At 43.5% G+C, this 72,089-nt stretch overlaps 1 protein-coding gene and 1 long non-coding RNA gene across 2 annotated transcripts; one reads left to right on the top strand and one right to left on the bottom strand.

The window, feature by feature from the left end:
- Positions 1-15,721: 15,721 nt before the first annotated feature.
- Positions 15,722-50,641, bottom strand: DPT (dermatopontin). Its single transcript, XM_058540121.1, has 4 exons — positions 50,319-50,641; positions 37,895-38,020; positions 19,423-19,530; positions 15,722-15,819 (listed from the first exon to the last, which is right to left on the bottom strand). The coding sequence occupies exons 1-4, from the start codon at positions 50,621-50,623 to the stop codon at positions 15,753-15,755; spliced, it is 606 nt and encodes a 201-aa protein (XP_058396104.1). The 5' UTR covers positions 50,624-50,641; the 3' UTR covers positions 15,722-15,752.
- On the top strand, positions 29,487-33,129 carry LOC131404923 (uncharacterized). Its single transcript, XR_009219873.1, has 3 exons — positions 29,487-29,768; positions 30,555-30,626; positions 32,379-33,129. It is a non-coding gene; the product is annotated as an uncharacterized LOC131404923 (long non-coding RNA).
- Positions 50,642-72,089: the final 21,448 nt, after the last annotated feature.

The raw sequence follows: 72,089 nt of genomic DNA, 5'->3' as shown, positions 1-72,089 counted from the left end.
TCAAAAATAATAAAATACCTAGGAACAAATTTAACCAAGGGAGTAAAAGACTTGTACTCTCAAAACCATAAGACATTGATGAAAAAAATTGAAGATGACACAAATAAATGGAAAGATATATCATGCTCATGGATTGGAGGAATTAGTGTTGTTACAATGTCCACACTACCCAAAATAATCTACAGATTCAATGCAATCCCCATGAAAAAACCAATGACATTTTTTCACAGAACTAGAAGAAAGAATACTAAAATTTGCATGGAACCACAAAAGACTTCAAATAGTCAAAGCATTCTTGAGAAAGAAGAACAAAGCTGGAGGTATCACGTTCCCTGGTTTCACACTATGCTACAAAGCTATAATAATCAAAACAGTGTGGTATGGGCATGAAAATAGACACATAGATCAATGGAATAGAATAGAGAGCCCAGAAATAAACCCACGTCTTCATGGTCAATTAATCTATGACAAAGGAGGCAAGAAAATACAATGGGGAAAAGACAGTCTCTTCAATAAACAGTGTTGGGAAAACTAGACAGCTACATGCAAAAGAATGAACCTGGATCACTATCTTATATTATATACAAAAATAAACTCAAAATGGATCAAGGACTTGAATGAAAGACCTGAAACTATAAAATTCCTAGAAGAAAACATAGGCAGTCAGCTCTTGGACATCAGTCTTAGCAACATTTTTTGGACCAGTCTCCTCCGGCAAAGGCAACAAAAGAAAAATAAACAAACAAAACTACATCAAACTAAAAAGCTTTTGCATAGTGAAGGAAAAGGCAACCTACTGAAAGGGAGAAGATACTTGCAAATCATACACATGATAAAGGATTAATATTTAAAGTATATAAAGAACTTACACGACTTAATATTAAAAACAAACAACCCAATGAAATAATTGGCAGAGGACTTGAGGAGACATTTTTCCAAAGAAGATATACAGATGGCCAACAGGCACATATAAGATGCTCAACATCACTAATCATCAGAGAAATGCAAATCAAAACCACGATGAGATACCATCTCACACCTGACAGAATGGCTTTTACCAAAAAGACAACAAATAAAAAGTGTGGATGAGGATGCGGAGAAAAGGGAACCTGCGTACACTGTGGGAATGTAAATTGGTGTAGCCACTGTGGAAAACAGTATGGAGGTTCCTCAAAAAATTACAAAGAGAAATACCATATAATTCAGCAATTCCGCTTCTGGATATTTGTCAGAAGAAAACAAAAACGCTAATTCGAAGAGATATATTCACCCCTATGTTTATTGCAGCATTATTTATAATAGCCAAAATATGGAAGCAAACCTAGTGTCTATCAATAGATGAATGGATGAATAAGATGTGCCAGATATATACAATGGAATACTACTCAGCCATAAAATAGAATGAAATCTTGCCATTTGGAATAACTTGGATGGACCTAGAGGGTGTTATGCTAAGTAAAATAAATCAGACAGAGAAAGACAAATACCATACGACTTCATTTATATGTGGAATCTAAAACAAAACAAATGAAGAAACAAAACAAAACAGAAACAGACTCATAGATATAGGAAACAAAGTGGTGGTTACTTTAAAGAGGGGGGAAGTGTTGGGGCAAAGGCAAAATAGGTGAAGGGGATCAAGAAGTACAAATTTCCAGTTATAAAATTAATAAGTCATGGGGATGTAATGCACAACATTGGGAGTATAGTCAATAATATCGTACTAACTTTGTATGATGACAGATGCTAAACAGAGCTATCGTGGTGATCATTTTGTAATGTATACAAATATTGAATTATTATGATATACACCTGAAACTAATAGGATATTATATGTCAATTATACTTCAATAAAAAGAAGAAAAAGAAAACATGCCTCTTGGAATCCTCACTGTGCCACTTATGTGGGCAAGTTAATCCACTTCTCTAAAGCTTCAGTTTCATTATCTGTAAAACGGGGTATAAAAACCTAGCTCACTGGATAGTTGTATTAAATTAGATAATATATGTAAAGACCTTAGTACACTTATCTTGCATATGTTACACACTCAAAAAATGTTCATTTTTAAAATGTTTGGATACTTGAAAACATGAAATGTAATCCTCTAGTAAAATATTTTTTCCTAGTTTGTATGATAGAATTACATGCATGAGTATTTCTTTGTGTGTGCTTGTTAATCAAAGCACTTAGAATTTTCTACCCAGCCTTGCAATCAACTTCATTGAGTGTGTTTCCTTACACATTTGCCAACACTTCCACTTTTTTCTAGGAAGATAGGAATCCTTGTGCTAAGACCTAAATTTTGGATTCCATCTTTTTGTTTCCCTTCAATTACTTTGTTGTTCTCTTCTGGTATTCAAAACAAGAAAATAGGCCCAAAATGGAGTTGTTTATGCTATGCCTCATGTTACCAAGCTGAGACTTATCTTAATTACAAACCAGCCAATCAGGAATTGCATGATCAGCACTAGTGAGGTAATCTGTCTGATAGACCCCTGCCATCACCTAAGGAAAGTAACCTTGCAATAACCAACCACTTTTTTGCCTAATATAACTGCCTTGTTCCCACTCCCTTCTGCCTATAAAAGTCTTTCATTTTTTCCAGCTCTTTGGAGCTCCTTCCCATCTGCTAGATAGGATGATGCTTGATTCGAATCAATTTTTGCTCAAATAAACTCTTAAGATTTTTAATGCGCTTCAGTTTATCTTTCACCAGTGGTCTCAGCTCAGAAGTGGCTCAGTTAAGGAATGAGCTTTCCCTTAGTTTAATCTCTCCAGATGCCCACATCTTCACCCAGCTCGTGTCCCTCTTGCACGAAGCCTTGCCTCTTGCTTCTCCAGACCTCAGCACTGTCTACCCTCCACCTCTGGCATATATGAATCCATGCAGCAGTGTTCTTACCTAATTGGCCCAAGTCTATGTTGTCCTAGTTTTTTAGTACTTGTTTCTTTTGTATCCGTATCTTCTTCATGACTAGATTATGAGGTCCTTAAGGTTAGGGTTACCATACATATATATATGTATTTTATTTATTATTAACCATAGTTTCTAGCAGAGTGTGGGGATCACACCCAGTGCTCAATGAATACTTGCTTACAAACTCTCCTGTTTGAAAGCTGAAGACATTTAGGGAATCTGAAAAGAAGGATTTACTCAGGCAATATCAAATGACAGGTAAGAATGTGGAATTAATACTAATAACAAATCAGCATATGGTATTTATAGTATGTTTTAACATGTCTAAGTTGATCCTCCATAACTCAATGAGGCAGGGAAGAATCATTATGGTTATCTCCATTTTACAGAGAAAGATTCTGACTCATGAGAATTGAGTTACTTGCCCAAAGTTGTGCAGATTGAACACCACAGAGGCAGAATGAGAACTGGAGTCACCTGACTCCATATCCTTTAGTCTCCCAGTCATGCTGTGCTGCTGCCTTCCCAACCTGGTTGATGAAGTATTTCTCCACAAATCCACCTCTTTTTATGCATACATCTGATCCAAGGCATGGGGTATCATACTTTGCCCTAGAAGCAAGAGCTCTCATTGTAAAGAAATTCCTTTCCTGCTTTTTTTCTGAACTAAATTGACATAAGACTTGTGGTCCTGGTTAGGGGAAGATTATTTGTATTTTAAGTTAAGATGTTGTTCTTCAGAGAGGATGTTTGTCTTAGAATTCAGCAATTACACCAGGTGCCCAGGCTTGGAAGCCAGGACAAGGTAGAATGCAGCTGGCAGAGGTGGGATGGGCATCGTAGTGGCTGTAGCCCAACACACAGTCATTGAAGGCAAATCTGAGGCTAATACCCCTGGGCTGCAATTCGGAGGTCTCTCTTGTTGTGATACTTCAAACTGTTCTCATTAATGTTGGTACTTTGAGGAAGCAAGCCACAGTCCCTGCTTCTCAGGGATTCACTCTGGGAAAAAAGAATGACCGTACAAGAATTGGATGAAAGCTTAAAATTTGCCTCAAACATCTGACACTGACTTCTCATCAAGGAATAAAATGTGAAATTAGAAGCTCCAAAAGTCATTCAAACATTTGCTTTGTAGCGATTTGGACTAATAGTTTAAGACACACTTCAAGTGTCACAGAAGACTGGAGAATTTCATGAACATTTAATAAGTGTGTAATGCTCAAATTATAGCAATAATAATACATTCATCAATTTAATAAAATTAAAAAAAATAAACAATAGGATATTGCATAAGAGTATAGAGATATGAAGGAAGCCAGAAGAGATTAATATGAATATTTCTGAGTAGCAAAAATGAATTTTATTGGAAACTCTAATTGCCAAAATACAGTTTTAATGAGGGTGTTGTACTGTTTATAAAAAGGGATCCAGCATATTGTATGTCAAACACTGAAGGAATGAGGTAATATTAAGCTTGGCCAAGACTATGGCTTTTTCACTCTTAAGCAGTTTAACCATTGTGCTCATATCATCTGGTTAAGTACATCAGATATATTGTTTATTTCTTCATTGCCCTGATTGGTTGCTTGATGGAACAATTCAGTGTAATGGCTGAATTGTGGCGGAATTGATGGTTCCCATAAACACAGTCTAGAGAGGATTACGCACTTTTCAGATTAGACGACACACTAAATCTGCCTTAACAGAGCTAGTGTATAAAATCTCATGCTGGAAGCACTATTGATACTTTTTGGCAAAATTTGACATTTGCTTCTTGCATGGTACTGGGAAGAGCTTGGGCTTTGGGGTCAGAAGACTTGAGTTCAAGTCTTAGTCCTGTCTTGTATAGCTATGTAAACTTGAGCAAGTCACAATCTCTGAGCGCCTACTTCCTCATTTGTAAAATAGGGGCAATAATACCTACCGCATAGGTCTGTGGAAGAACTATATGTCTGTTTGTCATGTTTGTGTTCGTTGGTAATAATCACGAACAGAATACATACCACTGGGATCAAACTGGCCCTTGGAGATGGAGAAGAATTTGCATTGGACTCTCAGTTTCAATGCATATTTGGTAAATGAATGGAGACAAACAAATGAAGCATATACTGACTCTCAAATCCTGTAAGAGCCTTCTTTCTATTTCTAACTATCCAAATCCTTTCCGCTTCCTCCATTAAGCCTTCAGTGATTGCTCCGTCTCATCAGATCTGCAGTGGTTAGCTTCTGAGTTTTGGGTTCATAGATTATTTCTTATTGCTCTTGGGTGTCTCTGTTCTACTCAAATAGATTGCAAGCTGCTTGAGTGTCAGAAATCTGTTATTTCAATATTCCAACACTGCAACCAATGTAGTCCTGTCCTCACAAGAAGTTTTTAATAAATACCTGTTAATCAATTGACTGAGACCTTGCCTGACGATGGGGGGCATCATGTGTGGCAAACAGTGAGACAGAACATGTAACGGAATGCAATTAGCTGCTGGGTATACTATCAATAAGTGCAATGATGTTAATGTTATGTATCATTAGTTATGAAAATGCATATTAAAAACTTTTGCATTACAAAATTAATTTCATTTTGTGAAGGTTATCTGCATTTTTATTTTCTGTTTATCTTTAATGACATAATCAGATTTTGATTTGTACCAAAGAGGATTCATGAAATTTGCCCTTAGTTGAAAACCTTTGACCAGAATTGCATCTGATACAGTAAATTTAAAGTCTGCTGGAAGGCTTGGTCTTTGTTCAAAAGTTTGCTTTCCTTTGCAACACGTTTCCTGCCCACTCTCTACTGTGTTTATTGTTAAATACCATTAACTCAATACCCATTAATGAGCACCAGCTGTAGGCCAGAAACTGCTAGCTACCAGAGATTCAGAGACAAATATGACACAATCCCTGTCCTCAAGGAATTTACTGCCTGGTGAAGGGAACATCATTTTAAATAGTTACCATAGAGCACTGCGGCAAAGGCAGTGATGGTGTTCTGCACACAGTTGTGGGATCCCCCATGAAGGCCTCCTACCCCAGCCTGGGAGAGATCAAGGAAGGCAGGGAATGGGGAGACGAGAAGCAGAGGACACTCCCATGGAGGGTACTGATACTTTATTAAGAATTGGGCCTTAAACTCATGCACTGTGGGGAGCATGGAAAGCATAAGCACTAGAGTGTAGGATCAGTAAGTTAGATCACTGTGGTGGCCGTGCATCAGTGGGACTTGAAGGAGACAAGTAAGAATGGAGACAAGGAGACCAGATGGAAAGGTGCTGTAGTAGTCTGGGAAAGAGATGACGAGTTCTACTTGTAGTTATTTTTCATGGAACTGTAGACTCTCGGGTGTCAGAAGGCTCTTCTTTTATTCTTTAAATATTTATATAGTTAAGAGTTAGTGAGTACTACTATATGCTGGGCACTGAGCACAAAGGGACAAAGAAAACATTTAGTCTCTGTCAAAACAGGAAAATGCAAAAGTGTGACAAGTGCTACAAAGTAGGTATAATTAGGTATTATCGCAGCATCAGTGAAGGATTCTAACTACCCTGGAAATCAGGAAATACAGCACCACAAGTCAGCCAGGGAAGAAGGTGCAGGTACAGAGGCATCCAGGTACGGGAAATAGTATCTGAAAGGCACAGAGGCACAGAGGGACATGGTGTCTTCAGGGAAATGTGAATAATCCTGCATGACTGGAGAAGGGGCACCTGGGGGACAGTGCGTGAAGGATACTATGTCATTGAAAGGAATATGTGTTTTGCTTGGAAGGTGTTTAGGAATCATGAGAGAGTTTTTAAGCAGGGATGCAACATATTGGATTTATGTTTGGAAAAATCTTCTCCCAGCAGATGGATGGATTTCCTGAAGAAAAGCTGGTAATTAAGGAGAGTAGGAAGTAGTGAAAAGGGTCTGAATAAATGTACTAGTTGGAGAGTAGATAAAAGAGATTAAATCCAAGAATTGCTTGGGAAGTGAAAATTATACCGGATGATTCTGTAGCACTCGGAGCCTACGTGAATGCATGGCCCCTGCTCAAGGATCTGCAGGGGAAGCCATGATTCACTTAAGGTGAGGAGGTGAGTCATGAGTCTATGAAAAGATGGAAGATGTATGATTATTATTATTTTTATGAGCCATGGAATAGAAGTTCTAAGAATCTAGATGGTGTAAATGTTTGGGGTTGTGAGGATGAGAGCAACAGTGAAAGAATATGATTGGAAGAACAGGAATAGAATATGAGAGAGAATAGATGAATAAAGGGGTTGCCACTTAGAGCATTAGCCAAGAATAATCAACCGAGTAAGTCATTCATTCACTCAACAAACATGTATTGATCTTCAACAAGGTACAAGATATTCTGCTAGCTGTTGGGAATATAGTAAGGAACCACGTGTACTAGGGAAGGACTGACTGGCCCTGTGGTTTCAGATGGGCTCTCATGTTAAGCTGATTTGGTGCCTATGCTGGCTGAGGCCTCAGAGAAAAGATGACATTAGCAGTCTATGGCATTACCTATAGAAGGCAGCAGAGCACAGTCTATACTGGAGTCTCAGGATATCACAATCTATACTGTGACACTCATGCTCTGGACTCAGACAGGCCTGAGGCAGCTCTGATGTGTAGAGTGTGTTGCCTTGAGAAAGTAACTCAACCTCTCTGAGTCTCAGTTTTCTCATTTGTAGAACGAGGATAATGATAGCCACCTTGTAGGTCTACTATGAGTATTCAAATAAGGTGCATTTAAGGGCTAAATAAAGGTACCTGATTCAGAGTATGTACAAAAATAATTGTTGTCATTAATATGATTTGGTACATATATTTAGAGCCACAGATAAATCGAAGACCTGGCTACGTCAGGAGATGGAGAGCTACTCTGAATTCCTTGAGGCCATGTGGGCCAAGGCTGCACACGATGTCAGAAGCAGCTTCCCTAATGGCCACAGAGATTGACTTCATGTGGAGGGACCTCAAAGTTGCCACTACTGTAAATTTGCTTACTTTTCTACTTTAGCAAGTATGATCTTTACACTGTTTAATTGAGCTGGAACACATATTCCACATCCTTAGATAGGTGTTCGAATTCCTTCCCTGGGAATTAAAGCTAAATGAAAGATAATTTATGTGTCTATTGAATCTGTTGTAACTACCAAATTCCAGTGGTCAATTTCAACTATTGTGCAGGTAACCTGCATACTCTAAGATAATGTGGGAAAAGCCTCATGAAGTGAGGTAGGCTAGAGCTTTGATAGCAGCCTAACATATTTCTGCTAACAGACCGGGTATCCGGGGGTTTAATCAACTGGAGAGAACAGTGGTGCTTGTTGAACACGCTGATTCTCCAGCTGGAAAGCTTCCCAGAGCACAAACGGCAAAGAGAAACGAGGCAGTGACTGTGTGGAGAGCCGAGACAACTGTGGAGGCTGGGAGACCAAGCAAAGACAACTACCGCCTCAGTTGTCAAAGTAATGCTTCTTACTTGGGTTAGATTGAGTTTATGGAATTGAGAGTTTGGTATGTGGGAATCATTTTAGAAGACAGACAAGAGTTGTTGTAACTGCAAGAGAGGTCGAATCTCTTCCTGATTTTATTATGACAGTAAGGTCTACATTAATGTGAAAAAGTAGAAGAGCAGTATCATGATTTTCAGACCACTCGCGTGGCTTTTTAGACCTCCAACAACATTCTCCAGCCTACGTTACTATGCTGTCTCTCCCTCTAAAGGCAATGTGTAAAATATTGGAATAAATCTGTGAATCATTGCTTCATATCGTGTAGTATTCAGCTATGACACTACAAAAAGCAGAGTGTAAAAACTTCATCTCTCCTTACTCGCAATGTGGGTTGACACAGCAGAGAGAAACTGGGCTTTGAAAACAGCCAGCCTTGGGTTCGACGTCCACCCCCACTAGCTGTGTGACCTTAGGCAGGTTACGTTCTATTTAAGACACGTTTGAACCCATCTGTAAAATGGCAGCAAGTGAGCCTGTCCAGAGTAGCTGATAGTATTAAACAAGGAAGACTGTTCGAGCATGGAGTGCAAGGACCTGGGTCTCCTCGTCCTTCCCCTCGCTAAACCACTGCGCAGACACTTAGCAGAACACATCACCAAGCTAAGGCCCCAGTGTCTTGAATTCTAGATCTGGCTCTGCCACTTACTCATAGGATGTCCTTAAGCAATTGGCTTCAGTGGACCCCAGCTTGCCATTGGTAAGATGTAAGAGTTGGACTCATGATCCCCAAGGTTTTCCTCAGCTCCTTGAGGAGTATCCTCAGTTCCGTAGGTATGCTCAGGCAGTCTCCACTACTGGCATGAATCTTCTTCTTTTACCTGTTCTCATGTCTTCCATTTCCTCAGCCCATAGTGATCCTCCCACCTCTGCAAGAGCATAAGATTTCCTGTGTGCACCACGCACTGCGTACTTGACTGTCGCTCACTGGGCACTTGACTGTAAGCAGCCTCTTTTAATTTACCTATCTTTCCAGATTTAGTTCTCGTCTCCCTACCTAGAACAAAAATCTCCCTGAGGAAGAGTGTGTTTTATGCTCTTGGTCTCTTTCAGTTTGTGTCAGGAACAAAGCAGATGATTAATGACAGGTTGTTGAGGTAACAGTCAACAGCACAAAAGCACAGACGTGTGAGATTATGGATTTAGAACAAGCGATGCTGCCACTGGGAAGGACCGAGTCTTGCCCCCCTGCCCCAACAATCCACTGGTCCACCTCTTTCTATTATTTTCTACCCCTCTGCAGAGACTGTGAATTTTCTCGAGGCTTACCTCTGCATGTAGAGAACTAAGAGCCTCCCTTCACTCTGAATTTCCGTGAAGTCCTTCTCCAATTTGAGCTGTGCTGTTTTATGCTATGACACATTTTCAGTTCCTTTCTCCTGGAAGCCTGTGGGCAGAACCAATCTGCATGACATTGTCCTGCCTCGGTGGGGACAGGTATGACTCAGAGCATGTTTGATTTCCAAGAACATCTTTCTGAGGGGTAATGGCTAATGAGCTCACCTTTGAGCCTGTCAACAAAAGAGGCCCAGGGAGACACCCAGGTCAGCTGAAATCCACCAGAAACAGAGAGGGAAGATACCGGACATGACCGTGGTCTATGAATGCCTGCCAGGCAACCATATGAAGAGGAAACCGCCCAACTCAGAGAAACCGGCTTCTCTGTTTAGGTCCAGCTAATCACCAACTAATCCCACAAGTAAACTCTTAGTGGGAGTAACAAGAAAGAGTGAGAGTTGCAAAGTCTATATTCATGAAATCATAACCTGTGTTAGGGTTTGTCTTAGGGCTCTACTTTTATTTATTTATCAAATATTTGTTGTGAAGGGATTCATCAAACACAAGTCACTGGCCCTGCCGCCTCCGCCCCGGAGCTCATAGGCTGTTGTAAGACTTACAAACGGCATCCAAATTCAGACAGGGTTATACCTATTTTACCAACCGGGGCCCCTTTGCCCCTCAGTGCCCCAGTCTCTTCAGGGGTTAGTTAACAAGGCTCTATCTCATGCCCACCAAGTGCCTAGTCCTGTGCTGGCTGCTCAGATGTTGATTTCAAAACAGTTCAGAGGTCATAACAGCACCAAAATTGGCATTCAGGCACCTAGTATGGTGACATACACTTTCTGAACATCTAAGTAACAATTGTCACCGATTGGTGTGTTTTCCAGCTCACACTTCATCAGTAAGTAGCTTTTAAAATGGTGAAATTAATGATTACTTGATGCCGGAGAAAGGGAGCAGGAGATGGCATTAGCCCCCATGAAAACCACGGCATCATAATACCATGGCTCTTAATAGAACTTCATAATTTTCCGAGTGCTTTTACACATATTTTCAATGATTGATTGCTCGGAGATTTGATAGGCATCCCAAGAAAAACTGAAAACCAAACAGAAATCCAGATTGATTTTAAAACATATGTATTGGATGCCCACCGTGTGTAAAACACTTTGTCAGGCACTAGAAATCTACCAACGAACGAGAGGGACAGGACCCCTGCCCTCAGGGGAGTGAAAACAAAGACAGACTGCGGAGGGAGCAAGCGAAGGACCTCGAACCAATCCTAGAAGGCCCAGGAAGTTTTCTGAGAACGCTGAGTCTGTGCTTCGCCCTGAAGGAGAAGAAGGGTTCGGCAAGTGGAGGAGATTTAAACACGAGTTTCTCACTGGCCGTATGGTGGAGTGAACATCTGCTCCATCGTCTTGGGGGTGGTGAGAGACGTTGGAAAGAGCAGGTATACTGCATATTAAATTCTAACCCACTCGGCGGCCAGTTGCGTGAAAGGGTCTGGTTTTATAATCTATTTCTTTCCATGAAGTCACCATATGCTCACCTTTCAGCTGGAACACAGTCCTAGGGCTGAACCGCTTGGCAGCTGGTGACTGTTTTTGTTCCATAAGATTCAAATTACTTTTCTGTTTTGATTATAAACACGATCAGTGGTAATTGTTTTTTAAAGTTGGGAAAGGAAGCAAAGTATAAAAAAGAACAAAGAAATGGTACTGTTGTATCACTACAATCCAGAGAATGTCATAATTTGCATTTGGGAATATTTCTGTTCGGTATTTTTCACTGATGCAGACACTCATTCATGCCCACTGGTAACTGCGCTCCTTCCGGGTACATGAGGAAGAGGAGAAGCAGTTCACGCAGTGGTGGCTTTCCAGCACTTAGCAAAGCACATCAGAGTCTAATAAATAAGTTTTAAAATACAGAGGGAGTTTTGATTGGTTTTCAGTTTCTAGGAGATAATGGATATTCCATTCTGTGAAAAGTTGTAAGTCCCATGAAAATCTGAACTGTGTGTGAATATATTATAATTATTCTTTAAAATGTTTCCTGAGGTAGGTGTGGTTTCTTACCCTTGCTTTACAAAGGAATAAATTGATAGAAGAAATTCAACAAGTTAATGGGTAAGGGATAACACACCCATGCAGGTCCAGGCACCGGAGTTTTTCAAAGAGTTTCACTGATCTCACTGACTCCGGATCCCAGAATGGTAACCAGGCTCAGGTACCATTTCTTAACAGAGTGGTTTAATTTAACAGAAATGAACAGAAGCGGTTTAATTAAAACCGATTGAGGCTTTGTAAGGAGAGTGGATGCTGTTGGCTTTATAGCCTCAGTTGTCTTGATCACATGCATACACACACCTGTTTGGGTGTGGTCTGCACTGAGCAACATTTTTCCTCATTAATAGGAGGAGAAGAATCTGGGAGAGTGAGAAGAGAGCCACGCAGGCTGGGAGCCAGATGGAGGACGGATAGAGAGGGAAACCCCTGACTACATGGTGAGCAAGAAAAAACCGTGGAAGAAAGAAATGTTAAGATTTTTTTTTGAGTTTTTGCATTCACTAATGCTTTTGTGGGCATATATTCTTCTGAAGGAACTGAAAAAAAGGTTGCATTCATGTCAAAGTAGTTGATCATAAAGACAATACGTGGGGATGAAGATGCAGGATGGAGAGAGGACTTTCCCAGGCCGTAGTATTATGTGTGGGGGTAGGAATGAGGGGTGCAGAGAGAGGGGTTGATGAATTCCCGCTCTAGATTTCCAGGAGAGCCCAGCTGAAATCTGAATTCCAGATAGATACAATAAATTGCAATTAATATGCACAAATAGTGGAATGCCTCATGGTGCTGATGTGAGCTACCACGCCCTCCTGAGGGCAACATGACTTCATGTTGGGCATCCCAGACCCCCTTGGCAACATCAGTGCTTCCTGGGGAAGCTTTCCTAAGCCCAGAGATCCTTTTATGCCTTCCTTCATATTATTTCCATTGCCTGAAATGCTACTGCCTCCTTTCCCTACCACCCTCTATTGAAATGCTCCGTGTCCTTGACATGTCAATCTGCAGTGTAATGGCTTGTTTGCTTGTCTGACTCCTTTAGCTTATAATCCTCTGGAATGCAGGAACTGTGCCTAGTACAGTGGTTGGTATATAATAAGAACTTAATTTATTGATTCAATGACTAAACAAATGAATAAATGAATGAGTGAGAGCCAAACTTAAGTCCCACCTCTTTTATGAACTTTTCCTATTATTGACCTATACTATTGTCCAGCTTACCTGAGGAACATTATTTCTGATATATACTAATGATATTCCCATTCCTCTTCCTACTTCTATCGGGTACTTATTATGTGCAAGACACTATCAGATCTCATTTAATCCTTACAACAACTCTGTGATGTTGGCACTATTGTTGTCTCTACTGATAAGGAAATAGTCTCAGGGAAGGTAGGTGACTGGGCCAAGGTCATGCAGCTGGTAAGCGACAGAACCAGGATTTGTGCCCAGACAGTCTCAATCCAGAGCCCACGCTCTTTTCCGCTCACCTCGGAAGTTCTACTCGTCCTTCAGGGCCAAGTACAGACTTGGCTTCTTTAGGAAACTTTCCTGCACCTGTGTCTTCAGTGACTATTTTCTCCTCTCCCACTCTTAGACTGTAGGCCCTGTGAGGCTGGAATCACGTCTCTCTTCTTCCCATGTTATGTGGCCCCCAGCTTGTGAAGTTTTTGGGAAAGAGATTCCTGTCCGTACCAGGCAGATGAGGAAACGATGGCTTGGGGATTTGTCTAAAATTACACAGCCACCCTCTGTCAGAGGTTTCCAGCTCTCGTCCCAAGTGTCTTCTCTGGAAGAAAACGCCTTAGCAAAGCCCTTTATAATCAATTTGGGGCAGATGATAGAGTTCACAGAATTCTAGAATGGCACCAGTCCACAATCATTACCTAGATAACTCTCCTCATCGAATGGGGAGGTGGCTCATCAATTCTGTGGAGCAAATGAGTAGAAAGATTGGGGTAGGGAGAGCACGGAGAGAGAGCTTGCAGTCAGAAGACCAGGGATTTAGCAGCACTCTGACACTTGGTTCTTACTGACTGACATATGATATAAAGTAAAATTACTCAGATTTAAACCAAGTTGATGATGTCCTTACTGTCATTGTCCTTGGCCTGTATGCAAAGAATGGTTTTTCTCTGAGTAAAATCCTCTCCATTTATTCCGCTTGGCACAGGCACTTCTTATTGGATTGCTAGCTTTATTTTCTTTACTTGGGCTCTCTCGCAGTCTCCTGGACTGCTCCTCCCAGCTGCCTGTCTCCAAGTAAAGCAAAACCATAATATGAAAAAGGGCCTCAGAGTTAAGGCATGAGAGGACACCCTTAGCTCTGCCTTCCCCTTCACAAGCTCAGGATCTCGCCGTGGGAAACGCAGCACCACTGGCAGAGATTCACCGTCTTGGCTACCTAGATGGGGTGCATAACGGGGGGCAGGGAGTGTCCCCTGTGGTTTTGCCTGGCTGCCTGCTCTCCTTGGTCCACTGGGAGAGAGAAGGAGGGGAGGGCAGCGTAGATCTGAGAACAAAAGTCAGACTGTGTGGATAGAGGAAATAGGGGCTTTCTGTGGTTGAAAATGCATGTGACATATTGGTGTGAGGAGGGCTGAAGGGTGCTGAGGACAAATCAGGCTAGATTTAAGGGCAAAGAAATGAGGTACCACCCTTTGTCCAATCTTTAATGAAAGCATTTAGCACTTCAGGTTTTAATTACTGGACTCCCCACCCATACTCTGTCATTGTCATCATTGCATTCCTGGTGCCTTGCATGGTGCTTGGCACACATCACAGCACTAAGCTATGTTGTCTGAACGGATGGATGGATAATCGTCAAGGGGAGAGGTAGAGAGCAAAAACTGACTCTTAACATTTGTGGCATAGTGAATGTTACTATTTTTATTCCTTTTATGATGAAGAGAATACAAAGGGCTGGGGACAGAGACATCACAGGAGGAGGAAAGACAGTGCCCCCTCTGCAAAGACACCCCTAAACTACACATAGAAGGGCAGTGGACCCCCAGGGCAGCCTTTCCCATCACAATCCAGGTGCATTGGCCAGCAACTCCCATGGCTACAGGGCACATGCCAGTCTTCCCAGGAGTCCTGGCCATGCCTCCAGGTGCCAGTGACTCAAATCCCTTTTTCCATTTCCCAGAGCAACCTGGCCACTCTCCCCTTCCCCCCAAGTTCCTACTCTGAGTCCCATTCTCTGACCGCTCTTTTCTTTCTTATTTTTGTCTTACTTGAGACTGATTCTCATAGGTTCCTCTGGTTTCTGCACTCATTTTCATTACTGCATATGCCTACAATCTTCTTCCAGTTCAAGAAATTCTTCCAATCCTTAGTCTTTCAGCTCTGCCCCCATTTCCATCTCCCCATTTCACCTCCCAGTATCCTCAGTCCTGGAGCACAGAACTATGCACTTGAGCTTCTAGGCAAGCATGGCTCATGTGGAGGGGGAGGGTGAAAGCATGTCCCCTCAAGATGGAAGGTGTGCTCTTGGTGAGGACCCTGGGTTTCACTTAAACAGACATAGCTGCAGAGAACCTTCATTGCCATCTTCCTCAATTTCTGCCCCTTCCCTCCACTATTCTGAAGCTCTTCACAGATGCTGCTCAGCACTAGGCCTGCTTGCAGCTCATTTGGTAGTAAAAGCAGTAGCAAGACCATGACAGGTGCTCCAGGAGCCAGGTTTTTTTTCAGGCTGTGAGCATGCACGCTGTATATGAGGTGTGCAAGAAAGCCATCGTCAGTCATAGAACACGGTTGCTATGGAACATGTGGAAAGGGAGAAACACGGTTTAACTGTGATTTTATTTTAAGTGGGATACTAGTCAGAAAGCTGGCATTGCAGCTACCAAGCAGCTCAGGGAGCAGGAAAGAGAGCTGCAGAAACTGCTTAGGAGTTCCAGCTGACGATCACACGTGTGGACATCCTCAGGTCTCCTGGCCCCCAGCCCTTCACCCAGATTCGGCACGTGGAAAATCTACACGTTTGCAAATTCGCAGTCATAGTCAGTCATCCGGCACATTATGAACTTCCACTGGCGATCCCTGTGGGGAGAGAGTCAGAAAGCTAACGTCAGTGAGAAGACACCGCAGGAAGGATCACTGCTGAGGGAAAAGCAGTGAACAACCTCTGGAGAATTTAGGAACTGGAGGGACACCCAGTCTCACTCTGGTCTCAGAAGACATCTCGAGGAGGCCTCTCAGAAACTGACAGTAACTGTCTGTGAGGTCACGTGTCCTGGACCCCTCCTCACCCAGTTCAGGTTGTACCTTGGAGGAGACGAACTAGGTTTCTGGCTGTGTGGAAGTCCCGTTCATGACTAGTGGTCAGCTCACCAGTGCTTGGTCCCAAAGACTGAGCTGTTAACATATAGGTTAACAGCTTGGAATAAAAGCATTTATTTAACATTGTCTCCATTTCATTGTAAAGAATCTTCTCTTAAATAGGCCACCCATTTTCTTCATTTATTCTTTTTTACTGAGTACTTACCATGTGCTAGGCTCCATACTGTACACTGTGTTTCCATTCAGAAAACACTCTTACGTGGAAGTGAATTGAGGGGAAACAACGCGAAAACCCCACAAAGTGGAAAAGAAAATGCCTGCCTTTCTTGCATTACAGAAATGGAGCCACATATTTGTTTAAGAGGTCGGGCATGGGTGTGAGAGGACGTAGAATTGCTCAATTATGAAAAACGTGGTGTGGATGCATTTCAAGGAATGTTTTTTGCTAAGGACAGCCTATGTTCCTTGTTCACCGACTTAACAAAAATCTATTGTGTGCTGACTTTGCATGGCACTCTTCTGGGCTAATGTGGTTTAACAATGATAATGGCAATGATAATGATAATTGTGACTACTGTTTGCTGAGCACCCCCAATATATCCAGCATTGCACTAGATGCTTTACATGCTTTCTCATTTACTTCTCAAACCATTCATTGTTTGGGTGAAGAGGCAGACTCAGAGAAATAAGTGACTTTCTTTAAGATAATTAGGTGGCAGTTTCAGATTCCAAGTGTGTTGAACTTAAATCTTGCTCTTTCTCTTGTGCCACAGCGCCTCCGTAACTAGATACCCGTGACCGCATCAGAGGACATGACTGCCGCATCTTTTGCAAAGTCCGGATAAAGGGCAAACAGAGTGAGTCATCCCATGTATGATCACGCAAGTCCTTCAAAGCACAGTGGAGTCCTTTAACCTTGGAATTATTCTCTCTTTTCATTCTGCAAGACCTCTTCCCAGTTCAGTTCATCTTAGACACCAGCACTGACAAGTCTCTATCCAGCCTCCCATCTGGAAGGTGGGACTGACCTCGCTCAGTTCTGGGAGATCACTCTTGCCAGCAGCTGTGGTACATGCTGCTCAAACGGCCTAAGGCAGGCTTTATAACGCTGTCTGCTGCTCCAGGTTGTTTGTTTAGAATGATTGGGAATAGGGTCCCCCAGTATAAGTCTTTGAGAGCCTCGGTGACCAACTATTTATTAGCATTTATTCCTGCAGTTGTCAACAGAGGACGTGGCTTGTTTTAGACGGAGATTTTAGCAAATTGGTGGCATCAAATTAATTTCATTACTATATGCGACTCTTCTTTATCTGTGTACCAACAGACACAGATAAATAAGATCTTAAGCCAGGCATTCACACAACTCTATTAAGAAGCTGTTAATTGATTCTGAGCAAAACTTAGACTTGGTCCTAAGAGGACCAAGGGACTCAATCAGGCTCATTCTCTGATTTCCCTCCAGGACAGTGGTTCTCATGCAGGGGCAATTTTTCTTCCCAGGGGGTTTTGAGTTGTCACAATTGTGGGGGAGGGGAGGTTGGTACTGCCATCTAGTGAGTAGGGGTCAGGGATGCTGCTAAACCTCTAGAATGCAGAAGACAGACTCCTGCAACAAAGAATGATCTGGCCTTAGGTGTCAATAGTGCCCAGGTTGGGCAACTCCCTTCCAGGAGGAAACCACTATGATTTGCATATGGAAGGAAAGTTCCTGCCCAGTGAGGCCCGTACTGACAACATCTCTCCAAGGCAGTGGCCTCAACGTCTTTCAGCAGAGCCGAAGGAACCCAAGTTGTGGAATTTTAAGCCACTGATTGTTGTGACAGCAGCAAAAGTGCATGAGAATATTCATTTTAAACAAATACGTGACGACATATCCTAGTTTTCCAAGATTTTGGTTTAATCCACATAACTGAAAATTTCCAAACCAACAGGAAGTGGACATTTTAACTGCTAAAATATATTTATTTTGTAGTAATTTTGGATAGTATTCTTTCTTTACTGTATTCTTTCCTGCCTTCTTAAACAGGGAATGCAGAACTAATTTTCTTGCTGGCTTGGAGACATCGTTAGGAATCTCGAGCACCTTGCTATACCATTATTCAGTGGTGCTCTTTGGGGCTACACCCCTCGATAAATGTCACCAGGCTTCCAAGGTCTTTGAGTTCTTAGGTCTTTTCTCTTTCTAAATATATTTTTTGTGTATGTCACATCATTCTGCTATTTCTTCTCACTGGTGAAGCGAGTTTAACTCTAGGTACTATCTTCCCTGTTCATTTTTTAATTTGCTGCTTCTAGAAAATAGGTAACTAAGCTAATTTAAAATGTGTCTAAAAGAAGAATGATTAATGAGTGAGAACTGAGGGGTTTTCCTAAACATAAGAGTTTTTGTTTGTGGAGCCTGCAATATGTGTGTATTGTGCCTTTTCGGAGCTACTTAACGTTTGTTTTATTGTTCTGTTTTTGTATTTTAAATTTTGTTTTTTAAATGCCATATTAAATAAGTTAACTTCAGTTAGGAGAGATAGCATTTAAAACATAAATATACACAAAAGATAAGTCACACTCAATTTCATCACAGTCGGTTATTTAATGAGTTAATGTAAATTTTGTTCTGTTTGCAAAACATTTATTGGTAACTTTTCAGGAGTTTATTTGCTGTGTAAAGTGATTGTCACCTGGCTAAAAGCAGGTCAAATCAACCTTTTAACACCTGAATTTACCCACACCTCTCTCTATTAGTAGAGAAAAGAATTCTTATTTTCTTCCTATTGTTTTGTTTTGATGTATTTGTGGTAGGATTGGGGAGCTGATTGTGAGAGAAAGGAGATGAAAACAGTTTAGTGCTGGTTTTCCTTTAGGTTATTTAAATTCTCCTCTTTCATTTCTAAGTATGGTTGGTAAGTTTGGTGTGTTTCTTCTCTTCAGTCCCCTCCCCTTCTCCTCCCTCTCCCTCCCCACCGCCCAAGTGGGGGTCATATAAAGAAATGGCACTGAAGGGGGTCCAGTTTGACAGTGGGTACTCCTTCAACCATCTTTGTCCTTTCTCCCCGATGTTTGGTAAGAAAAAGTGCCCTTTGAAATTGAGTGAAGGAAGAGTTTAGAACATCACGCGATACCAAGATGAGGATTTCCTGCTCAGAGCAGGCTGGAATCCATCCTCATCTACAAGGGTGAGCTGCCCCAAGAAATGAGTTTAAGAGAGTAGTTCAATTCCCATTGCCTTCCATCGTCCAGTCTAGTTAATCCTAGACCAGCCAAGAAAGTACAATAGAGAAAACTCCAGGTTGAAATTCCTGCAGACATAATCCTTGCATGGAGCTAGTGCCTGGCGCCTCTAACACCTAGCCCCTGGGGAAGGCTCACCTTTCCACTGCAGAGAAAGTGGTTGCTGCTCCTCGCATATAGTAATCATAATTGTAGGAAATCATGTCCATTTCCTCACCATAGTGGCCTGGATATTCCGTTGTCAGCCTATGTGAGAAGAACAGAAGGTTAGAGGAAAAGATAAAGCACACTGTTATTGCTAGGGACAAACAGGAGACATGCTATAAAGAAAAGATGGAGTTTGAACATTGTGGGAGACCCAAACCAGAGTTAGATGGCCTCCACCAGACCATTCTAGGCTGTGAAAACATGGACAGCTTCCTCCCACTTCTCATCCTCCTTCTTCTTGCCATTAAACTATACTCTGAAAAAGATGTAGATAACTCCCCAGGACTTGAGGAAATATTGATTAGTATCAGTATTAGTCCATTTCATTCAAGTCAACTAGATCCATGTTTTCAAACTGTGGATTGTGACTCATTAGTGGAGAAAAAGAAGAGAGAGAAGAAAAATTAGAATATAAAATATCAGAGAATGCATTGTACTCACTAAAGTTCTTGTGTATGTGTGTAAAAACTTCATTTCAAATATATGTGTGTATATATAATGTATGCGTCATGTGATAGTTTAATATGTATTTCTTACTGTGAGTCACGATCAAAAAAGTGTCTGAAAAATATTAAAGTAAAATTTAAGCTCCACAAAGGTAGTCTTTGCCTTTTTCGCCATTGTTTCTCCGGCACCTAAAACAGTGAATACATGGTAAGTACTCACTGATAAATAAACGGCCTTGGGAGTGTCACTTAATCTCAGTTTCCTGGTCTACAGAAGAAAGAAAGCTACCTTAGAGGATTGCCATTGGGACTAATACAAATATGTGTGATATACTAGTATATGGTAGGAGTTGAATCATTAGGAACAATTTTGTTTCTTCTTCACCCTTTTCCTTTTTCTTCTTTCTCCTCCAAGATTAAATCATTCCCAGGCCTCTCTATGAGCAGGTTCGTTGTGCTCCACCTTGGAATAAATCTAGAATCTCCTGGTTCTCATAAAGTTTTTACCATTGGAGATCTTCAGGACCAAAATAGTCGTTTCAGTATGAAATGGGTCCCCCAAACTCTTTATCTGCATCCCCAAGTTTGCTTGGGGAACAACCAGTTAGTGAGTGTTAGTAATTTCATCTGATTTGGGTTCACAAGGTCGTCACATGTTGATGACAGAAAGATCTTCCCCTATGTAGACTTAATATTGCAAGAATTGTCATGAAATCTTGAAAAGACTGGTTTATAAACTGGAAGGTCTCCTAGGAGGATCGCAGTGCTTAGCTGCAGCAAGATCAACGTTAGCTCAAGATGCTGTCAGTTTAGCACGATGTTAGCGTAATGTTAGCTCTAATGCCAGAGCACTAAAACCCCACTCTGTTGGTTTATAATCATTCCTTCTCCCACACTGTGCAGTTGTCTTTGTTCTCGGATTTTTCCTCTTCTCAAGACATAATTATGCCCTATCAGGACGCCAAGCCGAACCCAGAGTGGGTTACATGTGTTTCTGATTAACATGTTCACGAAGGGAAATAAGGCTCTGCTAATTCAGAAATCTATTTTGTGCTTCTAAAGAGTCCCAGAACAAGGACTTCCTCTTTCTAAGGAAAATGTTAAGTGACTCATAAATGGACCTAATAGGGCCCTACTTGAATTCGGTTGGTTTACGATCCACGAGGATTCTAACAAGCACTAGGCTAAAGTTTACCCAAAGAAAGAGGAATCTGTTGAGAATGTGAATAATGCAAATTAGGATTAAAAGAGATGGGGTAGGAGGTGTTTTCCTTACTTGAGGGAGCACAAAATATTTTCCAGAACTTTTGAGGTTCTCTTTGGATACAACGTATAAAAGCTAATTGCCAAAACTTTTTATATGTGCTAAGGCAGACTTTACATATGGCAGTACTGCATGAGGCTAAATCCAATTGCTGAAACTATTTGGAAATAATCAAGCTAAATTTTTATTTTTCAAGTTCTTACTGATCTGCCTCAGATTACTTGAATAGTTAAATGCATTTGGAATAAAGTGGGAAAGAGAGGTTTGCATTTTTTTCTCTTAAAAACATCACGAAATTTTAAGCTTCCAAGGGGGAAAAGGTTATACAATGCTTTCTTTAACTAGCATTCTCTATTGCTTCGTTTTTGGTAGTGACCAGATATATGCCCCCTACTCAACTAGACAGTTTGTCTGGGAAGCCTCTCTGTGGGGGACTGCTATCCACTGAATTTCTAGAACTCTCTGAAGAAGGTGTGGTGCATGCTCATTGGTACATTACCATCTTGGTCCTAGCCATATTTTTGTTTAACTTGGTGTTTGGTTGTTGTTGTTGTTTTGTTTTGTTTTTGTTATAAAACCATGAGAGCAAGCTTAGACTATCTTACAGAACCTTGGACTAAGGGGGCTAGGGAAGCTGTTTGGATATTGATGGAAATGATTATCCCTACTTTATAAATTAAAAATACAGAGGGAGAAATGGCCCCAATCATTAGTAGAAAGTGAGCCTCCCAAACACCATCCACAGAGGGAACTGCTGTTTCAATATGATCCAGGAGTCTGAATTTTAGCACCAAGTAGATATATCTCCATTTAGTTCTTGATAACATCATGCACACACAACATATCCTAATAAATGAAAGCCCCAGTAATATCTCCTCAGAGAGAAAAATAGAATTTAAACTTTCAGAACTAGACACTGAGACAAGGGCATAGGGACTTGTCAGGAAATTAAAAGAGGCTACAGGGAAGCAGAAGATCAGGGTTTCGTAAGCTGTGGCATTGGGCTTCCTGAGGGAGGGTGGGGAAGAGGTCACTGTGGTTCCAGCTTCCTTGTGAATTACCAGGTCACTTCAGGCAGCTTTTTGGCAAAGCACGCTTCATACTGAGCATTGCCATACATTCCTAAATCAATTAAAACAGTCAACAAGCCTTCAGCGTGGCGAGAAGAAGGGAAGGGCCGGTCAGAAAGGTGCCTGTATTCGATTTACTGAAATGAGTCTATTATTGAAGCCCTTCTATCGGGAGCCTTATATTCCTCCTTACAAAGAACTATTCGTGTGTGTGTGTGTGTGTGTGTGTGTGTGTGTGTGTGTGTGTCTTCCTCCTATCACTTTTGGATGACTGACTATTGGGGTACAATTTCTCACTTCACAATACTTTTTCTACCATCTCTAAACAAGACAAGACAGACCGAGAGTTGTTCCAAAGCTAAATGAGAAGTTGGTAACACAGAACCACCTGTACAATTTCTTGTGTTAGATGAAGTCGAATGAGATGGAAAGAAATTAAGTAATATCTTAGCTATGTGCTGAAGAAAACCCATTCAAACTGAAGAGATTTTGACGATTGATACAGGATCTTCTCATCGAAGATTCTGAAAGCACTGAAATTATTGACAGATCCAACTAGATTCAATAAACGATTGCTAACCAATACATTACCCTAGACTGAGCTGCAGCTGATGGACATCATGGCTCCTTTGCTATGAGAATAGGACATATCACAGAGCTTAGCCCAGATATGTGTTTTCACACTCATTTTAAAAAGGGGAGTAGAGACACAATTTAGTTAGATAAAGAGGTAATTTTACTTATTGTCAGAGGTGTGGTTGGGGACTGATTCAGTTTTTAATGGTTAAAGGAAAGGGTTTTGAATCTATTCCTGAACAGAAAGTGTGAAAATCCACCTCTATTATTGATTACTGCATGGTTGAACCTAAGGTCAAACTTCATAGCACTAGGATCTGTTTGTTACATGTCTGATCTGCCTGCAGTCAGGACCACTGGATTATTTAGAGTCATCCTGGAGGCTCCACTTTCAGATCATGTGCACCACTGGTGTGCACACAAACAAATGGGGCCTTGTCCCATGGCCCCAAGTCAGCAAATGTCACAATCTCAACCTTGTCCCACTTTGTAGGATACCAGAAAAGTATACGCCACAGACTCCCTACTATAAAAACTGGAAGAAAAACCCAGTATTTATATATTAAAAAATCAGAATGTGGTATCTGAGGAAGCCATACTCAAGCTTTTTTCAAAATAAAAGTAAACAGAATATTTCTGATCCATTCTTTAGAGCTCAGCCCATGCTTAAACAATATTTTAGAGAAGGTTTTTCGGGTCAACCCAATCTCGAATTCCTGTTTTGCTCCTATTTTCTCCATTACCCAATCAGTACCTTATTTTATTTTTTTATTTTTTTTTCTAATTATTTTTTTGTTTATTGCAGTAACATTGGTTTATAACATTGTATAAATTTCAGGTGTACATCATTATACTTCTATTTCTGCATAGATCACATCATGTTCACCACCCAAATACTAATTACAATCCATCACCACACACATATGCCGAATTATCCCTTTCGCCCTCCTCCCTCCCCCCTTCCCCTCTGGTAACCACCAATCCAATCTCTGTCTCTATGTGTTTGTTTATTGTTGTTATTATCTACTACTTAATGAAGGAAATCATATGGTATTTGACCTTCTCCCTCTGACTTATTTCACTTTGCATAATACCCTCAGTGTCCATCCATATTGTCACAAATGGCTGGATTTCATCGTTTCTTATGGCTGAGTAGTATTCCATTGTGTATATATACCATATCTTCTTTATCCATTCGTCCCTTGATGGGCACTTAGGTTGCTTCCAAGTCTTGTCTATTGTGAATAATGCTGCAATGAACACAGGGGTGCATGTATCTTTACGCATTGGTGTTTTCAAGTTCTTTGGATAAATACCCAGCAGTGGAATAGCTGGATCATATGGTAGTTCTATCCTTGATTTTTTGAGGAATCTCCATACTGTTTTCCATAGTGGTTGCACCAGTTTGCACTCCCACCAGCAGTGTATGAGAGTTCCCTTCTATCCACATCCTCTCCAACACATGTTGTTTTCTGTCTTGTTAATTATAGCCATTCTGACGGGCGTGAGGTGATATCTCATTGTAGTTTTGATTTGCATTTCCCTGATAGTTAATGATTTTGAACATCTTTTCATGTGTCTGTTGGCCATCTATATATCTTCTTTGGAGAAATGTCTGTTCAGGTCATTTGCCCATTTTTTAATTGGGTTGTTAGTTTTTTTGTTGTTGAGATGCATCAGTTCTTTATATATTTTGGAGATTAAGCCCTTATCAGATGTATGGTTTGCAAATATCTTCTCCCAATTGTTAGGTTGTCTTTTAATTTTGTTGATGGTTTCCTTTGCTGTGCAGAAGCTTTTTAGTTTGATGTAGTCCCATTTGTTTATTTTTTCTATTGTTTCTCTCGCCCAGTCAGACATGGTGCTTGAAAATATGTTGCTAAGACTGAAGTTGAAGAGCGTATTGCCTATGTTTTCTTCTAGAAGTTTCATAGTTTCAGGTCTTACATTCAAGTCTTTAATCCATTTGGAGTTAATTTTTGTGTATGGTGTAAGGTAAGGGTCTACTTTCATTTTTTTGCATGTGGCTATCCAGTTTTCCCAACACCATTTGTTGAAGAGACTTTCTTTTCCCCATTGTATGTTCTTGGCTCCTTTGTCAAAGATTAGCTGTCCATAGATGTGTGGGTTTATTTATGGGCTTTTGATTCTATTCCATTGATCTGTGTGTCTGTCTTTGTGCCAGTACCATGCTGTTTTGGTTACTATAGCTTTGTAGTATATTTTGAAATCAGGGAGTGTGATACCTCCAGCTTTGTTCTTTTTTCTCGGGATTCCTTTAGGTATTCGGGGTCTTTTGTTGTTCCATATAAATTTTAGGATTCTTTGCTCTATTTCTGTGAAAAATGTTGTTGGAACTTTGATAGGGATTGCATTGAATCTATAGATTGCTTTAGGAAGTATGGACATCTTAACTATGTTAACTCTTCCAATCCAAGAGCATGGAATATCTTTCCATTTCTTTGTGTCTTCTTCAATTTCTTTCAGCAATGTTTTATAGTTTTCGGTGTATAGATCTTTCACCTCTTTGGTTAAGTTTATTCCTAGCTATTTTATTCTTTTTGTTGCAATTGTAAATGGGATTGTATTCTTAATTTCTCTTTCTACTACTTCGTTGTTAGTGTATAGAAATGCAACTGATTTTTGTATGTTGATTTTGTATCCTGCAACTTTACCAAATTCGTTTATTACTTCTAAGAGTTTTTCCAATTTGGATCCCTTTTATTTCTTTCTCTTGCCTGATTGCTCTGGCTAGGACTTCCAGTATTATGTTAAATAGGAGTGGTGAGAGTGGGCATCGTTGTCTGGTTCCTGTTCTTAGAGGGATAGCTTTCAGTTTTTCACCATTGAGGATGATATTAGCTGTGGGTTTCTCATATACGGTCTTTATTATGTTGAGGTACTTTCCTTCTATCCCCATTTTATTCAGAGTTTTTATCATAAATGGATGCTGTATCTTGTCAAATGCTTTCTCTGCATCTATTGAGATGATCATGTGATTTTTATTCTTCATTTTATTAATGTGTATTACGTTGATTGATTTGCGAATGTTAAACCATCCCTGCATCCCTGGAATAAATCCCACTTGAGCATGGTGTATAATCTTTTTAATGTATTGTTGTATGCGATTTGCTAGTATTTTGTTGAGGATTTTTGCATCGATGTTCATCAGTGATATTGGCCTGTAATTTTCTTTTTTTGTGTTGTCCTTGTCTGGTTTTGGTATTAGGGTAATGTAGGCTTCATAGAATGAGTTTGGGAGCTTCCCCCCTCCTCAATTTTTTGGAAGAGTTTGAGAAGAATAGGTATTAAGTCTTCTTTGAATGTTTGGTAGAATTCACCAGGGAAGCCGTCTGGTCCTGGACTTTTATTTTTGGGGAGGTTTTTGATTACTGTTTCGATCTCCTTACTGGTGATTGGTCTATTCAAATTCTCTACTTCTTCTTGATCCAGTTTTGGAAGGTTGTATGATTCTAAGAATTTATCTGTTTCTTCCAGATTGTCGAATTGGTTGGCATATAGTTTTTCATAGTATTCTCTTATAATCTTTTGTATTTCTGAGGTGTCTGTTGTAATCTCTCCTCTTTCATTTCTGATTTTACTTATTTGTGCCTCCTCTCTTTTTTTCTTGGTGAGTCTAGCTAAAGGTTTGTCAATTTTATCTTTTCAAAGAACCAGCTCTTGGTTTTATTAATTTTTTCTGTTGTTTTTTTGGTCTCTATTTCATTTATTTCTGCTCTGATTTTTATTATTTCTCTTCTTCTACTGATTTTGGGCTTTGTTTGTTCTTCTTTTTCCAGTTCCTTTAGGTGCATTGTTAGATTGTTTATTTGAGATTTTTCTTGTTTGTTGAGATAGGCCTGTATTGCTATAAACTTCCCTCTTAGAACCGCTTTTGCTGTATCCCATAAAATCTGGCATGTCGTATTTTCATTTTCATTTGTCTCCAGGTATTTTTTGATTTCTTCTTTGATTTCTTCATTGACCCAGTCGTTGTTCAGTAGCATTTTGTTTATTCTCCACGTATTTGTGGCTTTTCTGATTTTCTTCCTATAGTTGATTTCTAGTTTCATACCATTGTGGTCAGAAAAGATGCTTGGTACTATTTCAATCTTCTTAAATTTATGGAGACTCGTTTTGTGGCCTAATATGTGATCAATCCTGGAGAATGTTCCATGTGCATTTGAAAAGAACGTGTATTCTTCAGTTTTTGGATGGAATGCTCTGTATATATCTACTAGGTCCATCTGTTCTAGTGTGTCGTTTAAGGCCAATGTTTCCTTATTGATCTTCTGTTTGGATGATCTATCCGTTGGTGTAAGTGGAGTGTTCAAGTCCCCTACTATTATTGTGTTACTGTCTATTTCTGTTTTTATGTCTGTTAATAATTGCTTTATATATTTAGGTGCACCTACATTGGGTGCGTAGATATTTACAAGTGTTATATCCTCTTGTTGGATTGTTCCCTTGATCATTATGTAATGCCCTTGTCTCTTTTTACAGTTTTTGTTTTAAAGTCTATTTTGTCTGATATGAGTACTGCTACCCCAGCTTTCTTTTCATTGCCATTTGCGTGGAGTATCTTTTTCCATCCCTTCACTTTCAGTTTGTGAGTGTCTTTAGGTCTGAAGTCTGTCTCTTGTATGCAGCATATATAGGGGTCTTGTTTTTTTATCCAGTCAGCCACCCTATGCCTTTTAATTGGAGCATTTAGTCCATTGACGTTTAAAGTAGCTATTGATAAGTATGTACTTACTGCCATTTTTTAATTTTTTTTTTCTCAGTGTTTTAGTAGTCCTTCTCTGTTCCTTTCTTCTTCTATACAGAATTGATGGTCTCTTTAGTTTGACCTCTGTCTGAAAGCTCTACTCTTTAATTCCCCTCCTCCCTCCTTTTGCATTTTTGATATCATATCTAACCTCTTTTTTGTGCTTTTGTATCCATTACGTTATTATCGTGGAACTAGATAATTTTTCCTATTTGTGGTCTTCTCTTTTCCCCTTAAATCAGTCCCTTTAACATTTCTTGTAGCACTGGTTTCTTGTTAACAAACTCCTTTAATTTTTGCTTGTCTGGGAAATTTTTGATCTCTCCTTCCATTTTGAATGATAACCTTGCTGGATAGAGTATTCTTGGCTGTAAGTTTTTTCCTTTTAGCACTTCAAATATATCGTGTCACTCTCTTCTAGCCTGTAAGGTTTCTGCTGAGAAGTCAGCTGATAGCCTTAAGGGGTTTCCTTTGTATGTAACTTGACTTTCTCTTGTGGCTTTTAGGATTCTCTCTTTACCTTTAATTCTGGACATTTTAATTATGATGTGTCTTGGTGTGGGCCTCTTTGGGTTTATCTTGTTTGGGGCTCTCTGTGCTTCCTGTACCTGGATGTCTGTTACCTTCCTTAGGTTAGGGAAGTTTTCATCTATTATTTCTTGAAATAGATTCTCTGCCCCTTTGTCTCGCTCTTCTCCTTCCAGGACATCTATAACACGGATGTTAGTGCGCTTGATGTTGTCCCAGAGGTCCCTTAGACTGTCCTCACTCTTTTTAATTCTTTTCTCTTTTACCTGTTCACCTTGGGTAATTTCTTCTAGTCTTTCGTCCAGCTCACAGATCCGTTCTTCTGTATCCTCTACTCTGCTTTTGAGTCCCTCTAGTGAATTTTTCATTTCCAGTATTGTATTCTTCATTTCTGATTGGTTCTTTTTTATATCTTCCATTTCTTTGTTGACATTCTCACTGAGTTCATCTATTCTTCTCCCCAGATCAGTGAGCATCCTTAACACTCTTTGTTTGAACTCTCTGTCAGGTAGGTTGCTCATTTCTGTTTCACTTAGTTCCTTTTCTGGGGTTTTGTCCTGTTCTCTTACTTGGAATGTATTCTTTTGCCTCCTCATTTTGCCTCTTTCCCTGTGCTTGTGTCTACGTATTAAGTAGGTCAGCTAGGTCTCCTGCTCTTGGATAGTTGACCTTATATAAGTTATGCCTTAGGAGGCTTCCAGTGTGCTTCCCTCAGTTCTCAATGTTCCAGGGGTGACCCTTATGTGGGCTACATGTGTCCTTCTGTTGTGGCCTGTTTGCTCTCCCTGTAGGCACCCAGGGAGGCCGAGTTATGCTCCTGGCCAGCTGTTATAATGCTCAGCTGCTTGTAGTTGTTGTGGGCCCTTCAGTCTCTTTATCAGGTGTGGGAGCCCCAGCACAGTTGGCTTCAAGTTCTCATACCACATTTGTGTTGCAGTATTTCTTTTAAGTGAGTAGGCCCCCAGCGTGGCAGGTTGTTAGGCTCAGGGCCTTACAATTGCTGTAAGCCTCTAGCCTATTAGGTCTCTTGTCAGCTCTCTGAGGATTGCAGCTGGGTGGGGCTGGCCTCAGGCACAGGAGCACCCAATTGTTTCAGACTTTGGAAGGTGGAGCAAACCTCCTATGTGGGTCTTTGAGAAGCACAAGTCTTCTGCAGCTGACAAGCCCTGCCGCCCACAGGTCCACACACACAGTCAACACAGTCCTGCCCCATGTGTGCGCCCTGACCTCCCCAAGCAGACCCAGTCTCTCCACGGCGGGAGCCCCACACACTCTGCCACTGCCCCACACTTTCCACCTGCTCCTTGTGCACGCCCTACCCCACTGAAGTGTGCTCGGTTGCCAGGCTGCAGAGCATCCAGTCACCAATCTATGCAGGCCCACAAGTTGCCTGAGGGCTTGTTGTTGGGTGGGGCCAGTCTCTAGGGTGGGCTGCCTGCCCTGGCTGAGCTGGATTAAATCGGTGCTCTAGCGGGTGGGGCAGACCTGGGCTAGCAGGCCCCAGGGAGAACTCCAATGGCGTCTGTGTCAGCACACCCACATCAGGCCACAACAATGGCCGCCGCCAATGTCCCAGTCCCTGGAGAGGTCTCACCTCTCACCAAGATGCACTCAGAGCCTATCAGGTGAGTCTCTTTTCACCGCACCACTGTGCACCTTTCTTTCTGGTGATTTTAGGCTGCTTTCTGAGATGGGTGAGTTTGTGTGTGGGCCCTTTAAGAGCCGGTTTTAGTTTCTTTGTGAACCGGGTTTTCTGGGGGTGCTCCCCAATGCTTTAGTAGCAGGCAAAGTCAGATATTATGCCACTCGTCTGGATTGTGCTGGGTCCACAAAATGCCCACAGCGGGGGCGCTCCCCAGCTCAGGGCCCCGCGTCTGCAGGGAGGCTGCGTACCTGTGGGCTGCTCCCGGCGGCCGTGACGCTGGCGGCTTGTGAAGGCGGCGTTTTTCCTCTCCGGAAGGGAGTCTCTGCCTCTTCCACCTCAGTTAGGATTGTCCGTTGTTGCAGGAGTTCCTCTCATCCAGTTTTCAGTTCTGTCTCAGGGGTAATTTTTCCACGAGTAGTTGTAAATTGGCTGTGTCCACGGGAGGAGGTGAGTTCAGAGTCTGCCTACGCCGCCATCTTGACTTCCTCCTCAGTATCTTATTTTAAATATCCTATTCTGATGTCCTATTACTTCTTGGCACCAAATGTTTAGTCTTTGATTAAAAAAATAGAATACCATGGCATCTTGTTTCATGAGGATGACCAATACAGACCCTTGAGGGGTCATTGGTACATGGCAGCATATACACCGTTATGATCTAGTTCAGTATGGAGCATAGAGAAGAAATTTAACATTTGTAGAATTGACATGTTGAGGTTGGCCTACATTCTACATCCAGCTAAAAGAAGATGTCTCCTTTTGACAGACAGATCATTGAGAAGTGTCTTCATTCAACAGAATCTGTTGTGATCAATCCTCTTACATACTGCTTTTCCAGGTAAGCAACAAGGTATGAAAATATTTCAGGTTAGATACTTTGTCAACGGCCTGGTATCCCCAATAGGTGCTGCATCAGAACCTGTTTGAAATATTTTTGCAAAGATGAGAAATATAAAACCCAAATGCAGTTGTGCATAAAGGAAAGCACCCACAAAGAAACAGCCACCCTGGCTTCTCTACCAAAAAACTGCGGAAACTGGCCAAGAGGGCTGAATGACCAGGACCTCTGCCGTCACCAAAACGCCTTCTCCACGGGGAGACCCTGAACCCTGGCGGTGTGAGAAAGAATGTCAAATGTCCATATCTGTCCTCTTGTGGCATTTTGGAGAGTTACATTTCAAACAGTTCAAATATGTATCACAACACAGGAGAACACAGTTCCAGAGATATCTGCAGCTTAGATTAGAAGAGGAAAGTCCCTGAGTATTTTCCAGATCCTTTGGAACTGAGTTTCTAGGTCATTGTCCAAGCCCCACCTGGTCAGCAAGCACATCTGATTTGACTCATCAGCCACATTACATCATGGTTGCCCTGGTCCTGCACGTTGGTGGGGACAACTCCACCTCCAGCATCCCTCTTCCAGCTAAAATCACACTTTCTTTCCTGTTTTCATTACTAAGTGCCTACTGTGTTGTTACCTGATACTTCCCCCACACGGTCTTGTTTCCTCATCTTGATTGAGAGAGCTCAGTGCTGCACAGAAAGCATGGGATTTGGGGGCTGCTAGACTTGTTTGAACCAAGTTTGGCACTTTGAACAAGTCACAATTCTGCGCCTCAATTCCCTTATTTGTGTAATAGTGTCGTAATTTCTGTGTATGAGAAGTAAATGAGCTAACACAGGAGCACAGGGTAAGTGCTCAATAAATAAAAGTTATCATCATCGTGATCATCATTAGGAACTGAATCAAAGTCTATGAATTGTACTTATATACCCATTCACATTTACTGACTGATTAAATGAATTAATGAAAGGAGGGGTGAATGATTGTCTCTAGAATCCAGTAAAGGGGAGCAGACTAGATAGAACGAAGCAAGAAATTTGGTCTGCAATTGTGAGGTTTACTTTGTTCTAAGTACCTAGTAGGGCCTGGCCTTGGGTTAGCCAATACTTACTAGACAACCAGCCACCCCTCTGAAATTTCTGCTTTTGAAGTTTGAGCACAGGGAGGGAGGCATCACCAATATGCAGGCAGCAAATACATTCCTCAATTGTAAATACGGCACAGTAATTGCGACAGCCACTCTGATTGATGAAAGGTACGATTGATTTCCTTCAAACTCAGAGGGGCTGTTGTCCCCCAAAACGAATCCTTCGTGCATCACGCAGTGCAAGGCAATGGTTGTTCGTAGGGCACAGACGCATCTAAACTCAATGCAAGCTGCTTTAAAATGTCACATTCAGTCCTATTTTCTCAAAGTGTGGGCGTCTCTTTCTCTATAAGAACACCTTCCAGCTTGCTCAGAGGAATGGGCATAGAAGGTGCCCTTCTCTGGGAGCAGAGCTGCCCTAGCGTCTGAGCAGGGGTGTGGGTGACAGACGCCATAATGGAGGTGTCTATGAGGTCATTCTTGTCCCTGCCATGATTTCACGGGGACCGGTCATGCAAACACTACCCATCTTGTACCATCTTGTATTAAAATCGGAACAATGAGAGTAGGAGTTAAAGATTAGCTTTGATTAAGTGATTTGGGGTGGAGAGTGGTGAAGAATGTTCTCACTAACTGATTTTGTTGTTGTTGTTGACTAGAGCTATCTAGGAATTAAGAAAAACCATTCTCTGGCTTATGCCTTGAGCCTAAGGGAGAGAGGAGCTAGGCCATGGAGAAGGCAACGTCTGAGAGTCATGGAATCTCAAGGTTGAAGGAGAACTGAAAGGTCATCTATGTTGATTTTGAGGAAGGACATTATTTTTTCGGTCAAAACGTATCATACGATGAGCCTCATGAAAGGCCGCAGATCTGAGAAGAACCATTGAGGAAAGGAAACAGATACTGAGTTCAAAGCCATCAGTTCCTGGGACCCATGGTCCATGCCTGGACAGCCTCAGCACGCTGACGGGGGCAGCCTGGCACACGGCACGCAGCAGCTGGAGCTGTTGGGAGCCTGGGAATTATTACAAACAGTCTCTGAAGGGTTGCGGCTTCTACAGCGACATGTGTTTGTGGTTTGCAGACGGCTGGACTAAGAATTCGAATTCTCATATATAAATAAATATATGTAAAATTTACATACGCATCCAATCCAGTGGGGGCCATTTAGTGAAAGCATGTTGGCATCTATTAGGAATTCACTTTCTTGCCAGAGCTCGGAGACGCTATGAAATCTAAAGAGAAACTGCACAGACTGAAATGAGAATAGCACCTTGGTTCCCACCAAACAAATAAATCTTGCACTCATTTGGGAGTTGGTTGGATGATCTGTTTTTTCCTGCACAGAGTGGTGCTATTTCTGAATCACTAAATGCTTGCAGGAGCAGAGACGATAGACTTAGTTCAGAACAGGGTCGGGATCAGTGCCTCAGAATGGCTTTCAAAGTGGGAAGAGAAAAACGTCCCCACCCACACGCGTCCAGTTCCCTGGGAGGTTATTCAAGCTAGTTAACATGACGTTAAGGGAAGGTTTCCAATAAGAGAGTTATCAGCAGTTTTCACTGTGGGAAGGTGAGAGAAAACAGTTCTCACTCCGAAGGGCTGTTAGAAGGATCAAATGAAATAACGTAAAAGACGTCTTTTTCAACTATAAAACATCATCATATCAATGTCAGGTTTCACCACTGTCGCTGTTGCCGGGAGCCAGCAACATTGAGTTATTCATTTGAGAAATTTATTAACGGGCTACTTTGTGCCAGGCAATATGCTGAGATGCTGAAGAAATAAGACCTAATTTATCCCCTAGAGGCTTCATTCAATTTAGAAAGACATATAATATAACATCATGACTCAGGCAATTTAAAGAAGCCACTAAAATGTCTAGACACACCAGTGGGATGGTGAGTCAGGCACTGCATACCGTGGTGCATAATGCAGTCTCACTCTGCTGCTTCTCAAAGTTTTCGTTTGAAAAAGTACCAATTCCTTTGGCAACCATGGTCACTCTCCAGCTGCCTGTACAGTCTAGGGGTCACGGAAAGCCTCACCTCCAGCCCCGCCCCTGGAGCTGATTTCCTCCCCCTGTGAAGTCTGCCTGAATTATTCCAGTTACACCACCGCCTCTTCCTGCCCTTGGAACTGGTCTCCGCCCACAACGTTGGGGCTTGGCTCCGCTCACAGCCTGGTCCACGCCCACAGCCTGGTTCCGTCTCATTGCCCCGCCCATACCATGCCACCAGAAATAGATGCAGCCAAGGGAAGCCTTCCTTAGCGGGACCCGCTTCACAGTTGACTTGCCGTGTCTTTCCGAGTAATTCTCTCCTTTTTACCTGCTCCCTCTTTGGTTCTACTGACCATCAGTGACGTGTCTTGGTGTGGGGTGGAGTGAGGAAGGGTGAGGGTGTGGTGGGGGGTGAGGGTGGGCCAGCCATTGCAGACCAAGGCTAGGGGTAAATTTTGCCATGGGGGACCTGAATGTCTTGGGCAGCTGAAGAAAAGTTGCTCATCTCTGTTTGCCAGTCTTTAACCTCAGGACTTTGTTCCTACATATACAGCTCCATGTTTATTAAATTCTTAGCGTCTTAACTAAGAATTTAGTGGGCTGCATGGAAGGGAACTTGAAAAAGTCATCTTTAAAGTGTGTGAGAGGAAGGATGTGTAGCACTTGTGAGGAGCAGGAGTGACCTGGAACCAGCCCCCAGGTGACCACTGAAAGTCTGGGACATCATTAGAAAATCAGTAGAATTTGAGACATAAAGACCTGGGGGTCTCTCAGGTCTCAGAATCCAAATAAACAGGATAAGCTTCAAGCAGCTGTGCTCAGGGTGGTGACATAGATCACAGAATCCATAGAACATGGGGACTCTAGAAGATCTAGATATTCTCTCCTTCATCCTACCCTTACCTCCATTCCCCCCACCCCACCTCTGCCCTTTGGCAACTTTTCTAAAACCAATGAACCTCGGTTTCTTGCCTGCCTGATCACCAAAAGCCTAAGTCCACTCTCTGTTGTTGTCCTGCTTGGACAGGAGCCAGGGGCTCAGCCGCTGACTGTGAGCATCAGACGAGGCAGGCTCTCCCATTTTTCTTGGCAGGCCTCTGCCTCCTTGTGAAGAGCCCTGCAGCTGCCCCGGTTCCCTCCCCCTCTGCCTGGGGAGGAGTGAGTCAGTACACCCCCAGCGGACCGTCCACGTGGACGCCTTCCTGTTCCTCTGCATAAACCACTCCAGGCACAGTTCTGCCTCCTGCGAGGCGATCTGACCCCTGACTGCAGCAACCTTGGGCAGAGCCTCCTTTGAAAGGCCTGTTACCTGGTGAGGAGGCTGGGTGTCTGTTGCAGCTAGGCGGGTGAAGGGGATTCTGCTTCAAGACAGGCCGGCTCTGTGCGATCAATGTCAGTGGCAATACCAGTCCTATACTATCTCATTTAATCCTCACAACAAAACTAGGAAGCAGGCTAAAGTTATTCATTCATTCATTCATTCAACAAATATCATTGAGTGCCTACTACGTGCCTGGCATTATTTAAGGGGCTTAGGAGACATCAATACAAATATCTCTGCTTGTGCAGAGCTTACATTCTAAGGCAAAGGTGGGAGGGTGGAGGCAGATTTAAAAAAAACCCAAAACTTTTAATGTAAATGAGTAAATTATATTTTCTGGGCCGCTTCACTGTATTCTGCATGCCCTCCAGAATCATGTATTCGAACATTCATTCAGTAACTACTAAGCACTAAACACTACGTTCCAAGCACTGCACTAGGCGCCGGGCATGCAAAGATCAGTGAGTTCCCCGTATCCTCCAGATGCTCCCCGTTGAGGTGGAGAGAGGAAATCGTACAGACGTAGTTAAAATGTAGTGTACTGAGTGCTGTAACAGAGGCATCTGTGAAGGGCGGGGGAACAGGGCCCTCACAACCTGTCCTCCTGCTGCCCCGAGGCTGTCCATCCTCCTCACTGCAGCCCGCTCTGGGCTGACTTCTCTTTCTCCCACTCTCCTTCCTGAACACGCCCCTCTGGGCCATCTAGTGTACCCCAACCCCGATGTACTCATTTGGAGCCTGACTAAGGGGAAGTCTTGCTAATATGGTAATAGATTAACAGACTGAGTACTAGTTTGTTTCTTGCTCTTTCAGATAATTTGCTGACATTTTAACAGGATTTTAAAGCCTGGCAACAAAGGGAGGTGGATTTCATTGCGGGAGTGCCATTCAGTAAGCAGCGTGGGGAAGGGACGACGGGGAAGGCTGAGCTTCGCAGGTCGCAGTGGCAGGCGCCTACCTACCCTCCCCACTCACTGGGGCCCAATCATCTTTAGAACCTTCATCCTTTCTTTGAAAACAGTTCTGGGCATCTGGATTTCCCTTTGCAAAAGCACCTTTGAAGTCAAGACATTTTTAGGGCTCAAAACAACTCAAAGATCTTTTAGTCCTGGGGGTTTCGACTTGTGATCCAGCACATCCACGAATGGCCTTCAGGGAGTTTGAGGGCTCCTGAGTTTTTGAAAACTTTTGTGTAAACATGCTTAAGTGCATTTTCTTTTTCCTGAAGACAAGGTCTATAGCTTTCATCAGCTTCTTAAAAATCTCAGAGGGGCCGGCCCCGTGGCTTAGCGGTTAAGTGCGCGCGCTCCGCTACTGGCCGCCTGGGTTCGGATCCGGGCGCGCACCAACGCACCGCTTCTCCAGCCATGCTGAGGCTACATATCACATACAGCAACTAGAAGGATGTGCAACTATGACATACAACTATCTACTGGGGCTTTGGGGAAAAAAAGGAGGAGGATTGGCAATAGATGTTAGCTCAGGGCTGATCTTCCTCACACAAAAAAAAAAATCTCAGAGACCTGGAAAATGTGGTCATCATTTTAAGTGATGGACTTGAGGCTCCTTGGAGAAGTAAAGTGACTTTCTAGAGATGGCACAGTTACGGTGGGAAGACGAGGAAGGAAGTGGGCAGGAAGGAAAGGGGGAGGAGGGAAGGCAGAGAGAAGAGGGGTCAACAGAGGCACTTGAACTCAAGTTTCTCATTGCCCACATCAGTGCTCCTTCCACTCTGCTCCAACACTTGACATCTTCAGGTCTTTGATTCAGGACCCGTTGGTTGTATCCTACACACTAGCCGTGCCTGCTCACCTGCTGTGGTGGGGTAAGAACTCATTGATGGAAGCAGTTTTGGAGAGCTGGAGGAGGTCTCTGCTCCATCGGATAGCAATGATATCAGCTGACTTGGAGCTCTGAATTCACTATTCACCATTACTTTAAACAGAAAAATGATAAGCTTTTGGAGCCGCCTGTCCCTAGAGACATTGTGCCCCACTTGTTACTCTGTGGGGTAATGATGTCTGGTTGCAGAGAATAAGCATAACCCAAGGCTGCCCTTCCAAGCATCACACTGCAGAGAGATAAATCACTCGAGTGAGCCAGCTTTCAAACATGGACACTTTTGGATCCCTTTGTACAAGGCAGAAATGCCTGACTTGTTTGCCAACTGAAGAACTTGGGACAAGTTGTGTTGTCAACACCCAACGTTAAGTTGTCAGGGTAAATAAATATGTACACATTCCCCTAGCCAATTTGAAGGTGAAGTCAGGGGATATTTGGTATCAGCCCACAGGGTGGGAAAGGAACAAAATTTCACAGAATGGAATTACAAATTGATCTGGAAAACACCAGCCTCTTTTCTCAGTCTATAATTACATCCTATGTTTGTCACTCTGACCTGTGACAGAATTGGTTTCTTCCAGAGAAGGTCTACAGGAAAAAATAGATTCGGCAGCCTGGGATATGATGTTAGTGTGATAGAGTGAAGAGCACTGGAACAGGGTCGGTAGACCTCAGCTCTAGAGGTGACACCTCCATGAAATAGCTGGGTGGCTTTGGGCAAGTCACTTCCTTGCTCTATTGTTCTGTTTGTTTCCTTTTCTGCAAAAAGAGGGGTGTGGGAGCATTGGGTTGATGACTTATAAGGTCCCTCCCAGTATGAATATTATTCTAGCCTTTTCATTCACTCATTCAGTCATTCATGCATCCATTCCCTTTTATTTGTTAGCTGCTGCATTCCAAGCGTGTTTGTGACAGCCCAGGGTTATCTGAAGCCAGAAACACAGACCAGAGCACCCCCCAAGCTCCAGCCCTAGGAGTCACGAGGGGTCATGTTTGGCTGCCAGGCTCACCAGCAGGAATATGGGCATCTCTTGCTGTAGTGACAGCAATAAAATTGCCACTCCCGATCCAGCACTGACTCAAAGTAGCGGCTCTGGAACCCTGCCACCAGTCCATTGTTGGAGCATGTCTGGTACCTGAAGAGAAGAGAACAAACTCAAGTAAACTAGTGACAAGGACACACGAACAGACCCCTTCCCAAGACCCCACCTCCCACAGTTACCGAGTCAGGCCACTCTTTCACTGACCTAGATTCCTAACAATTTATTCCATTTTTATGCAAATAATAAAGACTTTGCTACATTTATAAAAATGACATATGCTCATCATTAAAATTCAAATAATTCAGAATCTTTCAACTGAAGGAAATTTGGGGGACACTGCTCCTGATAGACCTCTGTGAATACATTGTTGGATGGAAGAATGCATAAATGGCTGGATATAGAGGCATCTAGAATTTTACAAATCAAGATTGTATTATTCATGCCATTTAAAATAAAGGTAACATAATTCATTTTGCTAGAATTTAAAATAAAAGGAAGACAAAAGAGAAACACAATGAATTGATGAACTTCAAATAAACGTTTCTTCTGCTTAAGAGCAGAGCCCTGGAAATTAAGGATGCTCATTCATTCTACCCCACACAGCAGGCAAAGCCCAGATGGGCCCAGCGACTTGTCCGGGGTGACCCAGTGGAGAGTCTGGGACCACAACCCCAGGTTTGCACTACTTATCTGGGAATCTTTCTACTGCCCACTGGACTGTAAGCTCTACATGGCAGGGAGTGTTTTGGTTGAAATTCCATCCCCAGTGCCCACCGTGGGTCCTGGCATATGGAGGTACTTCTTTTTTTCCTGAAGAAGATTCTCCTTCAGCTAATATCTGTTGCCAATCTTCCTCTTTTTGTATGTGGGCCACCGCCACAGCATGGCCACTGACAAGTGGTGTAGGTCCACACCCCGGAAATGAACCCAGGTTGCCGAAGCAGAGTGTGCCAAACTTAACCACTAGGCCACCCAGGCTGGCCCTGGAAGCACTTCTTATAGAGTCGTGACGGGTCAACTGAACTCCTCAAATACCCTCTAAGGGTCTCATTCCTGTCCTAGCTGCTCAGTTCTAATTTTTCAAAGAAGATAACCCCCTCCTCTCTGGTCCACAGACCCTCCTACTGTCCACATGAATTTTCACTCTTTCATTCTATCTGGGCTGCTGCTGGTCTAGGAATCGGCCCCCTTTATCTTCCTAGCACCTTCCTAACTAAGTGCTGGTTTGGCACAATATAATCATTTCCTCCTTTGTTCTGCCTCCAGTGTTACTTTCTCCCACTCCTGCCCCAAACTCCACCAGTGCATCAAGGCTTGCTGCCTTTTGCTGTGAGGGTGAGGATGCTGTTCTCTACCTGGCCACAGTGGGCTCCCATCTTACACGGAGTGAGAACTTCCAAAATAGGTCTGTAGCTCCCTCTCTTTCTTTGCATTTTCTACCCACCTGGCCAAGGATCATGTTCCCTCTTATGACTGAGCCGTTCAGGCAGTTGTCTATGTGTCACGGCCTGACAGCTGCTGGAATACAACCCTATTTTCCAAGCAAAGATAAGTTTCCAGAAAATATAATAGATAAAGTCAGAATAAGTACCCTGTGCTGAGAGGTGAGAGGGGCCTTGCTGACACATAAACTATAAAACAATGAGTGACTGGATTTCATTTTATTCTTTTTAATTGCTGGAAATGATCTTATGGATCTGACAAAACTAGATAGTAAAGGTATTTCATGTCTCTGGCCAGAAATCATCTGTCCTTTTCATTTATTTATTATTCATTTATTCATTCATGCATATATTCATTCAAATATGCTTTTATTTATTTGTTCATCCATTCAACAAACCTGTACTCTGCCACTATTCAGTATCAACCGCTGTGCTTCCTCGTTGAGAGAAGAATTGAGAGGTGGGCTTGGTGCTTGGTCAATCATGCAAATCAGCCTGAATCAAGTATAGGCGATATACCTGATGCAATAATGCAAATTAACTCTCTTTGAATTGTCAATTTCATGTTCTTTGGATAAATACCTAGTAGTGGGATAGCTGGATCATATGGTATTTCTATTTTTAATTTTTTGAGAAATCTCCACACTGTTTTCCATAGTGGCTGCACCAGTTTGCATTCCACCAGAGAGTTATGCACCCCTGTGTTCATTGCAGCATTATTCACAATAGCCAAGATGCAGAAGCAACTCAAGTGCCTGTCAACGGTTGAGTGGATAAAGAAGAAGTGGTATATATACACATATACAATGGAATGCTACTCAGTCATACAAAGGACAAAATCGTGCCATTTGTGACAACATTGATGGATCTGGAGGGTATTATGCTAAGCAAATAAGCCAGACAGAGAAAGACAAACACTGTATGATTTCACTCATATGTGGAAGATAAATAAACATATGGATAAGGAGAATAGATTAGTGGTTATCAGAGGCAAAGGGAGTGTGGGGAGGTGGGTGAACGAGGTAAAGGGCCAGATATGTATGGTGACAGATAAAAACTAGACTATTGGAGGCGAACACAATGTAGTCTATACAGAAACTGATATATAATAATGTACGCCTGAATGCTACACAATGTTATAAGCCAATATGACCTCAATAAAATAATTTTAAAAAATAATAATGCAAATTAAGTTGTAAGTTGAGACCTCTGCCTTTTGATGCTCTAGCCTTCTTCACTCCACCATTGCCCACATCTCATCAGGAGTATTACCACTTTGGAAAACACCTGGCACATTTCAGGAAGCCACGTGATTGGGAGAGATCACTAGGGTCTGGGACAGTGGAAGGGTAGCTTTGGGGACTGATCTTCCAGGATGGTCTACTCTGTCCTAATTCTAGCCATTTGAGTGGGATGTAACTTCAACACAAAGCTCTAAGAGTCATGAACAAAGCTCATCTTTGTCCAGAGAGAGAAGATGCCGCACGCTGGTGGTCCCCGTGATCTTCCTCCTTACCATCACTAAGATTCTGCCTTCCGTTAAAACAGCCCTTTCAGAACTGAGCCGGGCTGGGGTTTCCCTGGAGCTGTTGCTCCATTGTTTTGGTTTGTCCTGTGCACTCAGAGCACTACAGGGGACAGTGTTCCCATGGTGGTAAGTTCCCTTAAATAAAAATAAATGGAGCAAGATAAGCTGGCCTGTTTCATGGGGGACCAGTTCTGAAGGCAATCCAAATTCCATGAATTCTCTGCCAGCTGTCAGCCAGGCAGCTGGCCCCATGCTCCTGTATGGGAAGTGTGTGTGTCACTCTCTCACACACCACCTCAGATAACGCTGCTCTGTAAAGATTATTTGGACACTAGAGGACCAGGGCCTAAGAACACGTGGTGAAAGTTAGGTAACCAAACAGAACTCCCCTCTCCAGCTTCTGTCCCATTGCCTGCACATTTTGGTGGAGTGAGCCTGCACTGGAGTTTGGTAGTGCATGTGGCCAACGCAGTGAAATTCTTCCTTCCAGAACTGGATCTTTATAGGGGTATGTTTTCATACTCATGTGGGGAGCAGTACAGCAGGGTGGTTAAGAGCAGGGCTATGCCACTGGTCGGGTGCCCCAACCACTCCTGGCTGTGTCCCCTTGGGCGGGCTTCACACCCTCTAATGACCTCAGTTTCCTCATCTGTCAAATGGGTATAATAATAGCAAATACTTATTAAAGTTATTGTGAAGACAAAACAAGGCAATGCATATATAATTCTGAGGATGGTGTCTTTGAATGCTTAATAAATGACTTATTATTGTCATCGTACTTTAGTCCACATGGCAGTTGTGAGTATACTCTGTGACAGCCACCCTTGGCTCCCCAGTCTCCAGCCAGTGGATAGCCAGTGGATTCATATGCATTCCTTGAGCTGCTGTTTCCCTAAAGCAAAGCTCATGGAGGTTGGCTATCTTAGGTGCTGACGCACACCCACCTGTAGCACAGATACTTTAGTATGATGTATTGCCCCTGGTAGATAGTAAAGTCCTTGAGGAAAAAGATCATTTAATCTTCAATTTGAATTCTACACAGTGCCTGAAACTGGGGCCCATCAAATGTTTAATGGAGGAATGAATGACCAAATGGCTGATCAGGGCATCTTCCATTATCAGAGGCAGAATTGACTTTTAACAGCCCATCACTCAAATCCAGGAAGAGCCCTGAAACTCCCCCCAAGTGGTTTTCAGCCACTCGGGTGAGTGACTCATCTTCCCACTTCCACCTTCTCCCTCAGGAACAAAGCTGCTCCAGGATGAAGGTGCAGAATGAATACAGCTTTGAGTGTGCCTTGACTCCATTCCTCTCCCTTTCGATCACTTTTTTTTGTTAAGCACCTTATTTAACAAGATTCACCTAAACATAAGGCCACGCGGGAGGCAGGGGAGAAGAGGGGTGAGGGCAGCCCGTGAATGGGCGGACGCTGGGGGCGCTGGAGAGGGCTTGCATTGCCAAAGTGATTCAAATTCAATTTTTAGGAAACAGCTGGTGGTAAAGCTACCTGCCTGAGGCTCTGCTTCACTTCCCAGCACCGATGGGTGCTCCAGAACGGCTCACTGAAAAGAATATGGGCCCAAGACTACAGCTTTCCTGGTGAACTGTGACAGGGCGCCAGCTGAGCCATAGGCACAGATGCCCCAAGAACATTCCCTCAATATTTGAGGGCATGGGAGTGCATTGCTTCAGAGACTCTCTCTCTCCGTTTGAGAAGACCTACTTTCTTTCTCACCATCCCTTTAAAGGCTGGAGGCTCAATTTGTTTCACAAACTGGAGCATTGTTAGTCCCGCTCCACCTGACACTAGAAACTTTCTAGAAGGAAAATCACTCCCCTCTATTACCCCTCCGCTGACAACAATACTCACGGACCTTTTCTGAGAAAGTGGCCTTTCTGAAAGTGGTTTATCTCAGGGCCACCACCCTGAAAACAAAGACAGAAAACCTTCTTCTCTGTCTGCAGTAGTAAAACATAGAAGCAATGGGATAGAGGGGAAAGAGCCCTTGTTGAGGAACCAGCAGATGTGCGTTCTGGTCCTAACCCTGACCTTCACATGCTGTGTGGAGCCTCACCTACGTCACCACAAGGATCAGATGAAACAGCGCCTGCAAAACTCCTGTCCAAGAGAGAAACTGGAGGAGCCACGATCCAAATTCAAACTTTTCTGAGGCCAAAGCTCCCGTTCATGAGCTCTCAGGGAGCACAAAAAGTTGCGCTGAGATTGTCCGTCTGCTTCTGCTCCATCGTTCAGCCAGGCTTTCTTCCTGTTTTCTGTGTTCTTCATTGGCTCCAGAGCTGTGGGTCAGGCTGAATGATGGAGGCCAGAGCTAGAAAGTGTGCACGTGTCTGGCTGTTGGTGAACTCCTCCGTGGAGTTTTAGTGTCTTCTTCCATTCTCTGCTGGTCTCAGTCCAAATGTATGGAAAGTCCAAACTCTTAGCAAGTTGGGAGCAGCACTGGGAGAACAGGGTAAAGAGAAGCAGCACCATCTTGGTCAAGAGCTTTCACAATCCCGTCAAATGGATGGGCTGGTAGTGCCGGTCTCTTTCCACAGCTCCACAAAAATACAGATGTGTTTCCCGACTGCTGGCCTGTCTCCAGCTCCACTACCGAGATGAAATAAGAGCAGATGGCCCATCATCCAGGCCGGTGACTAACGCCCTGTGTCAGGGAGACCATGTGGCACAGACTCCTTTACTTCCCAAAATTTCTCCCCCGACCCAGCTTGATGAGGGCTTAAATTCCACCAAGAGAGATTCCTTCTTTTAGAGTAAAACTTAGGCTCCTGTTAATTCTATTTTCCCCAGAATAACCCTTTGAGTTCCTATCAGGCATTTTTAACACGGTCCACAGAGTTTTAGAATGTTCATTAAGTCTTTCAACAAATATATAGTAGAAACTATGCCTGGAGCCACACTCAGTCTGGAACCCTTCCCGGAAGCCTATACTGGTGAGCAGACATTCTAACAGTACAGATATTGGCGAGAAGAGGTAGATTGGTACTAAAGACAGAGAAGAGAAAGAAGAGGCTGGATGGGGATGGTGGTGCAGTGAAGTGGCAAGGGGCAGAGACAAACCCAATGTGGGCAAGTTTACCCAGTCAAAGGAGCTTTAAAAGTTCTGAATTTCTGTGTTAAGCCCCCACAGATTGACTCCATGCCTCATGCTCTTGTCTTTTCTGCTGATATTTACACCTACTTCTGCAAAATGGGGATGACAATTCCTAAATTGACAGTATTATCTCAAGATTAAAGGGAGGCTGGGCCGGCCCCGTGGCTTAGCGGTGAAGTGTGCGTGCTCCGCTGCTGGCGGCCCGGGTTCGGATCCCGGGCGCGCACCGACGCACCGCTTCTCCGGCCATGCTGAGGCCGCGTCCCACATACAGCAACTAGAAGGATGTGCAACTATGACATACAACTATCTACTGGGGCTTTGGGGGAAAAAAAATAAATAAATAAAAAATTTAAACACAAGCCAGTGGAGGTGGTGAGTGGAGATGGTAAATATCTAAAAAAAAAAAAAAAAGATTAAAGGGAGGCTGTATGTCGAGTGTCTACCACAGATCCTGGCGCAAAGAATGTTATTAGAGGGCAGGAGAGGCAGCAGTTGTTATTATTACTATTATCATAAATATTGGTGGTTAAATAGAAAGAGAAGCCACATCTTAGTCTCCAAAAACCACGTTCTGTTGAGGCCTACATTAGGAATTGCCAGGGTTGAACTCTTCCAGTGGGGCAGTGAGATGAACCTCAGAAAATAGATATCAGAGAATAAACACAATTTCAAGCCTCACCTCCTCGAAGAAGTCTTCCTTCCTTGACAATCTCAACTCATACTGATTTTTCTTCCTCATGACATGTAGGTGTTACTGTCACATATTCATCTACCATGTGCTGTCACTGAATCATCTTATAGTGTGATGGCGCAGGGTTTTTGAAGGTAAACACTGTACCACTGACTCCTGGGCCTCCTGCCACAATGATGGGGATACAGACAATCTCTTAAATAACACTGAGTGTATGCGGTCTGCTCTCTTCCTGCCTGCATCTGGGTAAGAGTTCCACTATCTTCTCCATGTCTGGGTTTTTTAAGTCTGCTAGTCTGTCTACCAGGTTTCAAGACAGTAAAGCAGAAATGACCTACTGAACAGCTTCTCCAGATAGAAAGACACAGAACAGGAGAGAGGGAGAAATATAAATTCTCCCCAAAATACAAACTCTTGCACCATTTTGGGAAAGTACGAGTAGCAGAGCCTACCCTAAAGGCCTCTGAGAAGATCCAGATTATCTTATGAGATCAATTATGGCCTCAGAGCAATTCTGGGGTCGTGCAGAGATTGCAGGCTTACCCACGGGCACTCATGAACATCAATTACTACAATATTTGTCAACCAACAGATCTAACACTACCTCAGTGTCTATCTGAAAATGTGACAAATATTCATGACACTCAAAATATACACTTAATATTTACAGATCGTAACTGAATTACATGTTCCAAAAACATGTAATTCATGTGTATCTAGTAATCTAGTAATTTGGATTTCAACTCCAGCTTTGTCATTTACCAACCGTGTGATATTTGTCTCTTTGAGTTTTGGTTTCCACAAGGTAGTCATAATAGTAAGTCATAATAGTAAGTCATAATAGTAAGAATAGGTAACCTTTATCAAGGACTTAGACTTACCATGTGCCAGGCATTGTGCTCAGCATTATACCTGCATTAATTAATCATCAAAACAATCCTATGAAATGGGCTCAGATAATCAGCCTCCCCTAGCCCCACCATTTGAGATACAGAGAAACTCAGGTTAGAGAGGTTAAGTAATACCCTCAAGAACACAGAGCCAGTAAGGCACACACGTCATCTCATTTAATTCTCCCAATTAAATGGGGAGTTGTCTCTGCAGATGTAGAAACTGAGGCTTAGAAAGTCAACAGGACTTGCTATAGGCAGTAGTGTGGCTGCATTTTGAGAATTGTTCTATTTGACACCAAAGTTCATAATCTTTCCATTACTTCAAGATACCTCAAAGAAACACACACACACACACAGAGGAAGGTATCCTAACTCTGTGGAAATCTCTTATTTATTGGGAAGGTTATGTCTGACACGTACAAGACAGAAACAAATCCCTACCAGGAGCAGGGAACCTTTGCCATCCTCATGAACACAGCCAAGGGCCATTTTGCAAAGCGCAAGTTCCCTCAGACAATTGACCCCTAGCACTTACAGGAGTGACCTAGATGGAAAGTTGGCAAGAATCCCAAATCTGCCATAACTCTGTTCTCCCACACTTGGCCTTCCTGCCCTCAGAAGTCATTCCCACAGGGGTGTGATTGCTTCTTTAGCCCGGCACTCACTACAGCTTTATCCAAGAACAAAAATAACGCCAACATTTAATATCGGCCTACAGCGCTGTGGCTTCAGACTGTCTGGCTTGGGTTCTGCCTCTGATGCTCACTAGCTATGAGTAGGCACGTCTCCCAATGCTGGGTACTGGGGAATATTCTATACAGGGCTGAATGAGACAAAGTCCCTATGTTCACGAAGCTTATATTTTGAAGGAGAAAAACAAGATACAAATTCAAATTAGTTAACAACAAGGGCACCCCAGGAAATGTAACGCAGGTTGGGGAGCAGAGGGTGGGAGATGTTAGCTTAGAGGAGGTGGTCCGGGAAAGCCTCTCTGAGGAGGCGGGCCCTGTGGGAACTGAACACTCAGAACCATGAGTCAGGAAGATTGCTCTGTACTGTACAGAGCCTTGCTCTCACTTAGAGTCAGCTTATGGAAAATTGAGGTCCTGCCCAACATAACCAGCTTCGTGTTTGCCTCGATGCCAACATAGTTCTGTGGGATGGTTTTCCTTTCCCCTCTTCTCTGTCATGTGGCTTGTCTTTGGTGAATTCAGAGATTTAAATAGTTGGCCCTAATACGAGCTGCCATTTTAAAACGTCTTCTTGAGGTTCTTTGAAGCCCAAGGAAGAAAGCAGGTGCCAATAGGCAGAACGCTGTTCGTCCAAGTTCAGACTCCACATAAACCTGGCTTGCCCCAATTCAGCCTCATCAAATTCCAGACTCACTAAGCCTTTACTGACCGCCTGTGATGTGCCAGGCATTTGTTTTAGATTTAGAGTTGTTTATGAGTTCTCCTACACTTACTCCTGTAAGTGTCACGGTAACGTCTCCCAACAGGTTGTGGCTGTCACAAGATTTTTGGCCAGAATGAGGAGCCGAATGCCCAAGGCCACAGAGCTAAGAGATGATAGAAACAGAAGCTGTGCAACCAGGCTTTCTGGTTTTCAGACCAGAGCTCCTTCCACCACATACAACTCAACCACACGGAAAAGTCTAGCTTCGTCTTGTTCCACACAGGACCCGCAAGTCCAACAGTCTGTGCCAATCCAAGTGGGAGAAGGTTCTCTGAGAACAACTGCGGCACGCCCTGGGATGGCAAAATGCCACTCATAGGACCAGGGGAAAGCCTCCTGGGAGTGATTTGTGGTGGAACCAGCATCTGGCCCCTGAAGTGTGATTTTCAACAGGGAAACCAAGGCAAACAGCAGTGTTACGAGCCACTCAGCCATGATGGAAGCACATTTCAAAGACTGTGCTCCAATTAGCAAGTGTCTTTAGCAGATTCTATGTACTGTTGTCAAATCTGGCTTTGAGACTCCTCCCTGCTCTTAAAATAAACTTCCAAGCTAATTTAGTTACACAAGGCAGCCACTGCACAAAACCATCAACAACTCTTCCCCAGAACAGATTCCGCGACGGGAGAATGTAATTGCTCCCTAGCCCATGAGTAATTTCTTTCCTTCCAGATTTTTCACTGAGACTGGAGTCTAAACTCAAAGCAATAATCATCTAAAAAAATGCCTCTGGGGTAATTGCTATCAGACCTGGGGCAGTTGAGTCTTATTGTAAAGAAAGCGTTTTTCACGTTTGTGCCATTTTTTAGTCTGTGATTAGTGGAGGGGGAGGAAGAGGCAACAGAGGATGGGCGGGGGAGAGAATAAATCATTTGACTCTGCATACTCAAAATGTGGAGGAAGAGGAGGCGGAAGAGAGGTCTTGCCTGTCAGCTTCTCACTTGACTCCCATTGGCCAAACAATGTTTGAAAATGTTATTTCCACTCCCTTCCTCTTCTGGTTTTCTTCAAATAGTTTGGGAGTTAAGGACAAACCAGTGACAAGTTGGCAAGCTTAAAACTAAACATCAGCTACCCAAAAAAAAAAAACTAAACATCATTTGCCATCTCTCCCCAGCAGAGATAAACACAAAGATCAACAGAATGCAAGAAAAATCCAAGTGCATTTTCAGGGCCAAGTAGAGCCTAGAGAATTGGAGCTGTGGAGCCTTCCGGGATCACGCAGTCTGACCACTCATTTTCCAACCAGAAAGCTGAAGCCCTGGTCCAAGGTCACACAGCAAGTTGTCCTTAGAACCAGGACCCAAACCCGGGCCTCCTGACTCAGAGCCCAGGGGTCTTTCTTTGGGGTTTGTGGAATCAGCTCTGAGTGTGTTTTACTGTGGGCTCTAAAACTCCGTGTTAAAAAGGGCACCCCCCATATAATGGCCCCCTAGATGAGAGGACTAGGCGGACCATTATAACCAGGTCATTCCCACGCTCCATGCCAGGCAATGGGCCCAGCTGTGGGGAGTCCCCGGAGACTAGCAGTCATTGAGGGGAGGCTAGACTCCGAGTTAGCATCTGTCAGACAGAGTTTGGATAATTAAATCTGCTCACCAGAAGCAGAAGGGGCAGATGAGGACAGCTTAGTCAAGGCTGTCTAAGCAGCCTTGGCAGCCCCAGCCCCTCTACCTGTAGCTGCCTGTGTGACCCCCTCTCCACCCCTTCCACAGGCTGGCTGAGCCCTTCCTCAGTCACGGTAACCATGCTGGTCCCCATCCCTCCAGAGCTGGGCTTCTGCTGTGATCGTGCAGATTCCCATCCTCCCCAGGATGCAGCGCTGCCCTGAGTCCAGTCCTGTGGCCCTGGCTCTGCTGACAGAGCCTAACCTAGGGGGCGGCAGGCTCTCAAGCAGCCCATCAGCGTGGCTGAACACCTATACTTGGAATTATGCCTCACTGGATCCAAATCCTGGCTCTACCACTTTCCAGCTGAGAAAACTCCTGATCTCTAGACCACAGTTTGTCTACCTATAACACAACTTATAGGTTTGTTTTGAGTATTAAATGAGATAATCTGTGTAAAGCACTCAGCGTGGCACCTGCTCAGGGTAAGCACTCAATAAATGGCAGCTCTTTTGATTTCTCAGAGGTCCCCTCTCTTGCCTGGCTCCGCCACCCATCCGTGTCTTTTCCTCTTGATTTCCCATCACTGTTCTGTCAGCTGGTTGAGTGATCTCCAGGGTTTTATGCTTGACACACACACCACCGCCCCCTGCCCCTGCCCCTGCCCCCAAGCCCCACTCCACCATGTGCCTGCTGGAACCTCTCTACAGATACCGCAGTGGCAGCCTGCTAGCTGGGCTTCCTCCTCCCTGAGCCTGCCTCCCCCAAGGGTTGCCTTCCCCTTCTCCTCCAGCCTCCCCAGCAATCCTGCCTCGCTCCAGGCTGCCGTGAATAACCATGAATAACGGGACTGGCAGTCAATAGCTGCTGGGATAGACTCCTGACCATTTACTGGTGCTGGGACAGTCATTCCACAGTGAAGCATAGGCTCAGACAATTTCCATTCCACTGACTGTGGCAAAGCCCAGTCAGGTGAGAACAGCACTTCTCCCTAAAAGCCTTTAGTGAACTATTTTCCAGCAATGGAACCCATTTTAAATTCAGACAGAGAGGAGGAGACTCATAAAGGAGAGAGGACATTTAACTGGGGCGGCAGAGAGCTATTTCATTTCACTTCCCTTTGCCTAAATTTCTTTGTCCCCTCTCCCCCATTCGCTTACTCTAAATCAGTGTTTCTCAAATTGTCTGTGGCAAGGGTCCAGTTGTCTATTTTCCCCTATTGACCGTGAACCAATACTTTTGTAAAACAGTAAAAGTAAATTACTATAAAACTAAAATGCCCATTTGGACATCACAACAGTGTTCAATTGCTATAAAGTTTCTTAAATACTTTCAGTTTCTGTACTTATCTTTTTGCAGGCTAGCAAACATTTCACAGACCCAGACTAGTCCCTGGATCAAACTGAGAAGAGGGCTGCTTCTGGAAGAAACAGAGCCACAGAGGAGTCTGTCCGCCATGGACACTCCCCATCCTGGGTTTTGTCCTGTAACGTGGTCTGCTCAGCAGCAGCCCTGACCCACCCAGAGCATGCAGTGCTGAGGTTCCTGGTGGGGTTTGCCCAGTCTTGGGTGAGTGCTGTTCCCTGAGAGTCAAGCAGCCCCCAGGGGAGGGATATGCCGTGATATTCTCAGCCCAGGTGGAGCGGGCTGCCCCTTACCATTCCATTCCAGCCCTGTTGATCTCCTCCCACCAGCACTCCGTAGGCTCCCCGAGGCTCTGGGGCGTGGGCATGCAGGCGTAGTTCCATTGTCTGTCAGAACCTTCCTTCTTGTTGAAGATGCTCCTCACGGCCACCACCACCTGCCCCTGGGGGCACTGGTAGCTGAAGCCCTGCCGGTTCAGATTCACCCACCCATCGTCGCTATACTCATGGTACTGCTGGTACGGGTACTCGTAGTCACCATACTGGCCCCAGGCCACGGTGACCAGTGGCAGAAGCACCCACAGAAGAGCGAGGTCCATGCTGCCTGGGCTTCTGGCAGAAAACGTCACACTAGGTCTGCTGGGCTGCCCGTTTTATACAGCTGCTGCTGACATGTGGCTTCCAGATGTGGGTGAGCAGGCTCCAACTGTAGCATGTCATCATTTAAGCAAAACTTCTCGGTGCGGAGTTCCTGGCCATAAGTACAACCAGCTTGTTTTAAGGTGGAATTCTAGGAAAATGTAAGGAACATGCAAATGGAAGAAACTCCCCAGAGAAAGAACAGTTTTGCAGATGGATTATAAAAGCAAATGGCTTCACACTCCTTAGAGACGTTCACCCAACAAAAGCAGCATATTTGTGCCTCATCTCTCAGTACCTCATCTCTCTCTGCCCCCCACCAGCAAACCCCTATATTTGTTCTCCAAACTCGCCTTCTGGGACCACACAAATATCCAGAGAGTGGTTTCAAAACACCAAAATAATAGGATGAAGGGACAAAGTCACTTAGATTTCTGCAAGGTTAGATGCCTGGTTTTTTTTAAGTTCTCAGCCCAGCATCTTTTAACCCTGGGTATAAGCAGGGTGGACCAGTTTGCAAGGCTACTCTGAGAATTAAGTCACATATGGAAGTATCATGGACTTAGAAGTTGGGCCTTATCTCTACCTTAAGCATCGTTCTAAGCTGCTGAAATTGGACGCCGTTACACCTGGAAACTGTGCTCTGCTCTCAAACATGTAATGAGTTTAATCTGAATAAAGCCACTTTTTATCCTTTGACGTTTTTTTCTTTACGTGGAGTTTTCTTTTTATTGAGGTATAATTTACATATAATAAAATTCAACTTTTTTAATGTTTACCATACATTTAACCAGCACCATAATCAAGATATGGAACAGTTCCATCAACCCCCAAAATCCCCTTATGCCCTTCCGTAGTGAAATCTTCCCCCATACCCCACCCCTCGTAACCCCGATCTACTTTCTGTCACTATAGTTTTGCCTTTTCTAGAATGTCAAATAAATGGAATTATACAATATGTAGTCTTTTGTGTCTGACTTTTTTCATTTAGAATAACGCTTTCGAGATTCATCCTTGTTGTGTGTGTCAGTAGTTCATACTTTTTGCTGTTGAGTAGTATTCTATGGTAAGGATGTATTACAGATTGTTTATACATTTACCAGTTGAAAGATGTTTGGGTTGTGTCCAGTTTTTGGTAATTATGAATAAAGCTGCTATAAACGTCCATGTACAGGTTTTTATGTGAACAAATTTTTATTTCATTTAGGCAGATACCTAGGAGTGGGATTGCTGGATCACAGGGTAAGTGTATGTTTAACTTTATAAGAAATTATGTGATTTCTAAAGTGGCTGAACCATTGTGCATCCCTACCAGAAAACTGCTATTTCTTTTTTTATTTTAGCCATTTTAATAGGTTAATAGGTCTCCAGCAGTATTTCATTGAGGTTTGTATTTGTATTTCCCTAATGACTAATGATTTTGAGTATCTTTTCATGTGTTTATCAGCCAACCATATGTCTTCTTTGGTGATTTGGCTGTTCAAATTGTCGAGCTCTTTGGGCATCTCCTAAGTGCATAGTATTTCCCGTTTCTCAACAGGATTGTCCTTAAGGAAGTTTCTTAAAATTGTGATCATAGGCCAACTATCTCTTAAGCCCCTGTGAAGCTTGTTAAAACTCAGACTGCTGGGCTCCACTCCAGACCCACTAGATCATAACCTCACAGGGGGTGCCCAGTGCCTGCAACTAAAAAAAGTTTTCCAGGTAATTTTTATTCACACCAAAGTTTAAGAACCACTTTCCTAAAGGAATGTGGAGCTGGGGGAAAAAATCGCACTGTAAATCTCACCCCTCGCTCAACCTACAGCACATTTACCAGATGGCATTCAGGCTAGATTAAACATCGAGGGAAACTTGAAGGAGAAAGAAAGTCACACATGAAAAGAAGCAAACATGTATGTGTGTGTGCACGTGTGTGTGTGCGTTGGTCATGCAGTTCGCTCTGATGATCATGGTTACTAAAGGGAGGGGAATTGGCTCTGGGCTGAACAGGTATATGAGTCTCAGTTTTGTTTTTAGTACCATCTTCTCCCATCACTTCTATCCCTAAGTAACTTCCTGTTGCTGGCAACTGGATTCTTCCAAGCTTAGGGCGACCACTTTACTTTATAATATGCTGGAGCCATCATTCTCAACCCTGTCAGCACTCAAGAATTACCTGGGGAGCTTTTGAAAAACACCAGTGTGTGAGCCTCACGCCAGACCCATCGGCTCAGAAGTTTTTGAGCAGAGCCCAGACAACAGTCTCCTGTAAAACCTTCCTGGATGATTCTCACGTGCAGCCAAGGTTGAGAACCACCACTATAGAGGTTTTAAAATTTATCATCCTGCTGTTCATGGGTTACATCCTACATTCTGGGTGTGACTTATGAGTAATCTTAAACCTTAAAGAGCTCCAAGAGACAATGCAAATCATTGTGAGCACTTATCTTTATTGTATAATCATTTTCTAACAACTTTCAGGCCCTGCCTGGTCTCCACTTTCTGCAGCCCTCTCTTATCTTACAGTTTAGACTATAAGCCCATGGCTGGACTCCCTGTAACGTGCCAAAGTAAACATCCTTGTAGTTTAGGCCAGTTTGGGTGTAGATTCCCGTGACTTAGAGCAGAAAGCATCCTAACTCATGCAATGCCTCAAGATTCCAGAAACTCCTGAGGCCTTTGAGTGAGTTGCTGGAGGCCTCATAGAGAACGGTTCCCCGAGCAGACATTCAGAACGAAGGTTTAATGCATTCGTAGTTAACCACGCATTTTCAACTTGGCTATCCCGTTATCTTTCTCACAACCTTATAACATGTATTAGTGAGGCATTGTTGGGATTCGTTTTTCACGGATGAGGAATCTGTGGTCAGGGAGTTTTTTGGCTCAAATTCTGAGAGCTGGAAGGTTACGACCTCCAGGTCTTCTGATTCCTATTCTGCCGTTCCTTTCATCATCTCATCAAAACTGTAGTCACTAATTACATATAAATCAACATTTAGAAGTAATTGCCAAACAACATATGTATAAAGTTATCTACATTAACACACACACATAACTAATTTGCACTACAGATTTCTGCTGTTATTGGTAAAATACGCTCAATAGGCCCTTGGGACCTTCAAGAATTAAGTATTAGATCAGTAGTTTTCAAAGTGTGGTTCTAGGGCCCACAACATCAGCATCACTTGGAAACTTGTTAGAAATGCTCATTCTCAGGCTCCCCACAGACCCACTGACTCAGACATTCTGGGAAGGGGCCCAGCAATCTGTGTTTTAACAAGCCCTCCGAGTGTTCTGATGAGAACCACTACATAGAAGATAGCTTAGAAAATGCTACCCAAATTCCAGAAGTCACTTGCTAAAGAGTAATATAGTGATACTTAAGCCTATCTGATCCCAACTCATTCATTTTTATTCCAGAGCCCAGACTGTAATCACTGGGCTGTCTCACCTCCTAGTAGTAACGGACTTGAGATGTTTTGGAGAGACTCTGCCAATGAGCATTTCAAAGCCTGGATGATTCATCTTTTTTTCCTTCTCTTCCTCTTTCTCCTCTTCCTCCTTTTTCTAACAGCTTTACTGAGATACCAGTCACATACCATACAATTCACCATTTAAGGTATATAATTCAATGGCTTTTAGCATATTCACACAGAGTTGTACCACCATCACCACAATCAATTTAGAATATTTTTATCAACCAATAAGAAATCCTATACCCATTAGCCCTAGGTAACCACTAATCTGCTTTCTGTCTCGATGGATTTGTATAATCTGGCCATTTTATATGAATGGGATCACGCAATACGTGGCCTTTTGTGACTAGTCTTTCACTTAGCATAAATGTCTTCAAGGTTCATCCATGTTGTAGCAGGTGTCAGTACTTCATTTATTTTTATTGCCAAATAATATTCCACTGTATGGATATACCACATGCTATTTATCCATTCATAAGTTGATGGACATTTGAGTTGTTTCCACCTTTTGGCTATTATGAACAATGTTGCTATGAACATTCATGTACAAGTTTTTGTGTAGCCATATGTTTTCATTTCCCTTGGATATGTACTTACAAGGGGAGTTTCTGGGCTATACGGTAAGTCTATGTTTAACTTTTTGAGGAACTATCAGACTGCTTTCCAAAGCAGCTGTACCATTGTACATTCCCACCAGCAGTATATGAGTGTTCCAATTCTGTACATTCTCACCAATCCTTGTTGGTAGGCCTGGGTTCTTTGGAAAGCTGTGGAAAGCCACAGCCACTCTGCTGAGTGGAGCCTGAATCCACTCCTATCTGGCAGCTTCCTCAAAGTTATAACCTCTTTTTGAGAAATTCTGAATACACTGCTTTGGCCTGATCTCCATGGGGAGCCCACAGAATGGCCCTAAAATCAACTCAACCCTCTGAGTGAGTTACTTTCACACTTTCAGGATTGGGGCAGATCCTGTTTAATGTCGGCAGGAAAAACAGTGTATACTCTTGGTACCACTCTAGAGCAGACCTGAACCCACTGGAGTATTCTGGGTATGACCTGTTGGCTCCATGGACAAGCTATTGGAAGGGCAGAGGGTATGGCTCATCCTAGTGCCTGGATGAAGATGGTAACCCCAGATGAACAGATGCTTAGCCTGAAATATTAACTAGAAATTATTGGAGGATTACATTTTTGCATATTTTCTTTTTTCCCTCTTAACTCCTGTGTATAATCAGGATTTGGCTACAGCTCTGTGTGGCCAAAGTTCAGAGTTTTTATATACATACAGTCAGGAACTTCACGGCAAGTGTCTGCTGAACCATTCATGTTCTCCCTCCAAAAAGAATATTCGCCAACCTCACAGTTTAGCTGAGAAAGGTCTCAAATAGCTTCAGCATGTCAAGGCTGTCCTCCTCTTCCTCAGGCTTCACACTCTGCATGACCTATTGCTTTCCTAAGACCTTTTGTGGAACCCACCTTTACGCCATTTGAGGTTAGCCCTGAGAGCTACAAGTGAGGTTAAAGATGCTCATATTGGAGGCAGCAGGGGAAAGAGTAAAAGCTGAAGTCAAGGAGATAAAGGAGAGAAGATTGGGAAGGGTAGAATCAAGTGCACCTGTGTGCTAGATACTCTACTATGTGCTTTACATGTGATGGACCAGTTCATCTTCCAACAGTTCTAGGATAACCATTTTACGGTTGAGGAAAATGAGATTCAGAGAGAATTGGTAACTCATCCCAATTTTCATGTCTAGCACAAGGCCCAAGGGAGACTTGAATTCGTCAGTCTATTTCTCTTAGTGAGGAGATTATATTACCCCATGTACAGGACAGTCATGCCAGGAGCTCAGAGCAGTGGCAGATGATACTGAAAAGAGCAGGGGCTCTTGGAATCCTAATATCTGGGTTAGAATCCTGGTCCTACAAGTAAATTAAATGATGTTAGACTAGAGATTCTTGGCCTTGGCACCACTGATGCTTTGGGCCAGATAATTCTTTGTTGTGTAGGCTGTTCCGTATATTGTAGGACGTTGAACGGCATCCCCGACCTCTATCCACTAGATGCCAGTAGCATCTCCCGTCCCCACAGTGAGACAACCAAAAATACCTCCAGACATTGCCAAATGTTCTCTGGAGGGCAAAATCATCTCTGGTTGAGAAACACTGAGTTAGACAAAACCTGTTTTATCATGTGTAAGATGGGGGATAATCACAATACTTGCCCCTCTCGCCTCCGTAACACTGTTGTGAGCATCATTTCAAATAATCGTTTTGCAAAGCCTTTGTAAATCGTGAAGCTTGGCACAAATGTAGGTTGTCATCATCACCTCAGAGAAACACTAGACACTGGAGTGGAGGAGATCATCACTCAAATCAGTGAATGAGCAGCCCCAGGGCTCTGCAGGCAGCAGAGTATTCTTGTGCACGTGAGTGACTGGAGGGATTAGTTTGGGAAGGAGCAGAGCTTGGAGGGTATCGTTTCACACCACTCTCAGGGGCTCCACTAACACACGTGGATGAGTGTGGATGGCAGCGGTCACAAAGAGTGAGTTTGCAGGAAGAGGGGCCAGGAGAACAGGGGTGAGCACTATAGGCAGTGAGAGAGGGAGAATTCAGGAGGCTCGGGAACAGAAAGAGGAGAATTCCTGGTGGAGAAGGACGTTTTCAGGTGTGCCGGAACCAGGATTGTTTTGGGGAGCGAAGCCAGGTTAGCTCTGAGATGTTCATGGAAGGAAGCTCGCGCGTCTAATTAGTGTTCTGGGATCTGTGAGGATGAATGGAGCCAGAGACCTGTAGGCTGCTGGAAATATTGCTTGAGTAAATATATTATGTGCTCATAAGTAGAACAACAGAAATCAGAATACATATTATGATCAGGAGCTCATGACCTCCTCAGAACATGCTGAAGGAATGTCCCATTAGGAAGATTTGGCTACAAAAGGAAAAAGAAAACAATTCAATCAGAAAGTACTTAACTGATGTCATTCCAAGCCGAATATCCTAATATGAAATTGGCTTTATAAATGCTTAAACCTGTGTATATAAACCACACAATCTAGCAGGTAGTAGGCCCTCAGTAAATATTTATTCTCTTCCATGTGCAGGCCTCTAACATGATTCAGTTCATCTTTGCATTGAAGGAGGTGGTAAACCTGGCTTTATCATTTCCATTTCACCAATTTGGAAATGGAGCCTTTGAGAGGTAGAGTGATGTCCAAGGTTACAGACGTATTTATCGGGTGACAGGGTCTGAATATAAACCCACATCTCCCAGTTCCAAATCAAGGATCCTGAAGTACCCCACATTGCTCTGACAGTCAACCCCAGGGAGCCCTGCCAGGTGTCTTAGGGATCCGGAGGGCTTGGCATCGAGAGACTCAGCAGAGGCAGATGTGTCCTGCAGGGAAGCAAGGTGACAGATCTGGAGTGCTTTGGAAGATCCAGTTCATACACATTTACGAAGCCCTTCCCTCTGACCATTCTGAAGGCAGTAGGGGCTGAGTTTTAGCAGAAGTGGCCTCCCTGGAAGTGAGTCTCCCTTCCAGAGGAGATAGTATTTCCATTGTCTCTGCCGGCTGCTTCCCCCAGCACCGCCTCTGTCTGCCGCTTCCTCTGATCGCGCCTGGCTACCCTTAACTAAGATTCACGTTCCTGCCCCCATTCCTGCAGCTACACATTTGTCCTTCCTTTTGGCTTCGGACAATCACTTAACCTCTGTGGGTTCCAGATGCTGGACTTGGTCATCTAGGAAGCCTACTATCTCTCTCAAATCTAAAAACACACACTCACTCCCAATCAGTATTTCTCAAAGTGAGGTCCACAGACCACCTGCGGCACGACCATGGAGGAGCGTGCTAAAGGCAGATTCCTGGGGACCCGTCAGCCCTACTGAAGCGGAATCCCTGGAGATGGGGCCCTGGAATCTGTGTTTTTAATGAGCCCTCCCCAGCAACTTTTGTGCATACCAAAGACTAGAACCATAGGCTAAGGTGTATTCACTCCCTGAGAATGTTTCTGATTTTCTATTCTTCCCCGAGGGTGAGGCAGAACCAGGCAAGGCTCTTCTGCTAACTAGCTGGCTGCTGGTCCAGGTCTAGGTGTGCTCCTGGCTCTGTGGCACTTGGGCTATGCTGAGGGCTTTGCACTACAATCCTGCTTTCATGGAGCCCACTGCCTGCCTCCTGCTCACACGCCGCCCACTCTGACAGTGACAGAGCAGAACTGAGAACTGCAGCAAAGGCTGCAGCTCAGCCTTCCTCCCCGTCCTGTCAACGGCCTCCAGCTGAGCACACTGCACGCTAACGACTTCTATTTTCTATCCCAGCTTTTTAAAACGCTGCAATATTAGCGCCTACCAAAATAATTCAACTTTCTTTGACAGTGGGGTCGCTTTACCAAAGCAGAAGCACTAACAGAGACTGTAGCATTTCCGCTGTGTTGCCAGCGCCCCGCGGGGGGGGTGTGTGTGTCTGTACACATGCATGCACTCAGACATTCATGTGCTTACTTTACTTTTAATTTATCATTAGAATTAAATGAGATAGGCCCACCCGGTGGCGCAGTGGTTAAGTGCACGCGCTCCGCTGCGGTGGCCCGGGGTTCGCAGGTTCGGATCCCGGGCGCGCACTGACGCACGGCTTGTCAAGTCATGCTGTGGTGGTGTCCCATATGAAGTAGAGGAAGATGGGCACGGATGTTAGCCCAGGGCCAATCTTCCTCTGCAAAAAGAGGAGGATTGGCAACGGATGTTAGCTCAGGACTAATCTTCCTCACAAAAATAAAAAAAAAAAGAGAATTAAATGAGATAATACATGGAAAGTGCTCGAACAGGGCCTGGTACTCAAAAAAAAAAAAAAAAAAGGAGTTATCATTTTGCAAGATGACGTGCTGGATATTCTCCATTTCACTTTCTGATCTCTTCTCTTTCCTGCACTGGGTCCCAGGAAGCTTTATGCTGCATTGATGTGCTCTCTTGCCCTCTGGTTCCTGGTTGGGCTTGGCCAATGGGAGGCACCAGCGGAATATTAAAGGATGAGAGGAGAGGTGCCAAATACTAATTCCCCTGGTTCCCTGCCTGCCAAGCCCTGGTTCTCAGTCGCTGGGTTTCTCTCCGTGCAGCCTCGGCTTCTGTTTGCTGGCCCATCTTCCAGGGCCAGGTTCCATAACATCACCCCCGCACCCTGCCACTTCAGGCCTGGGGGTGGTGTTTCAGTGGTTTCACCCTTAACCCTGCTTACACCTTTGTACATAGTTCTTTCATTCATTCCTTCCAGTCGCCCCTCCTGAGTATGCACCTGTTTCCTGCCAGGACCTGACTGATATAAGTGATAACTGGCTGGGTTCAATACAAGGAAAATTCTGAAATAATGTCACTGTCCCCAGCACTGGACATCTGTCTTCAGCTGCTTGCGGTCATTGACTACTCAGGGGGAGAAGAATGTTCTCCCTGGTTGTGTGAGGTTGGGAAGCCTCAGTGTGGTTCCTCTGCAATGTGGAGCCAGCCCCACTCTCAGCCACTGTTTTTCCACCTGGACTCTCACATCACTCTGTCCAAATGTCCACCTTTGCAACCTGATCCCTTCAGGAAGGCAAAAGTAAACCTTATCCTGAGAACACATTGGGAATCCCTTTGATTTGTCCTTATGTGTGTGAGCCAGTCTTCCCCACAAAGCCATGCAGTCTCTGTCCCTGGAGATCTTAAGAAAAGGAAAATGACATCTCGCCAACCTGCATACTTACATCTGCATGTCGAACAGTAGCACACACTTTTACACTCACTATATTGAATGTCATCTCCGTACTCTTTGAGGGACACCTTATCCCAGTTTTACAAAGGAGACAACTGATGCTGAGAGAGAAACTTGCCCAAGGTCACCCGGCTGCTGGAGATGATTTGTTTTCAAGTCTGGTAGAACGCAAAGCTTGTGCTCTCAAAATGAGAGATCTCTCAGGATTGCCTCAGAATCACCTAGAGAGCTTGCAAAAAATGCAGATTCCTGGCCCCATTCACAGACTGCTGCAGGTCTGGAGCAGGGGCCTGGAATAGAGTCCACAGTGGACTCACCTGTTCCCTCTGCCTGGAATGCTCTTTCCTCTTCCCTGTTCCTGCAAAACTTCCCCTCCTTTAGGTCTCAGCTTAAGTCTAGTTTTTGGGGAAGCCTTCTTGACCTCCTTGACTCAGACAGATTCCCCATCTCACGGTCTCATGGCGCTGCATACACCTTCTTCATAGCCTTTATCACAATCATAATTTTATATTTATTTGTGTAATTATTTGATAATGTCTGACTTCCCCACTAGACGATATGTGTCGTTAGGGCAAGTTCTGTGCCTGGTTTTCCTCACTGTTTTGTCTTCCGAGGATAGCACTGTGACTGGTACATTGTCGACAATCAGTAAATAGTTATCAGATATCTGTTTACTGGAATCATGAGACTGGACCAAATGACCCCTGAGGGACCTTTCGGCCTTTTGACCCTATAAATACCTACCTTCAGCAGCAGGGAATGAATTCTTTTTGTCTGCTGCTTCCCAAGACATCAAATTCAGATCAAGAAGTAGCTCAGAAAGTGTGGATTTTCTGACTCATCATTGCCTGACAGATGACCCCAGGATATCCTAGCAACTGCTGTCTGGTAAACTGCATGACTAGCCATCTGAAAGCAGTCATTATGCCTGTTGTGTTCACCACCATACCCTCAGAGCCCAACACAGGGACTGGTGCGTTGATTGGAGATGCTGAGTCAACTTTTTCTTGCATGAATAAGTTGAAATAGGCCAACATCAATGAAGTAAAGGCACTCTCTACTCTTTCTTTCTCAGTTCATACTCTCTCCCCTCAAAAATGCTTGCAGGAGTCACTGAAGCAAGACTTGAAATAACGTGTGCTTCCGGCTAGTGTCATTACAGAGAAAATGATCAACAATAAACAGCACATCATGTGGCAATATCCACAAAGATGGCTTCAGGAAAAAAATATAATTCACAGAGTGAAGAGACAAAACTGCAAAAAGCATCACGCTTTGTAAACCAAAGTAACCAACGGCGTGAACTACAGAGAAAATTATACAAAAACACAAAGAACTTCTTGTCTTTTCAGCTGTATGTATATAATAATGCCATATGCAGTGTCATGTAAAATCTATTCTCTCTCTCGCTCACTCTCTCTCTCTCTCTTTATATATGCTTGTATGTGTGTGTACAGATGTGCCCATAACCTACTCAGATATCTTCTATTTTCGTGACGGTGTGTCTAGATCAGACAGCCCATTTCAGTTGGGCATCCCAAAGAAAATGCACTTTAACTCAAAATCCTGAGTAGCTATCAAGTGACTCTGCTCTGATAAGCTCAGTAAACCAAGTTATCAGTACATTCTGAGGTATTTTGATTTTAAGAATTTTGACCCAGTGCCTTTCAGAGGCATCGGATGGTGCTTGTTCTCTCTCAGGTAGGGGCACACTTACTCTTGCTCATTTTGTGACAAGCAAAAGCAGTGATGGTTTCCTCAGGCCTGGTGTAGTGGGTGAAATAGTGTCCTGCCCAAATTTCTGTCCACCCAGAAACTCAGAACGTGACTTTATTTGGAACAAAGTTCCTTGCAGGTGTAATTAGGTAAGAATCTCAAGATGAGATCATTGGGATTTAGGGTGGGCCTGTGGGCCAGTGACTGGCGTCCTTATGAGAAGAGAGGACACACAGAGACACAGCCAGGAGGGTGATGTGAAGATGGAGACAGACATTGGAGTGATGCCTCTACAATCCAAGGAACTCTAAGGATTGCTGGGCGCCAGCAGAAGCTAGGGAGAGGCAAGGAAGGATTCTCGCTTAGAGCCTTCGGAGGGAGCATGGCTCTCACGACACATTGATTTCAGAATTCTAGCCTCTAGAATGGTGATAGAATAAATTTCTGTTGTTTTACGCTGCCAGGTCTATGGTAATTTGTTACGGCAGTCCCAGGAAATGAATACATCTGGGTTCTAGAGGGTTCTACCAGCTGGGTGATACGGTCACCCTTCTAGTTACACCTGAGTGTAACAGACACGATCCTTGACAGCCGTCTCAGTTTCCCTCAAACACCTCCTTCTTTCTCTCTGACAGCACTCCATCCGCACTGTGGGAGCCCTCCACATTTAACTTGGATGGAATATCACAGTGTTGGTTTCCTGAGCAGCTGGTGAGCTGGGGGACTGTGTGACAAACCCGGAGGTGAGGGGCAGTGAGCTCTCCTGGAGGAGGGGAGGAGCACCTCCAACAAAAGGGAATGAGAGATGGAGGAAAATGAGTGGATAATTATCCCTCCTTGCTTCTTCTCACAGACTGCCCAGAGCTACACGTTCTCCTTGCAAACCTTCCAGAGAAGCCCAGACCCCCAGGGAACATGCCTGCCTGTGCTTCACTTCTTTCCCCATCTCACTTGCAGCCAGACTTGCATCTCCCAAATAGAGCCTTAACATTTTAGTCCTTGCCTCAGGCTCTGACCTATGGTGGACCCTGGGAAGACAGGGAGGCATAACTTGAGCAAATCAATTAATGTCTCTGTGCCTCAGTTTCCTCCTCCATAAAATGGGAAAATTAACAGTTTCTATCTCCTATAATTTTTGTGAGAATTAAATGTCAACAAATGTAAAGTCCTTGAAATGTGCCGGGTGTGTAATAGGTGGTAAATAATGTTAACTGTTAGCGAGTATAAGGAGATTTTGGTTTTGATGTCAAATGCTAATAAGAATTCTCCATTAAACTCTAATCCTTTAGGAACAACCTGATAATTGTATAACTATCTTACTTTAAAGAGAACAGCAAAAATAAAAATAAAAAATAAAGAAAAAGCAGCATGTGGGGGGAGAGTTATTAGTGGAAAAGGGCCTGAGAGAGGAAATATTGTTTTTGCTATACCTCAGTTCATAAATATTTCTAAAAAAAATCCCAATGACCATAACAGAGAAAAAATTCCTGTTCCTTTTTACAAAGACAAAGGTTACTTGGTGTAACTCTCTGAGCAAGGATATCGGCAGCAACCACGTTCTGATGTAGTGGAAGCTGCCATCCGTACAGTCATGAGCTGGACCAAGCTGAGCTCTGTATGTTCATCATCACATTTAATCCTCACGGCAACTCTCTGAGATGGGATTATACTCATTTTAGAGATGAGAAAACTGTTTCACAGGAAGAAGCCAAGTCACTGCCCAAGGTCACGCAGCCAGGTATTAGAGCACCTGGATTTGAACCCAAGAATTCCGGCTTCCAAGTTCACAGCCTCTCCTTTCCCTATAACGTGAGGAAGCCTGAGTTTAGCTTCAAAACCGGATGCTTATTACAATGGTGGAAAAGTACTAAATGAGTAGAGAATACAATGAAGTTTCCCTGAAGAAGTGCTCTATTTTCTCTAGCTGCTCGGACACCCTACAATGAGACTGCAGAGTTCTGAAAGGAGGTGTCGCCTACTCTGCAGCCCTTGTCCACTGACTTGTCCCATTAATTAGAAGCCACACGCACGCACACACACACACAGCACCTAGCATCTGAAATGGACTCATGAAACATCAAAAGGTGGCTTACGGGAAGTCTGTGGGTTCAAACGACAATACTCAAGTAGACTGCAGTCAGCCAGGGACGGCAGCATGGAGGGACGGCAGCATGGAGGGACGGCAGCATGGAGGTGAGTTCCACAGCACTGCTCCTGCGATGGAGTTGGAGCCCTTTGCAAACACCGCCACCTCAGCAACAGCGGCCCACTCCCGGACGGAGGTCCCTCCCTTGTTTCTGTCTTAGTTTGCCCTTCTGGTGCAGGCACCCCCCTCTCCCGGCCTGAGAATAAGGAATTAGGCTGTGTGTGGTGTACTAGGAAGGGCAGTAATTTTCCTGAGCAACGAGAACTGACATTTTCCCACGGCTAATCAGAAAGGAACTAAGCACTGTAATGGTAGTAAATCCCTTCAAGCTCTGGGATAAAAGCTGTTATATAAGCATTAATTATTATTGCAGTTGGAAGGAAGAAGAGCTAACACAGTCAGTGCTTTTGAGGGCTGGAGTCAGGCTAACTCCCAACGCCTTTGCTGCTTTGCTTCACCGCAGGCGTCAACACCGGGCTCCCCTTCCTGCCAGCTTGCTGGCCATCAGTCAGATTGATGGACAGCACTAAGGAGGAGAACATGTCCCTGTAGGCGTGTTCTTACAACGTACTCATATTCATTAGAAGTGGGGTACAACATGGGAAAGTACCTTGTGTGTCAGGAGGAAAGGGTTCATCTCTCTTCCATTCTAGCTTTCTGTCTGTAATATTCTGGAATGTACCATGGAATAGACAATCACCCTGAATGACTTGAACATTCAAGTGTCACCGATTTCTAGAATGCTTTTGTTTGATTGTTTACAAATAATCCTTTTGCCAGTTTAATTGGGGTTGTATGAACGCTATACATGGAGCTGGAAAAAGTATTCGCTTTGACGGTGTGTCCTTTCCATCCAGGAATGTAACATACTTGTGCATTTATTAAAGTTGCTGGTGACCTTGGATAAGTAGCCAAATCTCTCTGAGCCTTAGTTTTCTCGTTCAGTAAACAAGGGGACTGCATTAGATGAGAGGCCCTTTCCAATGCTAACAGTTAGTGATACTATAGTTAAAATATATTCCTGAAAAAATAAATACTTTTTTAGTGTTGACAAAGCTTCCATCCTGGAAACCTTGAAGTCAGCATTAAATTATTGGTCATGGAAAAGAATTGGTTACTGACAAAGATTAGGAGCTGTCATCTCATGGTCTGCCCCCTGCTTCTTCCCCAGACCTGTGTGATTCATCCACATGAATTACTCTTAGGATCTAAAAATACCATGATGGTTCTAACTTCCTGGCCTTTGCATGATCTTCTAGAGGCACAAAATGCTCTCCCTGCCCTCTTCCCCATTCATCTGGGTCACGCCAACCCACCCTGCAGACTTCAGTTTAGATGGCACCTCTCCTGGGAAGCCTTCCCTGACCCTCCACTGGGATAGTGCCCTACCTGTGCATTCCTGTTTCAAGTTCCCCTATTATACCACTTCCCAAACTTTAGTGTGCTTGCCTGTTTATTTTTTAGAACCTTCCTCTAGACTGTAAAATTTTATGTTATTCACCCTTACACCCCATTTCTAATAGAGTATCTGGCCCATAATAGATGCTCAATAAATATTGATTGTTGCTATTACAGAATTTTAAAGTCTGAGAAGATTTCAATCATCAACAGTTTAGTAAAAATGTAGTACCTCTGTGTAACACGTTCACATTTGGCATTTGCAGTTGGTTCTTCTGAACGCTCGCTGTTACAGAGAGCTGCTCTGTAAATCACCAGCATGGTGAGGCTACCTAGCAGGCATTTGGGCACTTACTCTATGACCAGCTGAGAAACATGCTATTTTCACTTTTCTGGGATGGAGAAGGAAATACATTTTGCAGTGTCTCCGCAAGGCCATGGAATCATGGGAATCTTCCTTTCCTCCTTTGTCGAGATGATCCAGATCTGTGACAGTAGCCTCAGATGAGGGCTGCTCCAAGAACACTTCATGAGAGAATGGTAAAGGATCATTGTTATCATTTATGGTAAGTCCAATACAAAGCTCCCCAAATCCCACAAGGAATAAAACCCAAATCCAAATTTTGAGGAAGGAGACCCATCTACAAATTTTGACTTTGAGTCCTTTATAAGAATAGTCCAGAGAAGAGCAGGGATAAACATCTTAATACAAAGTGGCTCACATCTTGACAATCTCTGTAAATATCAACCAGTGATGCATTCATCCCTACTGCCTCTTAATTGCTGTCTGATTTTGACCAAGGTTCTTCACTCTCTGAGTATAAGTTCTTTCATTTGTAAAATGTGGAAAGTAGTATTCATCTTGGGGGATTATGGTAAGAATTGCTCTATTCCCATTTCTTTCTCATTGCCAGTTTACTGCATCCAACTGTTAATGCTGCAACTGACCATAGGAAGGCAAGTTGATGGAAGGAATCTAGGATTGTTTTTTTTTTTAATTTGCCTTCTGGTCCTAGGTTGGAGAAAAAAGGAGGTGAAGGTAGAGTTCTGGTTAAAAACTCGGAAGTCTTTGTTCAGGTTTGTGAAGCCTCCTCTTCCTCTAATGCATTAAAGAGGTCAGAAAGGAATGATCAGGACTTTAGATCAAATCCCTGCTCTTCAACATTCTTTGATGCCTTAAACAAGTAAACTTAACTCTCTGAGTCTCCTCAATTGTAAAAACTGAAATAGTAATATCCAATTCTCAACATTATTATGAAGATGAAATAACAGTGTCTGTGAGGTGCTCAGGCAATGCCTGGCACCACAGAGTAACTGCTCAGGAGTTGGGAATCACTCTTAAACTCTTCTCCAGGTGCCACAGTCCTGCCTTCCGAGACTCCATTTCTGCAGCTTGTCGAGTAAACGTGGAAGTACAGCCTGGAATGCTTTCTACCTTCTGCCCATTAGAAAACCTACTCAGATAAGTAGGTGCACAGTGGAGTGGTGAGGGCAGGGCTTCTGGAGTCAGCAAGAATGGAGTTGGAGTTATTTGAACTCTAAGCCTGTGTTTGCCCAGTTGTAAAGTAGGGATAATAACAGTGTCTACTTCACAGGATTGTTGTGAGTATAAAATGAGAAAATTCACAATGCTTGTAGTAAGTACTCAATAAATGATATCTATTAACTAGTTTTAGGCAATAAGAGCTCAACTCAAATGCATCCTCCTCTCTGAAGATTTCCCTGAGCACACAACCAAGATGTAACTGCTCTCTGAGCTGCGATCACACTCTGCCTGTATCTCTTCAGCATGAAATTGTCATGCTTCCATGTGTTAAAATTAGTGGCTTACATGAGACTCTCACGCAAAATCGTGTGCTCCTCGAGGACAGAGACTTCTTGTTTCAGCTGTGAGTTCCTCACAGTCAGTGGGGGGACACAGCGAAGGCTCAAAAGCCATTGTTGAACTGAACTGAAATGATGGATTAAAACAGAAAACTCCTTCTGCCAAACATGATAACTAGGAAGAGAGGTGCTATGTCCCCCAAACAACAACTCAAACAGCAAGGAGCAAATCATATTTAATAGTCACCCTGACATGGGTGGTCGGGAAATTGGTTAAGGGTGAGAAGAAGTCATTGAATCATGCAAGTAAACATTCTGTTTCACAAGAAAAATCATTGAGAAAAATATTTACATGTTGGAACAAGAGGACTTAATCAACTCCTAGAGTTAATGATATTAAACAAGCTGTTTGGCGAGCAAGATGGATGAATTGGGCAATTTTTCCCAGGTGTGCCAAAAAAAGGACTCAAGGGCACTCAATTGCTGACAGAGTTTAACCTTTAAATCCAACTTTATTTACTCTCACTCAACTAAAGACAAAGCAGTTTACACATTGGGTATGTAGAATAAATATTAATTGGCGGATCACTCACAACAAATACTTACGGACTCTACAGTTTGTAGTTACACGTGCAGACGAGCATCCCACTGACAGATCCCAAGAGGGGTGGAGACGAGGTGAGGGCAGAAGGGAATGGAAATTAAACCTCTGCAGGTTCCCACTCCACCACTTCCTTCTTATCTGTGAAATTCTATCTTCTCCATTGTTGTCCAAGAGCCTGTTGTGCAAATGCCCCTCACCTGAAAGACCTGCTGGACAAGAACTGTGGTGTGAGGTTCCGGGTATCAGGGCAGGACACCGCAGTGCTTTTCCATGGTACAGAAACAGAAAGCATCTCCCCAATTCCAGGGCGTCATCAAAGGAGACCAAATGCTTGCCACGGGCACCAAACATGTGAGCAGGATGAAGTGCAGGAGAAAGCGGGGGAGGAAGTGTTGATTCACGCGCATACGCAGCCTCTGTCCTAAATCAGAGCCAACTGGGTGATGGTGAACCTAAGTAACGCAGTATTTCTCTGATACAATTCCAGCTCCTCGTCAATGTCAACAAGTTATTTACAAGTGATGGTGAAAAACGATGTTTTTAGAAACTAAATTTAGTCTCTGTTGTTTGCCTGAAAGGTCTAGAGGATATCGGTGTTGGTGGGGATGGTTCTAATTCTTATGTTCCTGGAAGTCTACAGACTTTTGTCCATGCCTGGGACCTGCCTTACACTCGTGGAGAATGTCAGGCAAGTTGCTTGAATGACATTCTCATTCAAGTTTGGGAGGGGGTGGGCAGTTTCCCAACTGGTAAATGAGGTAGTTGGTATAGCTTATCTCCAAGACAGTGATTCTTAACACTCTGACGATTAAGACAACTTTGAGAATCTGATGAAAACTGTAAACCTTCTTTCCAGAAGAAAATACATACATTAGACTTCTGACATACACTTTTAGGGAATCTATGGACACCTTAAATCCATCCATGGACCATGGGTCCCTGATCTAAAGGACTCTTTACTAATATTTAATGACTAAGAAGTCATACCATGAGGCCGGCCTGGTGGCATAGCGGTTAAGTGCACGCATTCTGCTGCGGTGGCCCAGGGTTCATATCCCGGGAGCTCACCGAAACGCGGCTTGTCAAGCCATGCTGTGGCAGAGTCCCATATAAAGTAGAGGAAGATGGGCATGGATGTTAGACCAGGGCTGATCTTCCTCAGCAAAAAGAGGAGGATTGGCATCAGAAGTTAGCTCAGGGCTGACCTTCCTCACCAAAAAAAAAAAAAGAATTCATACCAGTAGAGGGAAACCACAAGGGCACTGCTTCTGCCCTCAAAGACACTAACTTTAAATTCAATATTCCAGAGAGTATCAGGAAAAAAATTTAAAAATCTGGTATTTCCTTTTAACCCACATAGTATAAAATTTTAATCAAATAACTTCAAATTATAAACTACAAGTTTTCTGTATATTTGTAAATAAAATTAAATTTTTCTAATGAATCAAACTTTCTACTTGCATTCTGATTTCAAAGACATTTCCCCAGGAAAAAATATTTTGACCCCAGAACGTGAATAAAAACAAATAAAATAATCATTTTGATAAGAACTAAGATTCACCTGTGAAACCTCATTGGCCTGATTTGGTTTAAGGAACAACCCTGACGTGACCATTGCTTCAGAATGTTAGGAAAACAAACTTAAGAACTGACCACGTAACAGAAGCACTCTGTTGATACGATCACAAATTCTCCTGTAAAAATCTGCTTAGTGAACTGAAGCATTTTAAGGATTGATCCAGCAGGTCAAACAGGAGGCAGGTCAGATAGGGAAGTGAGAGGGGACAAGCATAGGAGAATTCAACAGAGGGGAAAAATGTCGAGACAGTGTCACAATCATAACATGACGAAAATCTCTACCTGGAGGAAAAAGTATCAGTTATCTTAGCATCTTCCAAATCACATTCTTTTTTTCTGTTTAAAAATTTGTTCAGACTGTCTTATTTATTTATATATTTCCAAAGCCCAAGTCAGCTTCTGGCCCATTGTTCTTCCGGCAAATTCTTTTCTTCCTTCTTCTCATCTTTTGGCAAAAATGTCAGAGTAGGAAGCAAAAATATCTATCTGTACCTCATCCTCCTGTGGCAGCCTCTGAAATCCTGTTTGATTCAGTTCCTTGGACCAAGATATTAAATCCCCAAACTGTCCCTCTTTATACTGTAAGTACTTCTGGAGTGGTTAAGACTTTAATGGGGTTACAATAATTAACAATGTGAAATAAGGTCTCCCAGTTTAGTTTCTCACAACTGAGACTGGGGCACTGAGGAAACCAAAGACAGGATAAGCAAGGACGGATAAGTCCTGATTTATATCAGGAAGAGGGGGAGACCCTGAGAAGCAGCTAAGATGCTCATGCTGAGATGGATGTGGTGGGCGGAGAGGCTCTTGGGCCTCTCTTGGGGCAAGGAGAGGAAAATGCACAGGGCAAACTGCCTTCTTTTGAGGTTCACCTCAGAGAATTCCAATCGGTTCACAAGAAATTATACGTACCACTCTAGTCTGACTGTGGCAGTGATTTTATTTTGAAAATTTTGCACATGGTAGGCAGTAAAAATATTTGTGGAATGAATGAAATTATCACCAACACCCCTGAGCCATATGATAACCAAGTTAAAAATCCTTCTCATTAAAATGCAGTTCTAAAGCTGAGGTCCCCTTAGAGCTGACTGACTTTTATCAGTAACAGTGTGGCCATCTGTCTGAAATAAATGCCTTTAAGGTCGTTCCCCACAATTCTGCATCTCTTGTGTCTTTCTAGTCATGGAATCTGTATATTTCATTCTATTGTATTTCCTTTGCTTTTGACTGGGACCCTGTTGATAATACAACTATCCTACATCCTATTGGTGGCATCCATTGCGCATCTAACAAGTGCCAGGCAGTAGAGAAAGCGCCTGATAATGCATTCATTCATTTGCATCAGCTGTATATTAACATGGGGCAATGTGCAGACGGGACAAGAGAAGTTTAGGGAGCTCCGAGTCACTTAGTAAGCAGTGGACCAGGTTCCTGTTCCATGCTATGTGCTGCAGTCATGACTCTCACGCCCTGTGCTCTGCAGCTGTGCTCTGCAGTGAGAGGACACGCACTCAAGGCTGCTGACAAGTGAGAAACAGTTTGCCATATTAATTGCAAATTACAGGAGAGCTCAAGGCTCTGGAGCAATAATCAACACTGAAGCCCTAGTGCCATGTCGGCTCCATTTAGTCTGGAATTGGAAAGCTCTCACTCGTCTAAAGCCGTGCCCGCGAGAGCCTGCTGCTGATCAGGCCAAGTACAAGGAGGTGACCTGGCAGGGCGGGTGCTGCTTTCATGCTCTGCTCGAAGGTATGGGCGACTAAGGAAAATCCAAGGCCTGCGAGCAGCCTTGTTTCCCAGTACCTGTGGGACTCTACAGACCCAGCCTGCAGGCTGCTGCTTTCTGGGAAGAACAGGGTTAGCTGGTGCCATTTCCCTGGGAAGGTAATCTCGCCTGGAGCAGTTCCTGTAGTCACGGCCTCATTCTTCGAAGCTAGCCTGGTGGAAACTGCCTTGCACCAGCCAGTGAACCAGAACCATGCCCCTGTTCCTTCCCGGGGAGCAGTAAAAGCAAAATCTGCCTTGTGCTGGTAACACCAAACCAGCCGAGGCTGCCCTGGGTCACACCTCGCCCCCCAGCGAAGCAGCGTGGTTGTCTGAGTCTCAGCCATTCCAGAGCTGGAGGGTCAAAATACCTGCTCTGTGCCTGACATTTTAAACATACATTTTCATGTAATCTTCACTACATCACTGTGAAGATGATCAGAATATCCCTGATTTCCCAGTTGGGAAGCTGGGGCTCAGCTAGGTGAAGTGACATACTCTAGAGAATGCAGAGCTGAGACGGGACAACCCTGTCTGTCCCTGTGAAGTCGATGCTTCCCCGAGACCACGCTAGTCTCTCCCTCCCGCCCCTCTCTGCAGGATGCTCAAACGAAAGACAGCAGTGCCCACTCCCTGTGCAAGATTGTTCTTTCCAGCTGAGGGCTGGATCCTCACACTGTTCACTCCACTGAGCCAGAGCAGGGCCCCTAAACTCTTTCCTCTCTGGCCCACTTCCCCCGATCTTAATCACATTCATCAAACTAGGAACACCTGGTTTTGTAGCAGCCTTCACCTTGGGCTAAATTTACCTTTAACCATTTCCTGTGCACTATTATCTGAAATCTTGAAACTTTACCCACAAATCTTTCAAAAGCCAGAAACTTTACTCACAAATCTTTCAAAAGCTGCTTCCCTATCCCACCATGCCATCTTCTAGGCCACAGATCAGAATGCCTGGGCATGCTGTAGTGCAAAGAGCATGGACTCTGGAATCAGATAAGCTGGTCCCAAATTCTGTCACTTAATTGCTGTGTGACCTGAAGCAACTCACTTAACCTCTCTGAACCTCAGTTTGCTAATATTTACCTCCCAGGGTAAACGTGAGAATTAATGATAATGTTTATAATAGGCCTAACAATGAGGGGAAATAGTAAATTCTTGATAACCTCTGGCTATTTTTATCATTTCCAC

Source organism: Diceros bicornis, chromosome 4, assembly GCF_020826845.1.
Source record: "Diceros bicornis minor isolate mBicDic1 chromosome 4, mDicBic1.mat.cur, whole genome shotgun sequence".
Lineage (NCBI taxonomy): Eukaryota > Metazoa > Chordata > Mammalia > Perissodactyla > Rhinocerotidae > Diceros > Diceros bicornis.
The sequence above is the reverse complement of the archived record's forward strand: the minus strand, read 5'-3'. Positions and strand labels throughout refer to the sequence as shown.

Excerpts from the sequence above, each read along its gene's own strand:
- DPT (XM_058540121.1), bottom strand. The coding sequence starts at position 50,623 with ATGGACCTCGCTCTTCTGTGGGTGCTTCTGCCACTGGTCACCGTGGCC. Across the intron at positions 38,021-50,318 it reads AACAGGGCTGGAATGGAATG|GTACCAGACATGCTCCAACA; the intron begins GTAAGGGGCAGC and ends TCTTCTCTTCAG. Across the intron at positions 19,531-37,894 it reads AGATGCCCATATTCCTGCTG|GCTGACAACGGAATATCCAG; the intron begins GTGAGCCTGGCA and ends CTTCTCACATAG.